Source organism: Chiloscyllium plagiosum, unplaced genomic scaffold, assembly GCF_037043375.1.
Source record: "Chiloscyllium plagiosum isolate Xiang-an unplaced genomic scaffold, Cpla_swu_hap1 HiC_scaffold_37, whole genome shotgun sequence".
NCBI lineage: Eukaryota > Metazoa > Chordata > Chondrichthyes > Orectolobiformes > Hemiscylliidae > Chiloscyllium > Chiloscyllium plagiosum.
In genome coordinates this window covers 62863518-62935606 of record NW_028270175.1, presented here as the reverse complement: position 1 = coordinate 62935606, position 72089 = coordinate 62863518, and positions in this window count along the sequence as shown.

Sequence of the window (72089 nt, the reverse complement as noted above, 5' to 3'; positions counted from 1 at the left end):
TGATTTACCGGGACGGTTCAAGGAATCACGTTTTTTGTTGCATAATTAGTTTTTTTTTTCACATTAGTCATTCCTGTGACCTCGTTGTAGCTAATTCACATCAAGAATACCCATCTAATATCAAACGGACAAATGGTGTAAAGGCTTTAGACCCTGCAAATATTCAATAAGTCGTGTGAAATTGCAGGCTATGTGATATCAAGACCTGGCGTGTTGGGTAAGGGGCTAGGAGAAAGTCCAAATATTATTCAACATGATATTGAATCTGTAAGGCTGCAGATTCCCCAAGCAGAATATTGGGTGCTGCGTTTCCAGCTTGTGCTGAGCTTCACTGGAATGCTGCAGCAAGCCTGAAACAGAGATGTTTGCTCGGGAACACAGTGGTGTGTTAAAAAGACAGACAACTGGAAGGTGTGTTGTGGCCCTTGAATACTGAGGAAGGAGAAAGTCAATAGACACATGTTATACCTTGGGCGGTTATAGGGGAAGATGCTGGGTTGGCGGTGGGTCCTGTTTGGAGTGAATGAGGAGTGGACCAGGTGTCTAAGAGTGCCCCTGCAGAAGGTGGACAAGGGATGGGAGGGGAATGTTTGATTCCGGCATCTGGGAGTTGTCAGAAATGACGACTGATGATTTGTACGCTGTCTGCAAGTAACCCCGAGCTTCTAGTTGCTGTCTCTTTAACACCCTACCCTGTTCTCTCGCTAACACCTGATTCAGACATACTGCAATGTTCCAGCGGAGATCAGCCTAAGCTGGAAGATCACTTCGTTTTGTGCTTGGGAACGCTGCAGCACTCCAGACTTAACACAGAGTTCAATAGTTATCTGGCCTGAACTCCCTCATGTCCTATCTCCCTAAATCACACACCAGGTCTTATTATTACACAACTCGCCATTACACACTACCTATGGTTAGCCACTAACAGTCTCCTTTGAGAGCAATTCACCTTCCCAGCCAGATCGTTATCTACTCCTTGATCCAACTGTTCTTCTCGCTCTGTATAATATACCCTCATGCATAGAAACCAACATTTTCATACCATCAGTTCTGAGGAAGTTTCACTGGATCTGAAACGGTAACTCTGATTTCTCTTCACAGATGCTGCCAGACCTGCTGACCTTTTCCAGTATCTTCTGATTGTTGTTTCTGATTTACAGCATCCACAGTTCATTTGGTTCTAATTTACCTGGAGTTTCTAATTCAGTTCCAGTGACCTGCACCATGTGTTTATAAACCCTCTCAGTTAACACTAACACCATTTCGACACAGTGTCTGCTGTCTCTCCAATTCCCTGCACACTCACTTAGTTCCCTTTCACAGTGACCCTGTGCCTGCACAGCTCATGATCACGTGTTATCCACAGCAATCATCTCCTATTGGTCTGGCGCTGCCGTCAATCAGCCGGGCCCCATTGTAAGGTGAGTGGTGGGATCCTCCCTCTCTCTGCTCTGGGATGAGCTTCAGTATTCACAGTGAATGGGGCAGTATCACAGATGAAAGGGCTGGCGGCTATTCAGCCCATTGGGGGTGTAATCTCTCCCTCTGGAAATGCTGCAAATCTGTCCCAACTCCCCTTCCATTTGTTCACAGCTGTCCAAATCTATCCTTCAAAAATTGCATTCCAAATCCGTTTGAGAATAACTGCTGAATCTGCATGCAGCTGCCATTCAAACCGTTCCCGATGCTCAGACGTTACTGAGTAAAATAATCTTCTCGTTTTCTCCTTGCATGATTTGCCTACTTTAATAGTTATTAAAAATTGTGACAATGTTATGATTTCTCTCTCTGACTTTGTAAATTAAATAGTCAGGAAACAAATCTGCCCCTGGTTGAAATCACTGCTTAACCGTTTCAGCTCTAAGGAAATTATCTCATCTTCTGCTACCTCTCAATAAAAGAACTACCTATTTTAATTTATTCGTATAATGGAGATGTATAGCACAGAAACAAACCCTTCGTATCCCTGCCAACTGGGGATACGAAATCGATGGAGCCCCATTTGCCAGCTGTTCGCCCATAACCCTCTAAACCTTTCCTATTCATATACCCAATCACAGTGAATGGGGCATCATCACAGAGCACAGGGGCTGGAGGCGATTGAACCACTTGCAGTTGTCCCTCTGGAGATGCTGCCATTCTATCCCAACTTACCTCCTATTTGTCCATAGCTCTCTAAATATTTCCTTTAAAAATAATATTCTATATCTGTTTGAAAATAACTGCTGAATCTGTGTCCAGCTGCCATTCAGACTGTTCCAGATGCTCAGAACTTACTGAGTAAAATAGTATTCATATTTTATTCCTGCATTATTTGCTAATTACCTGAAAGTAGTTACTGAAAATTGTGATAATGTTAATAATTTGTCTCTGCCTCTCTGTCAATTAAATCTCTTTGAAAAGAAAAACTGCTCCGAGTCAAAATCATTGCTTAATCCTCTCAGCTCCAAGGAGAATTATCTAAAGTTGTACTACTTGTACAAAAAAGAGAAACCTATCTTAATTATATTGTATTAATGTCATAGAGATGTACAACACTGAAACAGACCCTACAATCCAACTCGTACATGCCAACGACAAATCCTAAATTAATGGAGGCCCATTTACCAGGGGCTGGCACATGTCTCTCCAAATGTTCCTCTTCATGTACACATTCAGATGCTTTTAAATGTTGGAATTGCACTAGCCTCCAACCCTTCTTCAAGCAGTTCATTCCATGCATGCACGACACTCGACATGAAAAAGTTGCCCTTTGGATCCCTTTTCATCTTTTTCCTCTCAACTTAAGCATGTACCCTCCAGCTTGGACCACCTAAAATGGGAAAAAGACACAAACTGTTCACCTAATTCATGCCCTGCATGATTATAAACCTTTATAAGGTCACCTCTCAGGCTCTAAATCTCCAGGGAAAGTAGACCAAGACTATTCATTCTTTCGAAATAGTTCAAACCATCCAACCCAAGCAAAGTCCTTGAAAATATTTTCTGACCCCTTTCAAGTTTCACAACATCGTTGCGAGAACAGGGAGTTTGGAACTGAAAACAGAATTCGAGATGAGTCTTAATCAATATCCTATAGAGCCGTGATATGACGTCACAACCTCTGAATTCAATGCATTGGCCAATAACAGAAAGTGTACCAAATGCTGACTTCACTACTCTGCCTACCTGCAACTCCTCGAATTCCACTATACCTCCAATTTCGGTCTATTTTGTAAATCTACTGACCATACCTCATATATTCACATGCAAAACCCCTCTGCCTTTAGATGATTATCCTATGTCGATCCCTCTGTTTTCATTCTGCTCCATAATTTTATTTCATTTGTTTCATTTGCCTTTGAAATATTTTTTCACTGTTCTGTTCCTCTTATTTCTTGATTGTCTCTCTTTCTCTCGCTCCATACTCTCTCGGCACCTCTTTCGTCTCCTCTTATCCCTTTGCTACACTTCTCCCCGTTTACCATTTTGCCTCTGCTTCGCCCATTACCCCCATCCCCACATAGTTTTTCACATAACACTGGCTTCAGCCTTGGTCATTCACAGCTCCTAATCTCCCTATAATCTCTCTATGCACTGTCATTATCACCTCTTTATTGCTACCTTTGCCTCTGGAGCCATGACTCACTTTCTCTCAGCCTAGTATAAATACCTCCCTATTTCTTCCTTTTTATAGCTTTGAAAAAGGGGCAGTTAGACTCTAAACGTCAACTTTTTTTTCTCCTTCCAGATGCCTCCAGACCTGCTGAGATTTTCCTTCAATTTCTCTTTTCGTTTCAGCTTCCAGTATCTGCAGTAATTTGCTTTTCTTCATATTCAAGTCATTTACATAAGAAAGACCTAATATCGGTCCCTGCAGCACACTGCTGCTCACAGGTCTCCAGTCCATCAAGCAACCCTCCATCACCAATCTCAGTCGCCTACATTCAAGCCAATTTTCTTTCCGAATGGCCAGTTCTCAATGCATTACATGTTATCTAACTTTGCTAACCAGTCTACTTTGTGGACCTTCGTTGAATATCCTTCCGAAGTACATATTGACAATGTCCACATTCTGCCTTCAATCTTCTTGGTGATTTCTTAAAAAGACTCAACCAAGTTAGTGAGACAATCTCCCATGCACAAAGACATGTTGACTATCCCTAATCATTTCGTACCTTTGCAAACACATGTAAATCCTATTCCTCAGATTCCCTTCAAACAACTTGCCTGCCACTGGCTTCAGGCTCACATAACAAGTTCCCTTGTTCCGTGGCCTTTCCTAACCACCTTTTTTAAAATCATTGCACCCGTTTCCAGTACTTCACCTGTGATTATCGATGATACAAATATCTCATTGAGGGGCCCAACAATCACCTCACTAGCTTTCCACACAATTGTGAGATACACCTGATCAGGTCCCATTGATTTATCCACTTTGATGCGATTTAAGACAACCAGTACTAACTCCTCTGTAATATGAACATTTAACAAGTTATCGCTATTTGGTTTTCGAAACTCTTCAGCTTCCATGTCACTCTCCAGTAATAAAAAAGGATATGTGAAATACTCGCATAATATCTCTACCACCTTCTGTGGTTCCACAGATGGCCTTGTAAAACTTTAAGGGATTCAATTCTCTGCCTGGTTATTCTTTTATCTGCGATTCATTTGCAGCATCTCTTCGTATTCTGTTTAAACCATTTTCTCGAGGTATTTCATGTTCCATTTTTTGCTCTCCTGATTACACTCGGGAATACTCCCGTAAGAACGTGATCCTGTGCTCACAATCCCTCTGATTCTGCTATAATTGCACCCAGGAGGAGCAATTCTCCTTCAGAACATCTCAGAAAGTTTTCCGATTTCAAGGATCGCAATTTTCCTCTAACGTGATCAACAATGTCCTCCAACGCATATCCCTCAATTCTAACACGGCCAGCTTTACCCCACCACTTCAACCACAACAGGAATTTAACCCCAGGCATCATCTTCCGCCCCATTAATATCCAAATGCAGCGCATTAACCTCTGACAATTCTACTAACTGCTGTCAAACCCCACCACCAGGGATATATTTCCCTTCTCACTCGTATCTGCATTCTGCACAGACCATTCCCTCTGCATCTGCCTTGTAGTCAGGGAGGGAACGGTCTTTTAGGAAAGCGGAAATAGGTTGGGAGGGAAATATATTCCCTGGTGGTGGGGTCCGTTTGGATGTGGCGGAAATGTCGTCATATGATATGGTTTATGCGAAGGTTGGGAGGGTGGAAGGTGAGCACGGGGGGTGGGGGGTGGTTCTGTCCTTGTTCCAGTTGGAGGGGTGGGGTTTGAGGGCGGAGGGGCAGGATGTGCACGAGATGCGTTGGAGGGCATCTTTAACCAACTGAGAATGGAAATTGTGGTCTCTAAGGAATGAGGCCATCAGGTGTTCTGTGGTGGAACTGGTCTTCCTGGGAGCAGATACGATAAAGGCAGAGGAAATGGGAATGTGATGGGATTTTTGCAGGCGGTAGGGTGGCCAGAGTTGAAATCCAGGTAGCTGTGGGAGTCGGTGGGTTTGTAAAAAATGTCAGTGTCAAGTCGGTCGTTCTTTAATGAAGATGGAGAGGTCAAGGAAGTGGAGGGAGAGGGAGGTGTCATAGATGGTCCAGGTGAATCGGGAAGGGGAGGGAGTTGTCAAAGATGGTCCAAACGGACCCCACCACCAAAGACTATCATCTCAATTTAAAAATGTAGCCCCGAGTCTTGAAATTGCCATGTGCACAGGAAAGGAAAACGACTGCTAACTCTATCTACACGCTCATTTTTTGTTAACTTCTACCAAGTCGCTTCTCAGAATTCAGCTTTCAATGAAAATTTACAACAAATCCCGTATTTCTTCATAACGGACACATTCCGTACCTAGCAACATCCTGGTAAATCTCATCTGAAACCTATCCAGCTTAATAATATTCTTCCCACAACTGGGCGACCAGAACTGGACGCAGTATTCCAGAAGAAGACTCACCAATGGCCTGCATTATCTCAACACGACTTCCAACTCGTATCTCCAAAGGACTGAGCAATGAAAGCAAGTGTGACACGCACATTTTTAAACCATTTTGTCTATTCAGGTTGCAAACTTCAAAGATTAATGCACCTGAACCCTGAGGTCACTCTGTTCTACAACACTGTCGAAGGTGCTACCATTTATTGTATAAGCCCTACCTTCTTTGTTGACCCAAATGCATTACGTCGCATTCATTCAGATTGAATTCTATCTCCGGTTTTTCAGCCATTCAGCCATATCATCGAGATCCCTTTTAATCTTAGAAAAACCTCCTTCACTGTCCACGATGCCATCATCCAGTATTCCATCCCATCACACATGGCTCCCTGTGGTAGAAATATATCTGATGGGATCCCCATATTTTCTTCCCTAGCTTTCCACTATGCCCTGAAATACATTTGATTAGGCACGAGGGATTTATCGAACTTTGTGGTTTAAGCCCTCCAGCACCTCCTCTTCTAAAGCGGGGTCCTTTTAAGATATAGAATCATAGATATGCACAGCATGGAAATAGATCCTTCGTTGCAACTCTTGCATGATGATTCTTGTCCCATTTGCTAGAACTTTGTCAATATTCTTCTCAACCCTTCCTGTTTATATACCCATTCAGATGCCTGCTAAATGTATTTCTATAAGCCTCTGCCATTTCCTCTGCTCAGATCCCTTCTGTACACCCAACGTTGGAAGGCTCACAATCACAAAAACAACCCTTCAACTATTGTGGATCCAACGTGTCAACTTGGAATGAATCCCATTGGCTCTTCCCTTTTGGAACAGCCTTCCATATGGGATCTTATCAAAGGCGTAATTAAACTCCATGTAACCCATATCATCTGCACTGCCCTCATCAGTATTTTAAGACACATTTCAAAACTCTCAGTAGGATTCATCAGACAGGATCTTCCTGTACCAAATCTGTGCTGACTATACTTAATCGATTTCTGCCTTTCCAAAATATTGATTCATCCTGTTTTATTTTTCAGAATTATTTAAAACAATTTCCCTCCCGCTAATGTCAGACTATCTGCTCTGTAATTACTTGGCTTTTCCCTGCTGCCATTCTTGAAGGAATGAACCACATTTGCATCCTCAAGTAATGTGACACTTCACCTGTGTCCAGAAAAGCATTACGTATATCCCCAGCAATCTCCTGCCTTACCTCTCATAGCAGCATGGGATGCATTTCATTGGGCGCTATGGAATTATCCACCTTTATGCCTATGAAAGCATTTAATACCTCATCCTTATTGATTTCAGCATGATTTCGAACCTCACAATCCCAACTGAAGTCCCCGGCGACCATGTCTTTCTCGTGTGTGAATATAGATGCTAAGTATTCATTCAAGACCTCGTCTATTTCTCCTGGCTCAATGTACAGATTGTCCATTTGGTTTCTAACAAGCCCCACTGTTTTGTTGGGATTCCTATTACTCTAACTGTAGTGATAAAATGCCGCATGGCATTCATTGAATATTATTTTCCAAATATATATCTTGACCATTGTTTTCCCCTCATGTTTTCACAATTCCATTGCCCTCTCTGTGTTTCGCCTGTTTTATTGCGCTGCATTTGTTTTGTCAAACTCATGGTATTGCTTGCTCAATATTCGCTGCAAGTGTTGCATTTGCCGTTCTCTCCTATGGGAGAACGCTGGCCCTGAATTCTCAATGCAGCACTTTAAAATACTCCTACTTTCTGAATATTGACTCAGGTGCAAGCAGTGTCTCCCTGTTTGTGCTTGTCAGATCCTACTTAATAATAGTGATAATGTCCAGTGATAATGATAATCTAATGGTACGTGTATTTCTTCAAATTTGGACACTTCAGTTTTGCACTATTCGTATCTCTTGGAGGTGGCACGTGGCTCAGTAGCTAACACTGCTCCTTCACAGCACAGGGACCCATTTCGATTCCAGTCTCAGGCAGCTGTCAGTGTGGAGTTTTCACGTTCTCCCCGGATCTGCGTGGGTTTCCTCTGGGTGTCTCTGTTTTCAGCCAGAATGCAAAGATGTGCTGATTAGGTAGTGTTGTGAAGTTACTTGATACTTGCCTATGTCTGTAACCTACCCCGACCCTATCTCCGTGTCTTCCTCCCGTCACTAAAACGTCTTAACTCCTCTATCTTCCATTGAACTCTCTAGAAACACTATCTGCATCAGTGTAACCTTCTCCATGAAATGCAACTTTCCCTTTCTCATTATACCCTATTGCAATCCCTATCCCTGAAGTTCAATTTACCAATACCGCTCTCTATGTCTGTGTATTCACTCTCAATGCCCACATCCCTCACTATGTGTGTTATCCTTTCCATGAAAAAAATCTTCATGTCTTCAATCGGCCGTATCAACGTAATCTCTTCCAGACGCGAAAACTCTCAATTATCTTTTATTTTCTCAAGCCAAACCATCATCACTATCTGTAACCTACTCCTGTCAAGAAACCTCCCGCTGACAGTAAACTACTGCATCCCCTCAACACTCTATTAGCTTCGGCAGCACTTACTGCCCTCCCTTCGGACATGACCTCTTCCAGTCTCTAAAGCACTATCAGTCTGTGAAGACCCTACAATTGTCCCTATCTGTGTAATCCTGTAAGGTCCCTGCAGCACTGCCGATCTGTCAAACCCAATCAAATGCCTGTAACTCTCTTGATCCAGTTCTTACAAGGCTCACTATCGATTTAACATCCGCCTATTGCTATCACTAACCCAGTCAACGTAGGATTCTCCAGTCTCTCCATCCATCTCCTCATCTCAATAATTTTCTCCAGCTCTTATACCGCTATCTGTGTAAACATCACCCCTCCTCCCACAATCGTCCCTTCCGCACGAACATCCTCCATTTTGTTAAATGTTTCCTTATCTGTAAAACAGTCTCAACCAAATCTGCTGTTCCTATCTCTGGTAAGATGTTCCATTCCACACCCTCCATATCTAAATAACCTGCAGAACATAAATACCTTGCAAGAACTGTTAAAAAAACACTACATTTGACAAACGTCAACTCGCCACAGAAATGCATGAACCAATCTCAGGAGTATCCTCACGTAGGGATAAAAAAGTACACCACTTTAACCGGGAGAATACATACATCCAAGGACAAGCCAAACAGAGATACGCACGATAATTCCTGGAAGCATGGTATTCCAACCGAAACTCTATCAACACATTCATTGACTTCGACCTCAATTACTACCCTCAGACAAAAATAAAAGGAAATGGCTCTCCATGAGGAATAACGTCATCAACCCACGGAAAGCTAAACACAGAAAAGGAAAGCAGATCACTAAAACCAGTGCTCCACTGGAGTCTCATTGATGTTGCCTAGTATGACGACGAAACGTCTGAATAAGAACCTTCCAGCTCATCGAGCATACCTACATCTTTTGAGTATATGAGTTGGGAGGTCATGTTTCAGCTGTACAGGACATTGGTTAGGCCACTTTGGAATATGAAATTCTGATCTCCTTCATTTCGGAAGGATTTTGTGAAACTTGACAAGGTTCAGAAAAGATGTATAAAGATGTTGCCAGGGTTGGAGGATTTGAGGTTTAGAGAGAGGTTGAATAGACTGGAAGTGTGTTCCCTGGAGCTCTGGAGGCTGAGGGTGACCTAATAGAGGTTTATAAACTCATGATAGTCATGGATAGGATGAACAGACAACGTCTTTTCTTTGGGTTTCGGTGAGTCCGAAACTAGAGGGCATAGGTTCAGGGTGAGAAGGCAAAGGCATAAAATGGACATGAGGCAGAATCATTTCATGAAGAGGCTGGTGAGGACAAAAAACAAAGAATATTCCAGCAGAGGAACAGGACCTTTCGTCCTCCAAGCCTGCACTGATCAAGATCCTCTGTCGAAACCTGACGCCTATATTCTAAGGATATGTATCCCTGTGCTCCCTAACCATTCACGAATCTGTCTGTATACATTTTAAAAAACGCTATCGTTCCCATTACACCCCCCCCCCCCCCCCCCAGGCTCCGCTGGCAATGCGGGACAGGCAACCACCACCCTCTGTGTGATGAACTTCTGAAGTATAACTCCATGAAACATTTCTTCTCTCACTTTGAAATCATGACCACGAGTAATTGAGTGTTCCCCCTGTCTAGAGCTCTCATGATTTTGTGGGCCTCAATCAGGTCCCCACCAATTGCTTTCTTTCCAATGACAATAATCCTAATTTACCCAACTTGTCCTTGTAGCCAGCACCCAGTCCATACCAGACAATATCCTAGTGAACCTGCTCTGGACCCTCTCCAAAGCATCCATATTGTCACAAAGCATCCATATTGTCCTTTTTACCTAATAGCTGTTCCTTTTCTCAAGAAAACCGTGCCCTTGTTTCATTTTTCAGAGGCGTCATGAACAGGCTGGGCTCCAAGACGGCTGAGTATGGGACAGAGATGAAAGGCCTTTTTGTTTTTACATGAACAGATGAGACTTTAGGCCAAAGTGTTTATGTTTTTCGAAGTTACCTGTATAAGTCAAGGGGATCTGGCCAGCTCTCGAGCGGAACAGAGTGAACAGAATAGAGCGCATTTAAAGGGCTTGAAATTTCGGCCCACAACACATGACACAGAAACAGTGCTGAAGAGGAAACATAGAGCATGAAATTCACGGGCTCAATCCCCACCCTCTTGTGGGAGGATTATTTTCAACTCTGCTGTACTGAGCCTGCATGAGATATCAAAGGGAGTGTCACAGTTATCAGTCCAGGCCTGTGCTCATCTGTGTCAGTGCCTTGAACTCTTCAAACTCTGAGAACAGTCTCTATCTCTGTAAACTCCTCCAATGCCTACAAACACCCTATATATTTGAAACCTCGTCCAATTCTGACTACCATCCCAAACTCTGTATATTGCTCCAGTGTGGATGACATGGCCATTCTCAGCCATATCCATGTCCGGTCAATGTCATGATGCTCATTTCTGCCAAAATGCACAATACTGAGTGTCCACCCTGTTTATGTCACATCTTCCAGCCCTTACCAAACTCCCTATCGCACATGATATCACTGTAACGTTCTCCTGACCCAAAACTCTCCTGCCTTACGTTCAATAGCGCCAGACCACCTTTGTAACCATCTAATATCCCGAAAGACGTCCCTATCTGAATGAACTCCTGCAGTCACTATAGCCAATCCTGCCTTTGTAACCTGCTCCAATCCTTAAAGGCCTTCCTGTGTAGAGCGCGCAGAAGCCACTTTAACCCTCTCCATGTCTGCAACTGCTTCCAGTCTCTGCAATCTCGTCTATCGCTGTGATCTTCTCCAATCACCACAATGATCCTTAACTCTACCTACTCACATCACTACTAGCCTATCTAAGTTTGTAACCTTCTGAAGCCACGAAAACCATCCAAGTATCTCAAACATCCTCTTTATTGCTGTATCCAACTCCACTCACTACAGCTGTCACTTTCTGAAACATCCTTCAGTCCGAAGAACAATCCAGAGTCTACATCCCTTTGTATTACAACCTTCATCTAATCACGACAATCATCACAACAAACCTCACTATTGCAGTAACCTCTTCTAGCTCCTCCCTATCCCGGTATACCATTCTGTCCCTACTACACTCACATTGCATAATTGTCTCTCGACAACCCACACGGTTACAATGAACTTTTTACTATCTCTACATCCCAGTCCATCCCTCAGTAAACTCTTCCCCTTTCTACTCCCCTCCCTGTGCATGCAAACCTAAAGAGTCATTAGAAACATTTGTGTATTATATCCTCCAGAAACAAAGACGATTTATTTCGATAACCAACAGCACCTCCTATAATTTTCCCTCTCACAGTAACCTTCTCCAACCCATGTATATCTGTACCACCCTTTTAAGTCATTTATTTCAACGTCTAAATCTCTGTCTAATTGCACCATCTTCTCCAGACTGAATGATCTTCCCCAGGTCAATAATCTCGATCAGAATCCACGGGACTCGCCCAAACAATCCCACCCTCCCTAACAATGTCATCACCTCTACATAATCCAGCCCTCCCATCTAGGTTATCTTCCCCAGTTCTGAAAGTCTTTGTATGGGGGTGAAACCAGGAACAGGGCCCGAGTTAGATAGTCAGCCGTGATCATATTGAATCGTGGGGCAAGCTGGTAGGACTGAATGGCTGACATCTGCCCTTGTTTCTTTGTTACGATGTAACATTTCCTGTCTCAGTACCTTCTTCAGTCACTACTACTCTCAATAGCTGTGTAACACTCCCTGTCTCTCTCTACCTCCTTCAGGCCCTACTAGCCTCCCCATCTATGTAAGACTGCCTGTCTCCGTATTTCCTTCATTCTCTACTACCCTCACTACCTGTGTAGCACTCCCTGTCTCTCTACCTCCTTCAAGCCGTACTACGCTCCTTATCTGTGCAAAACTCCCTGTCTCGGTATCTCCTTCAGTCCCTACTAACCTCCCTATCTGTGTAAAACTTCCTGTCTCCGTATTTCCTTCAGTCCAGACCTTCTCAATCTATGTTATCCTGCTTGTCTCCGTATCTCTTTCAGTCCCAAATAGCCTCCCTGTCTGGGTAACACTCCCTGTCTCGGTATCTCCTTCAGTCCCCTACTACCCTCCCTATCTGTGTAGAACTTTCTGACTGAACATCTCCTTCATTCACCAACACCCTCACTATCTGTGCAATACTCACTGTCTCAGAATATTCATCAGTCTCTCCTAGCCTCCCTATCTGTGTAACACTCCTGTACCCGTATCTCCTTCAATCCATGCTACCCCCATCTGTGTAAAACTTCCTGTCTCCCTATCTTCCTCTGTCCCTACTACCCTCACTTTCCGTGTAACACTCCCTGTCTCTGTATCTCTTTCGTTCCTTGCTGCCCCCTTATCTATATAATACTCCCTGTCTCGAAATCTTCTTCAATCTCGACCTTCCCAATCTGTGTAACACTCCCTGTCTCTATATCTCCTTCAGTGCTTACTACGCTCACTATCTGAGTAACTCTTCCTGTCTCTATATCTTCTTCATTCCATGCTACCCTTCCTATGTGTGTAACATTCCCTATCTCCCTAATTCCCTGCTACCTTCCGTATGTGTGTAACACTCCCTAACACTCCCTAACACACCATTAGCCCAGATGGGGTACTGGGCTAATGGTCGGATACTTGGTAGTGTGGATGAGCAGAGGGATCTTGGTGTCGATGTACACAGATCTTTGAAAGTTGCCACCCAGGTAAATAGTGCGGTGAAGAAGGCATATGACGTACTGGCTTTTATTGGTAGAGGAATTGAGTTTCGGAGTGTTGAGATCATGTTGCAGTTGTATAAGACACTGGTGCGGCCGCACCTGGAGTATTGTGTGCAGTTTTGGTCGCCATACTATAGGAAGGATGTGGAGGCACTGGAACGGGTGCAGAGGAGGTTTACCAGGATGTTGCCTGGTATGGTAGGAAGATCGTATGAGGAAAGGCTGAGGCACTTGGGGCTGTTTTCATTGGAGAAAAGAAGTTTTAGGGGTGACTTGATAGAGGTCTACAAGATGATAAGGGGTTTAGATAGGATTCGCCGTGAGAACCTTTTTCCATGTATGCAGTCAGCTAGTACGAGGGGGCATAGCTTTAAATTAAGGGGTGGTAGGTATAGTAAGGGGTAGGTTCTTTACTCAGCGAGTCGTGAGTTCATGGAATGCACTGCCAGTAGCAGTGGTGGACTCTCCCTCTTTATGGGAATTTAAGCAGGCATTGGATAGGCATATGGAAGATAGTGGGCTAGTGTAGGTTAGGTGGGCTGGGATCGGCGCAACATCGAGGGCCAAAGGGCCTGTACTGCGCTGTATTCTTCTATGTTATATGTTCTACGTTCAATATCGACCTTCCTTATCTGTGTAACTCTCGCTGAGTCCGTATCTCCTTCAGTCTCTTCGAGCTTCCCTAACCGTCAGGGTGACGGTGATGGAGTGAGTTAGAGCTCGTCAGGGAGACGGTGATGGAGGGAGGGTGAGAAAGTCAGGGTAACGTTGTTAGAGTGAGGGTGAGGAGGTCAGTGTGACGGTGATTGAGTGTGAGGTTTTTAGGGAGCTGGTGATGGAAGGAGTGCGAGGAGATCAGGGTATGGGTGTAGGAGTGAGTGTGAGGGGGCCATGATGATAGTGATTGACTGAGTGTGAGGGGATCTGTATGATGGACACGGATTGAGTGTGAGTGGATCAGTGTGACCGTGATGGAGTTAGTTTGAGGGGGTCAGGGTGAAGGTGATGGAGTTAGTGTTATGTGGTCAGTGAGACAGTGATGGAGTGAGAATGAGGGGGTCAGGGTGGAGGTGATGGAGTGAGAGTGAAGGTGTCAGGGTGACGGTGATGGAGTTACTTTGAGCTTGTCAGGGAGACGGAGATGGATGGAGTGCGAGGAGGTCAGGGTGACGTTGTTGGAGTGAGTGTGAGGAGGTTAGTGTGACTGTGATAGAGTGAGTGTGAGGTTGTTAGGGAGACGGTGATGGAGGGAGTGCAAGGAGGTCAGGGTGAAGGTGTCGGAGTGAGTGTGAGGAGATCAGTGAGACGGCGATGGAGTGAGTGTGAGTGCGTCATGGTGACTGTGATTGAGTGAGTGTGAGTGTGTCTGGGTGATGGTGATGGAGTGTGTGAGGGAGTCAGGGTGACAGTGATTGAGTAAGTGTTAGGGAGTCAGGACGACGGTGCTGGAGTGAGTGTGAGGTGATGGAGACAGTGCGAGGGTGTCAGGGTGAATGTGATGGAGTGAATGTGAGGGGGCAGGTTGACGGTGATGGAGTGAGTGGGAGGGCGCCAGGGAGACAATGATGGAGTGATATTGAGGGGGTTAGGGTGACAGTGATGAAGTGAGAGTGAGGGGGTCAGGGTGACGTTGATGGAGTGAGAATGAGGGGGTCAAGGTGAAGGTGGTGGAGTGAGAGTGAGGGGGTCAGGGTGACGGTGATGGAGTTAGTGTGAGAGGGTCAGAGTGACGGCTACGGAAAGAGTGTGAGGGGGTCAGGGTGGACAGTGACGGAATGAATGTGAGAGGGTCAGGGTGACGGTGATGGAGTGTGTGAGGAGGTCGGAGAGACGGTGATGGAGTGAGACTGAGGGGATCAGGGTGAAGATGATGGAGTGAGAGTGAGGTGGTCATGGTGACTGTGATGGAGCTAGTGTGAGGGATCAGGGTGTATGTGATGGAGACAGTGTGAGTAGGTCAGGGTGACGGTAAAGGAGTGAGTTTGAGAGGGTCAGAATGACAGTGACGGAGTGAGTGTGAGACAGTCAGGGTGACGATGATGGAGTGACTGTGAGGGGTTCAGGGTGAGGTTATGGAGTGAGTGTGAGGTGGTCAGGTTAACAATGATAGAGAGAGTGTGAGGATGACGGTGATGGAGTGAGTATGAGGGGGCCAGGGTGTCTGTGATGTAGTGAGTGTGAGGGATCGGGGTGACTGTGATGGAGAAAGTGTGAGGGGGTCAGAGTGCAGTGCTGGAGTGAGAGTAAGTGGGTCAGGGTGACGGTGATGGAGTGAATGTGAGGGATCAGTGTGACTGTAATGGAGAAAGTGTGAGGGGGTCAGGGTGACGGTGATGGAGTGAACGTGAGTTGGTCGGGGTGAGAGTGATAGAGTTAGTGTGAGTGGATCAGGGTGACTGTGATGGAGTGAGAATGAGGAGGTCAGGATGACGGTGATGGAGTGAGTGTTAGTGTGTGAGTGTGATGGTAATTGAGTGAGTGTGAGGGGGTCAGGGTGACCATGATGGAGTGAGTGTGAGTGTGTCAGGGTGACGGTGATTGAGTGAGTGTGAGGGATTCAGGGTGACGGTGACGGAGTGAATGTGAGGGGTTCAGTGAGATGGCGATGGAGTGAGTGTGAAGGGGTCAGGGAGACAGTGATGGAGTGAGTGTGAGGGGGTCAGGGTGACGGTGATGGAGTGAGTGTGAGGTGGTCAGGTTAACAATGATAGAGAGAGTGTGAGGATGACGGTGATGGAGTGAGTATGAGGGGGCCAGGGTGTCTGTGATGTAGTGAGTGTGAGGGATCAGGGTGACTGTGATGGAGAAAGTGTGAGGGGGTCAGAGTGCAGTGCTGGAGTGAGAGTAAGTGGGTCAGGGTGACGGTGATGGAGTGAATGTGAGGGATCAGTGTGACTGTAATGGAGAAAGTGTGAGGGGGTCAGGGTGACGGTGATGGAGTGAACGTGAGTTGGTCAGGGTGAGAGTGATCGAGTTAGTGTGAGTGGATCAGGGTGACTGTGATGGAGTGAGAATGAGGAGGTCAGGATGACGGTGATGGAGTGAGTGTTAGTGTGTGAGTGTGATGGTAATTGAGTGAGTGTGAGGGGGTCAGGGTGACCATGATGGAGTGAGTGTGAGTGTGTCAGGGTGACGGTGATTGAGTGAGTGTGAGGGATTCAGGGTGACGGTGACGGAGTGAATGTGAGGGGTTCAGTGAGATGGCGATGGAGTGAGTGTGAAGGGGTCAGGGAGACAGTGATGGAGTGAGTGTGAGGGGGTCAGGGTGACGGTGATGGAGTTACTTTGAGCTTGTCTGGGAGACGGAGATGGATGGAGTGCGAGGAGTTCAGGGTAACGTTGTTGGAGTGAATGTGAGGAGGTTAGTGTGACTGTGATAGAGTGAGTGTGAGGTTGTTAGGGAGACGGTGATGGAGGGAGTGCAAGGAGATCAGTGTGAAGGTGTCGGAGTGAGTGTGAGGAGATCAGTGAGACGGCGATGGAGTGAGTGTGAGTGCGTCATGGTGACTGTGATTGAGTGAGTGTGAGTGGGTCTGGGTGATGATGATGGAGTGTGTGAGGGAGTCAGGGTGACAGTGATTGAGTAAGTGTTAGGGAGTCAGGACGACGGTGCTGGAGTGAGTGTGAGGTGATGGAGAGAGTGCGAGGGTGTCAGGGTGAATGTGATGGAGTGAATGTGAGGGGGCAGGTTGACGGTGATGGAGTGATTGGAAGGGCGCCAGGGAGACAATGATGGAGTGATATTGAAGGGGTTAGTGTGAGAGGGTCAGAGCGATGGCTATGGAGAGAGTGTGAGAGGGTCAGGGTGACGGTGATGGAGTGTGTGTGAGGAGGTCGGGGTGACGGTGATGGAGTGAGAGTGACTGTGCAGTTTTCAGGCTGACGGTGATGGAGTGGGTGTGAAATGCGCAGGGTGACGGTGATGGAGTGAGTGTGAGGTGGTCAGTTTGACAGTGATAGAGAGAGTGTGAGAGGTTGAGGATGACGGTGATGGAGTGAGTATGAGTGGTTCAGGGTGACGGGGTGATGGTGTGAGTGTGAGATGGTCAGCGTGACGGTGATGGAGTGAGTGTGAGTTGGTCAGGGTGGGAGTGATAGAGTTAGTGTGAGTGGATTAGTGTGACGGTGATGGAGTGAGTGTGAGGGGATAAATGTGATTGAGATGGCGTGAGTGTGAGGGGTCAGGGTGACAGTGATGGAGTGAGTGTGAGGGGATCAGTATGACAGAGATGGAGTGAGTGTGAGCGGATCAGTGTGAACGTGATGGAGTGAGTGCGAGGGTTCAGGGTGACAGAAATGGAGTGAGTGTGAGGGGATCAGTGTGACGGAGATGCAGGGAGTGTGAGGGGGTCCGGGTGAGGATGATGGAGTGAGTGCGAGTTGGTCAGGTTGACGGTGATGGAGTGAGTGTTAGGAGGTCAGGGTGACGGTGATGGAATCAACGTGAGGGGGTAAGGGCGACAGTGATGATGTGAGTGTGAGGCAGTCAGGGTGACTTTGATGGAGTGAGTGTGAGTGGTTCAGGGAGATGGTGATGGACTAAGTGCGAGTGGGTCAGGGTGACCATGATGGAGTGAGTGCGAGAGGCTCAGTGTGACCATGATGGAGTGAGTGTGAGTGGGTCAGCGTGACAGTGATGAAGGATGTGTGCGAGGGTCAGGGTGACAGTGATGGAGTGAGTGTGTGCGGTTCAGCGTGACGGTGTTGGAGTGAGTGTGAGATGGTCAGGGTGATGGTGACGTTGTGAGTGTGAGGAGATCAGGTGATGGAGTGAATGTGAGGTGGTTAGGGTGACTGCGATCGAATGAGTGTGAGGGGTTGAGGGTAACGGTGATGGAGTGAATTTGAGCTTGTCAGGAAGACGGTGATGGAGTGAGTGTGAGGGGGCAGTATGACAGTGATGGAGTGAATTAGATGTGTTAAGGGGAAGGAGATGGAGTGGGTGTGAGGGGGCCAGGGTGACAGTGATGGATTGAGAGTGAGGGGTTCAGGGTGACGGTGATGGAGTGAGTGTGAGCGGGTCAGGGTGACGGTGATGGAGTGAGTGTGAGGGGGTCAGGGTGACGGTGATGGAGTGAGTTTGAGCTTGTCAGGGAGATGGTGATGGAGGGAGTGCGAGGAGGTCAGGGTAATGGTGTAGGAGTGAGTGGAAGGGGGGCAGGGTGACAGTGATTGAGTGAGTGTGAGGGGATCAGTGTGATGGACACGGATTGAGTGTGAGGGGATCAGTGTTACGGTGATGGAATGAGATTGAGGGGGTCAGGGTGAAGGTGATGGAGTGAGAGTGAGGGGGTCAAGGTGACGGTGATGGAGTGAGTGTGGGAGGGTCAGGGAGGCGGTGATGGAGTGAGAGTGAGGGGCTCAGGGTGAAGATCATGGAGTGAGAGTGAGGTGGACAAGGTGACGGTGATGGAGTGACTGTGAGGGATCAGGGTGTATGTGATGGAGGCAGTGTGAGTGAGTCAGGGTGAGGTAATGGAGTGAGTGTGAAATGGTCAGGTTGATGTTGATGGAGTGAGTGAGAGGTGGTCAGGTTAACAGTGATAGAGAGAGTGTAAGGATGACGGTGATGGAGTGAGTATGAGGGGATCAGTGTGTCTGTGATGGAGAGAGTGTGAGGGATCAGGGTGACTGTGATGGAGAGAGTGTGAGGGGGTCAGGTTGCAGTGTTGGAGTGAGAGTGAGTGGGTCAGGGTGACCGCGATGGAGTGAATGTGAGGGATCAGTGTGACTGTGATGGAGAATGTGTGAGAGGGTCAGGGTGACGGTGATGGAGTGAGTGTGAGTTGGTCAGGGTGAGAGTGATAGAGTTAGTGTGAGTGGATCATGGTGACGGTGATGCAGTGAGAATGAGGAGGTCAGGATGACGGTGATGGAGTGAGTGTTAGTGTGTCAATGTGACGGTGATGGAGTGAGTGGGTGGGGGTCAGGGTGACCATGATGTTAGTGGGTCAGGTTGATGGTGATAGAGAGAGTGTGAGGGGTTCAGGGTGACGGTGACGGATTGAATGTGAGGGGATCGGTGAGATGGCGATGGAGTGAGTGTGAGGCAGTCAGGGTGACAGTGATGGAGTGAGTGTGAGGGGGTCAGGGTGAACGGTGATGGAGTTCGTTTGAGCTTGTCAGGGAGACGGAGATGGATGGAGTGCGAGGAGGTCAGGGTAACATTGTTGGAGTGACTGTGAGGAGGTTATTGTGACTGTGATAGAGTGAGTGTGAGGTTGTTAGGGAGACGGTGATGGAGGGAGTGCAAGGACGTCAGGGTAATGGTGTCGGAGTGAGTGTGAGGGGATCAGTGAGACAGCGATGGAGTGAGTGTGAGGGCGTCATGGTGACAGTGATTGAGTGAGTGTAAGTGTGTCTGGGTGACGGTGATGGATTGTGTGAGGGTGTCAGGGTGACAGTGATTGAGTGAGTGTTAGGGAGTCAGGACGACGGTGTTGGCGTGAGTGTGAGGGGGTCAGTGTGACTGTGATGGAGAGAGTGTGAGGGGCTCAGTGTGACTGAGATTGAGTGAGAGTGACGGGGTAAGGTTGACAGTGGTGGAGTGAGAGTAAGGGGTTCAGTGCAATGGTGATGGAGTGAGTGCGAGGGTGTCAGGGTGACAGTGATGGACTGAGTGTGAGGGTGTCACGTTGACGGTGATGGAGCAAGTGTGAGGGGGGTTCATGGAGTCCGTGATGTAGTGAGTGTGAGTGGATCAGTGTGACGGTGATAGAGTGGGTGTGAGGGAGTCAGGGAGACTGTGATAGAGTGAGGGTGAGAGGTTCAGGGTGACAGTGATGGAGAGAGTGTGAGGGGGTCAGGGTGACCGTGATGGAGTGAGTGTGAGGGGGACAGGGTGACTGTGGTAGAGTGAGTGGGAGGGCGCCAGGGAGACAATGATGGAGTGATATTGAGGGGGTCAGGGTGACAGTGATGGAGTGAGAGTGAGAGGGTCAAGGTGTCGTTGATGGAGTGAGAGTGAGGGGGTCAAGGTGAAGATGATGGAGTGAGAGTGAGGGGGTCACGGTAATGGTGATGGCGTGAGTGTGAGGGGGTCAGGGTGACGGTGATGGAGTGAGAGTGACTGGGCGGGTTTCAGGCTGACGGTGATGGAGTGGGTGTGAAATGGTCAGGGTGATGGTGATGGAGTGAGTGTGAGGTGGTCAGTTTGAGAGTGATAGAGAGAGTGTGAGAGGTTGAGGATGACGGTGATGGAGTGATTATGAGTGGTTCAGGATGACGGTGATGGAGTGAGTGTAAGGGGGTCAGGGTGACGGTGATTGAGTGAGTGTGAGGGGATCAGGGTGACTGTGATGGAGAGAGTATGAGGGGGTCACGGTGCAGTGTTGGAGTGAGTGTGAGTGGGTCAGGGTGACAGTGATGGAGTGAGTGTGAGATGGTCAGGGTGGGAGTGATAGAGTTAGTGTGACTGTGATGGAGTGAGTGTGAGGGGATAAGTGTGATCGAGATGGCGTGAGTGTGAGGGGTCAGGGTGACAGTGATGGAGTGAGTGAGAGCGGATCAGTGTGACGGAGATGCAGGGAGTGTGAGGGGGTCAGGCTGACGGTGATGGAATGAGTGTGTGATGTCAGGGTGATGCTGATGCAGTGAGTGTCAGGGGCTCAGGAAGACGATGATGGAGTGAGAATGAGGGGGTCAGGGTGACGGTGATGGAGTGAGTGTGAGGGGTCAGTGAGACGGTGATGGTGTCAGAGCGAAGTGGTTCGGGTGACGGTGATGGAGTGAGTGTGAGGGGTTCAGGGCGACAGTGAAGGAGTGAGTGTGAGGGGATCAGTGTGACGGTGATGGAGTGAGAGTGCGGCAGTCAGGGTGACATTGATGGAGTGAGTGTGAGTGGTTCAGGGAGATGGTGATGGAGTGAGAGTGAGGTGGTCAGGGAGATGGTGATGGAGTGAGTGTGAGAGGGTCAGGATGACCGTGATGGAGTGAGTGTGTGGTGTTCAGCGGGAAAGTTTTTGAGTGAGTGAGAGATGGTCAAGGTGATGGTGATGGAGTGAGTGTGAGAGCGTCAGGGTGAGGGTGATGGAGTGAGTTTGAGGGGATCAGGTGATGGAGTGAATGTGAGGTGGTTAGGGTGACTACGATCAAATGAGTGTGAGGGGGTGAGAGTGACTGTGAAAAAGTGACTGTGAGGGGGTCAGGGTGACGAAGATGGCGTGGGTTTGAGGGGGTCAGGGTACTGTGATGTAGTGAGTGTGACTGTGATTGAGTGAGTGTGAGGGGGTGAGGTTGACCGTGATAGAGCGAGAGTGCAGGGATCAGGATGACGGTGATGGAGTGAGTGTGATGGGGTCACGGTGCAGTGTTGGAGTGAGTGTGAGTGGGTCAGCGTGACGGTGATGGAGTGAGTGTGAGATGGTCAGGGTGGGAGTGATAGAGTTAGTGTGACTGTGATGGAGTGAGTGTGAGGGGATAAGTGTGATCGAGATGGCGTGAGTGTGAGGGGTCAGGGTGACAGTGATGGAGTGAGTGAGAGCGGATCAGTGTGACGGAGATGCAGGGAGTGTGAGGGGGTCAGGCTGACGGTGATGGAATGAGTGTGTGATGTCAGGGTGACGCTGATGCAGTGAGTGTCAGGGGCTCAGGAAGACGATGATGGAGTGAGAATGAGGGGGTCAGGGTGACGGTGATGGAGTGAGTGTGAGGGGTCAGTGAGACGGTGATGGTGTCAGAGCGAAGTGGTTAGGGTGACGGTGATGGAGTGAGTGTGAGGGGTTCAGGGCGACAGTGATGGAGTGAGTGTGAGGGGATCAGTGTGACGGTGATGGAGTGAGAGTGCGGCAGTCAGGGTGACATTGATGGAGTGAGTGTGAGTGGTTCAGGGAGATGGTGATGGAGTGAGAGTGAGGTGGTCAGGGAGATGGTGATGGAGTGAGTGTGAGAGGGTCAGGATGACCGTGATGGAGTGAGTGTGTGGTGTTCAGCGGGAAAGTTTTTGAGTGAGTGAGAGATGGTCAAGGTGATGGTGATGGAGTGAGTGTGAGAGCGTCAGGGTGAGGGTGATGGAGTGAGTTTGAGGGGATCAGGTGATGGAGTGAATGTGAGGTGGTTAGGGTGACTACGATCAAATGAGTGTGAGGGGGTGAGAGTGACTGTGAAAAAGTGACTGTGAGGGGGTCAGGGTGACGAAGATGGCGTGGGTTTGAGGGGGTCAGGGTACTGTGATGTAGTGAGTGTGACTGTGATTGAGTGAGTGTGAGGGGGTGAGGTTGACCGTGATAGAGCGAGAGTGCAGGGATCAGGATGACGGTGATGGAGTGAGTGTGATGGGGTCAGTGTGACGGTGATGGATTGCAAGTGTGCGTGTCAGGGTGACTGTGTTGGAGAGAGTGTGACGGGGTAAGGGTGAAGATGATGCAGTGAGTGTGAGGGGCTCAGGTTGACGGTGATTGAGTGAGTGTTCGGGGGTCAGGGCGACGGTGATGAAGTGAGAGTGAGGGGGTCATGTTGACTGTCAATTGATCACTGCACCGGTCAAACTGGATCGCTTCCCTCGCTGGACATGATCCCAGAGATCATTGGACTAGATCCCTCCAGTCATCGTACTGGATCCCTGCACTAGATCCACTTGATCACTGAACCAATCAAACTGGGACCCTTCCTCGCTGGACATGATCCCAACGATCATTTAACGAGATGACCCAGTCATTGTATGGGATCCCTGCATGAGATCCACTTGATCACTGTACCAGTCCAACTGGATCCCTCCCTCACTGGACATGATCCGAGCTATCATTTAACTCAATGACCCAATCATTATACTGGATCCCTGCACTAGATTTACTTGATCACTGCACCGGTCCAACCGGATCCCTCCCTCACTGGGCATGATCCCAGCGATCATTGAACGAGATCCCCAGTCATTGTACTGGATATCTGCACTAGATCCACTTGATCACTGCACCAGTCAAACTGGATCCCTTCTCTCGCTGGACATGTTCCCAGTGATCATTGGACGAGATCCCTCCAGTCATCGTACTGGATCCCTGCTCAAGATGCACTTGATCACTGCTTCAATCAAACAGGATCTCTTCCCTCGCCAGACATGATTCCAGCTATCATTTAACTAGATTCCCCAGTCATTGTACTGGATCCCTGCGCTATATCCACTTGATCACTGCACCGGTCCAGCTGGATCCCTTCCCTCACTTGACTTGATCCCAGCAATCTTTGTACTATATCGCTCCAGTCATCATACTGTATCCCTGCTCAAGATCCACTTGATCATTGCACCGGTACAACTGGATCCCTCCCTCACTGGACATGATTCCAGCGATCAGTGAACTAGATCACCAGTCATTGTACTGGATCCCTGCACTGGATCCACTTGATCACTGCACCATTCAAACTGGATCCCTCCCTCACTGGATATGATCCCAGCGATCATGGAACTAGACCACCAGTCACTATACTGGATCCCGGCACTAAATCCACTTGATCACTGCAGCAGTCCAATTGGAACCCTTCCATCGCAGGACATGATCCCAGCGATCATTGGACTAGATCCCTCCAGTCATCATTCTGGATCCGTGTGCAATATCCACTTGATAACTGCACCAATCAAACTGTATCCCTTCACTCGCTGGACATGACCAAGCTATCATTTAACTGCATCTCCCAGTCATTGTACTGGATCCCTGCGCTATATCCACTTGATCACGGCACCAGTCCAACTGGATTCACTTCCTCACTGGACATGATTCCAGTAATCTTTGAACTAGATCACTCCAGTCATCATACTGGATCCCTGCACTAGATCCACTTGATCACTGCACTGGACCAACTGGATCCCTCACTCACTGGACATGATCCAAGCGATCATTTAACTAGATCCCCAGTCGTTGTACTGGATTCCTACACTAGATCCACTTGATCTCTGCACCAGTCCAACTGGATCTTTTCCCTCACCTGGACTTATTCCCAGCAATCTTTGAACTAGATCATTCCAGTCATTGTACTGGATCCCTGCGCAAGATCCACTTGATCACTACACCAATCAAAGTGGATCCCATCCCTCGCTGGACTTGATTAGAGCTATCATTGAACTAGATGCTCAGTCATTGTATTGGATCCCTGCGCTACATCCACACGATCACTGCACCATTCAAACTGGATCACTTCCCTCACTGGACATGATCCCAAAAATCATTTAACTAGATTCCCCAGTCATTGTACTGGATCCCTGTGCTAGATCCACTTGATCACTACACCAGACAAACTGAATCCGTTCCCTCACTTGACTTGATCCCAGCAGTCTTTGTACTAGATCACACCAGTCATCATACTGTATCCCTGCACGAGATCCACTTGATCACTGCACCAGTCCAACTGGATCGCTTTCCTCGCTGGACATGATCCCAACGATCATTGAACTAGATCACCAGTCATTGCACTGGATACCATCATAAGATCAACTTGATCTTGCACCAATCGAACTGGACCCCTTCCTTCACTGGGCATGATCCCGTCTAAAATTGTACTAGAACCCCCCGTCATTGTACTGGATGCCTGCACTAGATCTACGTGATCACTGCACCATTCAAACTGTACCCCTTCACTCGCTGGACATGATACCAGTGATCATTGGACTAGATCCCTCCAGTCATTGTACTGGATCCCTGCGCAAGATCCACTTGATCACTTCAGCGGTCCAACTGGATCACTCCCTCACTGGATATGATCCCAGCGATCATTTACCTAGATCCCCGGTCATTGTACTGGTTCCCTGCACTGGATCCACTTGATCACTGCACCAATCCAACTGGATCCATTCCCTCGCTGGACATGATCCCAGTGATCATTGGACTAGATCCCTCCAGTCATCATACTAGATCCCTTTGCAAGATCCACTTGATCACTGCACTCATCAAACTGGATCCCTTCACTCGCTGGACATGATCCCAGCTATCATTTAACTAGATCACCAGTCATTGTACTGGATCCCTGCAATAGATCCACTTGATTACTTCACCAGTCAAACTGGACCCCTACCCTCGCAGGTCTTGATCCCAGTGATCATTGAACTAGATCCCCCAGTCATCATACTGGATCCCTGCACTAGATCCACTTAAATGGTGCTGGGATCACCGTCCAAGCAATCATTGAACTATGTCCATTCTGGGGAATCTCCCGTCCACAGTCGCCAACCTCATTGTCCATGAACCGTGCACTACCTGATTCTACCTCCTTCATAAGACCTGTTGTCTCATCCTGCGCCTGTCCGATCCAACTCATCTCTTCCTACCTCAACACCTTCCTGTCTCCCCAGCCCAGGAAATCCCCACCTACATTTGTTACACCGCCTATGCACATCACCTCCTCGAAGACATTTATTTTCCTGGCCCACAACGCGTCATTTTCACGTTGGACATCCAGTCCCTGTACACATCCATCTACCATGATGAAAATCTCCAAGCCTTCTCTTTCTTTATCTCACCCCATCCCAACTAGTATCCTTCCACCGACACCCTCATCCACCTGGTTGAACTGGTCCTCACCCTCAACAACGTTTCTGTCCAATAATCCCACTTCCTCCAAACCATGGGCACCCGCATGTGAACTAGCTGTGCCTGCCTGTTTGTCAGATGTCTGTAATTATCTGTCTTTTGCAGTTACTCTGGCACCTCACTCCACTTGTTCCTCCGCTACATTGATGAATGCATTGGTGCCACTTTGTGCTTCCACGAGGAGGTTGAACAGTTCACCAACGTTACCAGCACCTTTCATGCTGACCTCAAATTCACCTGGATCGTCTTGGCAAATTCCCTCCCGTTCTCGGACCTGTCCATCACCGTCTCCAGCAAATGACTCATGACAGGCATATACTACAAGCCCACCGACTCCCACAGCTACCAATACTACACCTCCTCCCACCCCACCTCGTGTAAAAACACCATACCTTTTTCCTAATTCCTCCGTCTCGACCACATCTTTTCGCAGGATGACCAATTCCACATCAGAAAGTCCCAGTTGGTCTCCTTCTTCCATAATCGCAAATTCCCTCCCCCTTCCAGTGCATCTCCTCCATTTCACTCACTACAACTCACAAACCCCACCCCCGCCGCATAAAACACATTATACTCCACCACTTCTGCCATCTCCAAACAGATCCCAGTCAGATATATATTTCCCTCCACACCCCTATCAGCATTCTGAAAAAAAAACATTCCCTCTACGAACACCTTTTCAGGTTTACAACCCCTAATAAGCCCAAACCCCACTACTGGCATCTTTCCCTGCCACCGCAGGAAGGGTCAAACCAGCGACCATACCACTTCACTCATCTCCGTCCTAGGTCCCAAGGGATCCTTCCACATCCGTAAGAAATTCACCTGTACAACTTCCAATTTCATCTACTGCATCCATTGCACACAGTGTAATCTTCTCTCCAACAGGGAGACAGGACGCCTTCTTGCAGATCATTTCAGAGAACATCTCTGGGACATCCGCACCCACCAACTTCACAATCCCATGACTGAACACTTCAACTCCCTCTCCCACTCCGTAAAAGACGTACAGGTCCTGAGCCTCCATCACCGCCAAACCATAACTACCCAATACCTGGAGGAGGAACACAGTATATTCCGCCTTGGGACTCTGTCACCTCAAGCGATAAGTGTGGATTTGAACAGTTTCCTCATTTCCCTTCCCCCATGTCTCAAGCCTCAAACTTGGCACCGCCCTATGGACCCATTCCATCACTGCTTCTTCTGAACTATCATCTTCTCCCTCACCTTCATCCAACTATCGCTTTCCCAGCTTCATCCCCCAAACCCCACACCCCAAACATTTATCTCTCAGTCCCGACTCACAAGCCTTATTCCTGGTGAAGGGCTTATGCCTGAAACGTGGACTCTCCTGCTCCTCGGATGCTGACTGACCTGCTGTGCTTTTCCAGCACCACACTCCCGACTCTGATCTCCAGCATCCGCAGTCCTAACTTTCTCCTAGGAATAATCAATGACCTCGAGTGAAGATGCCCCTGGATTGCAGTGATCACAGTGTGACTGAGTTTTGCGTTTCTTTTGGGTGAGGGCAGGCTGGATCTCAGACGAGCGCTTAACACCCAGACAACGGGAATGGTATCAGATAGCGAGGTTAGGGCGGCTGAAGTGAAGTGGAAAATTCTGCCAGAAGGTGGGTCAGTACAACTGCATAACATCACCCAACCTGTAAAAGACACGCAGAAGGAGCAAATCAATTTCAGTGCAGGCACAATGACAGGTAAAGTGGAAAGGAAACAATACAATACACTGAGATGGAGTGGAATTATTTATGAGAAAGGGTTCAATATTGAAGCTATTTTGCATACAGCCTGCCCTCACATTGGAAAAAAAAGAATTTCCTGCAGTATAACGGCGATATTTGCTTGCGACATCACAATGTTGAGAGACACTGACATAGTTTCTTGTGTAGCAGCGTGGCCAAGTGAAAGCATGATCGGCCCATCAACCAGAATTCAATACTTCAAAGCTCTCCTCTGTGCTGGACAACCTATTTGCTGCTCCTGTAATCAGATCCCAATCTCTTCACAGTGTATCTTTTTCTGCTTCCTGCCTCACGTAAACACTGGAAACCTGATCCAAAATCCAGTGTTTCCGCTTTAACCAATATTTTGTAACTCCCGAGCTGACACAGGTACCAGTGACCAATTAGACTTTTCGAGCGCTCTCACTCTGGTATGATAAAGTTCACTGTATCTGATCCACAGGACACACTGCAGAATTTCCCCATGCAGGATGGTGCTGTTTGTCCCATCCCTGCGGACTGAGCTGCCTCCATTGGTACAGCTGTCTCCATTCGTAGAGTATCACACAGTAACAGTGAATATCTTTTGATGTCATCCTCGAAGCTGCATGCTACAAAAAGCTGAAGACTGCGCTAACACAGAGGCCCAGCAGGAGTCTGCTGGGCCCATACACCAGAAATCAATGGATAGAAAGATTCTCTTTTTAGAAGAATCCGATTTAGACCATCGTCTTAACAATTCTTTGGGAGGAAATGGATGTGGGAGAGCGGACAGTCTCATCTGGTTCCAGCATTTACAACCTTGGTCCGTGTGACAACAAAAGCAGAAACCTGGAATTGTTTATCTTGTTTCTGAAAAACAGGTGAGTAAATTTTGAAGATATTTCTTCCTGGTGTTCATGAAATGATCAAGAGCAGAGTACGGTTCGCTGAGTATGGTCTGACTTCTGGGTTATGGACTGTGACATTCTGATCACATGATCTGAACACATACAAAGAAATGACTCAGTGACAAGATCTGCTGAATCGGATTTCGTGAAGAACAGAAGCCGATGTAATGAAAAGAGCCATAAGAGCGGGAATGTAGCAAATTGTTTCTAGGGGTCAATATCTATGCAAGTGGACTGAAAAAGCATTGGGTGTTATTGTACTGCATCTTTTGTATAATGGTGCAAAAGCACGGAACTTTTGTATTGAGGGGACAACTTCAAAATCCTCAATGAGGCAAAACACACAAATGAGGTATACAACAATGTAACCACACAAATTGGTGTAACGTCATGGGGTAAACCTCCCTGCTCAAATTTCGCTCAAAATCGGACTCTGTCTAATTCCTAAGTCTGATATTCGAACAATGAATGGTCTATGGTCTCAAAACTTCAGCATTTCATACACCCCTTTATGTATGACTGGCAATAGTAATTGATCCCTCACTGTGTTACTTCAGCACACGCAGAGAAGAAATAACTATAAGAACAACGGCAATTTTTGTGAATGGGATTTGACCTGATTCTGTTGCAACCAATCCACTCAGCTGTAATTGAAATTGCTTCCACATTTCCTGTGTCGGTCATAAGATTGCATAGCTTAGTGGTGAGTTTTCATTCATTGAATTAGACCAGCATCCTTTCTCAGGTTGAAATTTACAGGGATATAAAGACATGATGGAAGACACGGGCAGTGTTTACTGGACTATAAAGGCATTAGGAATGACACGCCCATGATACCATGAAACGAAGGAAATGAGGTTTCCTTGGAGATAAAGCCACGAGAAACGAAAAGAAGCGGTTAATGGGATGACGGCAGAGATAAATAATAATGCAGGAGAAATCAGGAAAGCTTAGTTGTGTCCGAATAGAGGTTATCCAGCTGATGTGAAGATCTTAAGAGTAAATATGAGGGAAATTTCCTCGTTTAGGTGAGTCGAAACTAGACGTTAGAACTTCAAACCCAGCGGGGCACGATAAATAAGTTTGGATTAGGCATTTTATATTCTGAGAGTTATTGAATTCGGAGGTGAATTTTCAGAAGTAAAAACATTTTAGGAGCTGATTCCAGAATATTCGAAAAGCGCGTGCAGGCACACAAGGAGTGAATTCAACAGCGACAGTGATTCTGGGCTGCCTGGATGGGGGTGCAAAAGGGAAACACTCGAAGTGGTAAACATTCATAGGAAAGAAATTGCATAACACCTGCAATTGAAAATGTTAAGTGTAAGAAGAGCTGGTGGAGTTGAAAGATGCAGCAGCTCATTCTACATGAAATATTATATAATGCAAATGCACTGATGTGTTTGGTTTAGCTCTGCTTTGAATGGAAGTCGGTTAGCTCAGTTCGCTGACTAACTGGTTTGTGAGAAAAATGAAACTAACAGCGTGGGATTAATTCTCTCACTGTCTACCCGCCGTTTGAAATGATCATGGCCCACCAACCACGTCAATGTCTTTGCCCAGCTCATCCACAACAACCTGTCGTACAACGGGATAAAGACATTTAAGCAATCGAAAATTTCAGTTCAAACAGGTAACATGAAACATATTGCATTCATCAATAATCTTTACCATTCCGACATCCAAGAACACGTTGCACAGTGGGTTTCTGCATGAAATTTTCAGGTTTTGCGGATGAGCATCTGATTCTGGTCTGATCATGTTTCAAACGATATGATTCCGTAAAAACTCACAACCAAGAAGGTAAGGAATTTCCTCTGGTCAGTAGCAGGGACGAGAACTCCAGACGACAGGAATTGGCGATGAATCAGCAGAACACTCAATGATTCAGCTGAAAACTGAACTAAACTCCAATTTTTTTGCGGTTCAAACCCACAAACATCGAATACCAAACTTACCAAATTTGTAGAAATCTAACACGCTTTTCATTGCGCACAGAGCTGCACTCGCCACAATTTTACTGCACCCAAAGTTGCGGTTGTCGTAGAGAAAATATCGACTATCACCAAGAGATACGGAGAGTTTTTCAAGGAGTAGATCTTTTATTTGCAAACAAAAACAGTGACATTCAGAAAACAATTTTTTGACTCGCCCGAACCTCAGGGTCCTTGGCATAGAGTCATAGAGATGTGCAGCATCGAAACAGACACTGCTTTCCAACTTGTCCATGCCGACCAGATATCCCAACCCAATCTAGTCCCACCTGCAATCACTCGGTCCTCCAAACTCTTCCTATACACATGCCTCTCAAATGTTGCAATTGTACCAGCCTCCATCACATCCTCTGGCAGCTCATTCCATTCACGTACCACCCTCTGTGTGAAAATGTTGCCCCTTAGGTCTCTTTCATATCTTACCCCTCTCACACTAAACCTATGTCCTCTAGTTCTGGACTCCCCGACCCCAGGGAAAATATTTTGTCTGTCTATCCTTTCCATGCCCCTCATAATTTTGTAAAGCTCTATAAGGTCACCCCACAACTTCCTAAGCTCCAGGGAAAGCAGCCCCAGCCTGTTCAGTTTCTCCTTATGGCTCAAATCCTCCAACCCTGACAACATCCTTGTAAATCTTTCTGAACCCTTACAAGTTTCACAACATCTTTCCGATCGGAAGGACACCGGAATTGCACGCAATATTGCAACAGTGGCCTAACCAATGTCCTCTACAGCCGCAACATGACCTCCCAACTCCTGTACTCAACACTCTGACCAAAAAAGGAAAGCATACCAGATGCTTTCTTCACTATTCTATCTACCCGCGACTCCACTTTCAAGGAGCTATGAACCTCCACTCCAAGGTCTCTTTTTTCAGCAACACTTCCCAGCGTCTTACCATTAAGTATATAAGTCCTGCTAAGATTTGCTTTCCCAAAATTCAGCACCTCACATGTATCTGAATTAAACTCCATCACTTTATACCTTTTCTTTAATCATGTCTTGTTAGCTTATCAGAATGCCAACCGTGTTAGTCAGAATTACCTCACTCCAGCTATACAATAAACCAATGGTGCGAATTCCCATTATCGTTCTATTTCTGCCACTATGGATTTTCCTAATTTATTCTACTGGAACTATTAAGTATTCTACTGCTACCTGCGCTCAATGAACCTCCATCCCAGACTAACCTGTCATGATTAGATATTTAGCTACCCCATATATCACAATGTTTTCCTGCCCCAAGCTGACTCTACTAACTACTAATTAGATATTTAATGTCATATCCTCCTACAAGTATCTCAAGCAGGCTGACTCTACTATCAATTAATTATTTAAAGTCATGTCCTAAGTATGTACTGTAACGACGTTTCCCAAACTGCCATGATGACATTTAGTAGGCGAGGTTGACTTTACTAATTGTTATTATCTCAGCCTGCCATAGTAACCTTTCAGCCTCAGTCTGACTCTGCTAACTGGTGTAGGAGCATTCCACTATTCTTATCCCATCCTGCCACAGCAGCCCCATCCTGCCCCAGTGACCTTTTGACGAATGTAGCATTCCGCAGACCCCTTGTAACAGATTGCCAGTAGTTTCCATGCCATTAACTTTTCCATGCTTTCATGCTCTGTATTTTCTGTGCAGTGTTGGGATCTTTCATCAGACATCTGTTTATCTTCACACCATTTTACAGTACCTGGTCCTTATGCATGTGTGGTCTCGTTTCTCAAGTATTAGGAGGGAAGGTGCTGGGGTGCTCTCGCTTCCCCCCCTCACAGTGACACTGCTGCACAGCTCATGGTCTCGTGTCACCTTGCTGTCAACACCCCTCATTCACTCCCATTCGCTGCAGACCAACACCAAGTCAGCTCCTATTGGTGCGAACCGAGGGCCAACAGCTCATGGTCATGTGTCTTCCTGCTGGCTCCACCCCCATTCTCTTCCATTGGCTGCAGCACCACACTCCTATTGGTTTGCAGCTACCATTAATCAGCCAGGCCCAATTGAGGTGAGTGGTGGGATCCTCCCTCTCTCTGCCCTGGGATGAGCTTAATCTGTAAGAAACAAACTTAATAAAATTTAGACGAGACCAACAAATCTGGAAACAAGACAATTTATTACGAAATTGCAAGTAAGGGCTTCAATTGCATAAGCAAATGAGCAAAGAGAATTCGAAGTACTACACAGTTATACCTTTGAGTTGCGTGAGGTCATCTCTCCTGATTCCTACATTACTCAATCTTTCTTAGTATTCTGCCACTGCCCAGCTATGCTCCACCCTTATTGCCCCCTTTTCTCTAAGTTGGCAACCTTCCCCTCTGTAAGCGCTGACACAAGGCTAAACTTGTATCTTGCTGTTCCTTCTTCACTTTACTTGTAACATCTTCCATTGTCCATAGGTACATTCCATTCCTGAACATACGTTTTAACAAAGCATGTATCTTTTAGTGCTTAGTCTATTCGTTTCAGCTATCTCAACTATTTTGCTGAGACTATTATTTTAAACGTTATGAAGAAATTACTTACTTTAATAATTCTGCAGTAAAATTAGTATTCAATTCTCCACAATTATACATTAAGGATTAAGAAACATTTCCCTAATGCTTGCTTACCTCTTTTCTGCGCATAAACACTCTTGTTTTTCTATATCTGCAAAAACAACATACTTCCTGATTTCTTACAATCATTCACAGTGAATGGGGCAGTTTCACAGAGCACAGGGACTGGGGGCTATTCAGCCCATTATGGGCTGTATTCGCTCCCTCTGGAGATGCTGCAAATCTGTCCCAAACCCCCTCTCATTTGTCCACAGCTCTCCAAATCTTCCTTCAAAACGTTGTTTCAAATCTGTTTGAGAATACCTGCTGAATCAGCATCCAGCTGCCGTTCAGACTGTTCCAGATGCTCAGAACTTACTGAGTAAAACAATCTTCACATTTTAACCCTGCAGTATTTGCCAATGAAAGTAGTTACTATACGTTGTGACAAAGTATATAATTTCTCTCTGCCTCTCTGTAAATTAAGTATCTCTGAAAACTATCTGCTCCTGGTCGAAATCATTGTTTAACCGTCTCATCTCCAAGGAGAATTATATGAAATAGTGTTACATCTCCATAAAAGAGAAATCTATCTTAGTTTTAATTTATTAGTGTCAACTCATGCATGCCAACCAGGAATTCTGGATTCCCATTTGCCAGGAGCTGGTCCATATCCCTCGGAGTCCTTCCTCTTCATGGGCCTAATCAGATGTCTTTTAAAAATTGTTATTGTACTAGCCTCCACCTCTTCCTCAGGCTGCTCATTCCATACACGCACCACCCTCGACGTGAAGCAGTTGCTTCTAAGATCCCTTTTAATATTTTCCCGCTCAGCTTAACCTGTACCCTCTAGTTTTGGACCCACGGAACATGGGAAAATAACCCTGACTGTTCACCTTATTCATGCCCATCATGAATTTATAAATATTGATAAGACCACCTCTCAGTCTCTAACTCTCCAGGGAAAATACTCCCAGCCTACTTAGACTTACCCAATAGCTCAAACCGTCCAACCCTGGCAAAGTCCTTGCAAAACTTTTCTGAACGTTTCAAGTTTCACAATATCACTCCTAAAAGAGGGAGACTGGAACGGTAAACAGAATTCCAGAAGAGCCTTAATCAATGTCCTATACAGCCACAATAGGACATCACAACTTCTGTATTCATGCATTGTCCAATAGTGGAAAGCATACCAAACGTTGCCTTCACTACTCTGCCTCCCTGTGACTCTACTTCCTGGGAAATATGAACCTGCACTCCAAGGTTTCTTTGTTCAGCAAAGCTCTCCATGACCTTCCCATTCAGTGTATAAGTCCTGCCCTGATTTGCCATTCCAAAATGCAGCACCTCATAGTTATCTAAATTATACTGTCTGACATTCCGCTGCCCATCGGCCCATCTGATCAAGATTCCATTCTACACTGAAGCAAACTTCTTCACTGTCCACTACACCTCCAATTTTGGTGTCTTCTGTAAAACTGCTGACCATACCTCATATTCACATCCAAATCATTTATATAAAAAGACCAGCATCGATCCTTGCAGCACACTGCTGTTCACAGGCTTCCAGTCCACAAAGCAACCCTCCATCACCACCCTCTGTCTCCTGCCTTCAAACCAATTTTGTATCCAAATAGCTAGTTCTGCCTGCATTCCATGTTACCTCATCTTTCTAACCAGTGTGCTTTGTGGAACCTTGTTGAATGTCTTTTTGAAGTCCATATTGACAACGTCCACAGTCTCCCTTCAATCTTCTTTGTCACTTCTTCAAAAGATTCAGTCAACTTTGTGAGACATTATTTCCCACGCACAAAGCCATGTTGACTATCCCTAATCATGCCTTACCTTTTCAAACACATGTAAATCCTATTCCTCAGAGTCCAATCCAACAAATTGCCTGCAACCGGGATGTTCTGGAGTGGGATTGCTCCTCTTGTGTGCAGATATGGAAGAAGTGGAAGAATTGAGTACAGGACTATACTCGAGGGAAATCAGGAGAGCAAAAAGGGTACATGAAATAACGATAGGAAACGGTTCTCTAGGAAACTCTATGAAAAGGCTCACTGATCTCTTGTTCCCCGGCCTATCCTTACCACCTTTTTAAAATCATTGCAGCAGTCTTCCAGTACTTCACCTGTGACTATTGATGATACAAATATCTCAGTGAGGGGTCCAGCAATCATATCACTAGCTTTCCACAAAGTTCTGAGATACATCTAATCAGGTACCAACGTCTCTGTAATATGGACATTTATCAAGTTATCATTTTATTTCTCCAAACTCTCTAGCTTCCATTTCATTCTCCAGTAAAACAAAATGACGTGAAATACTCACATAATATCTCTCCCAGCTTCTGTGGTTCCATAGACTGCCTTGATGACCTTTAAGGGGTCCTATTCTCTGCCGGTTATTCTTTTATCAGGGATGTATTTACATAATCTTTGGATTGTCCTTAAACCATTTTCTGGACTTATTTCATGTCCCCGTTTTGCTCTCCTGATGACTCTCGAGTATAGTCCTGTGCCCAGTTCCATGTCTGCACTCAGGAGGAGCAATTCTACTCCAGAACATCCCAGAAAGTCTTCCGATTTCTAGGATCGCAATTTCCCTCCCACGTGATCAACAATGCCCTCCAACGCATATACTTCACATCCTGCACATCCGCCCTTGAACCCCACTCCTTCAACCACAATAAGAATATAAACCCCCAGTACTGACCTTCCACCCGACTATTCAGCAGATACAGTGCATTAAACTCTGCCATTTCCGCTACCTAGAGTCAGACCCCAGCACCAGTGATATATTTCCCTCCCCACCCGTCTCTGCATTCTGCATAGACCATTTGCTCTTCGACTCCCTTGTTAGGTCCACACCATCCCTAAAACCCATCCTCCACACCCAGCGCACTCCTTTGCTACCACAGGAGATGCACAACCTGTGCCCACCCCTTACCCATCACCTCTGTCCAAGGCCCCAAAGGATCTCTCCAAACCAGGCAGAGATTTTCCTGCACATTTAAAAACCTCATCTACTGCGTCTGGACACTATGGATAATTTACTATGGCTAAAGCCCCAAACCTTCACATCTTTGGATTGTGGAAAGAAACCGGACATCTGGAGGAAACCCACTCAGACATGGGGAGAATATGCAAACTCCACACAGACAGTCACTTGAGGGTGGAATCAAACTCAGGTCCCTGGTGCTGAGGCAGCAGTGCTAACCACTGAGCCACAATACTGTGGGATCTTTGGTGCTGATTTGCTGCCCCACTGAATCTCACTCACCATGCCTCATTTCCTAAGAGAAGAGGCGGTGATGGCATAGTAATATTATCACTAGGCAGTTAATCCAGAGACCCAGAAAACGATCTGGGGACCTGGGTTTGAATCCCATCAGGGCAGATGGTGAAATCTGAATTTAACAAAAATCTAAAATTAAGAATGTAATGATTACAATGAATCCATTGTCAATTATTGGTTAAAAAGCACCAACTGGTTCACTAATGACTTTTAGATAAGGAATCTGCCATCCTTACCTGGTCTGGCCTACATGTGACCCTAGACACACAGCAATGTGGTTGACTGTCAACTGCCTTCTAGGCCCAGCCAGTGACACCCTCATCCTGTCAATGAGTAAAGAAAAAAAAGGTCAAGTCTTGTTCCTACTCAAGTAGGTACATCCTAGAAACTGAATCGGAAATATTCTCGTACACACTGAACAAATACCTTTCCATCCACGTCCTTAACACTACAGCACTTAGAGGCTATGTTGGTAAAGTTAAAACCCCTTATCGTTGCAACTATTTTATTCTTACAGATAACAGATCTCCTGGTAAAGTTACTTCTCAATTCCCCACTGACTATTGGGCGGGGGTCTACAATACAGTTCCAATGAGGGGATCATCCCTTTCTTCTTTCTCAGTATCACCCAAATAATTTGCCTGGATGTAGGACCAGGAACGTCTTCATGAAGTCCATTCGCAATGTTATGCCTCATCAAGAATGCCACACCCCCTGTTGTTGCCCTTTCTATCCTTGCTATAGCATCTATAACAAGGAACATTAAGGTGTTGTTCCTATCCATCCCTGATTCATGCCTCTGTAATTGCTGTAATATCCCAGTCCCATGTTCAAAATCATATCGTGAGCTCATCTGCCTTCCCTGTCAGGACTCTTGCACTGAAATAAATGCAGTGTAACTGCTCAGTCTGACCTGATTCTGTGACGTGCCCTTGCCTGCCTTGACAGTCTGACCTCTGAACATTATCAGTCTCAGATTACCCCTTTCCTCACTATCTTTTTGGGTTTACTCCCACTCCCTCACTGGTTCAATTTCTCCTAAGTAGCACTAGCACATATTCCCTTCCAATGCAGGTACAATCCATCCTTCTTATGCAGGTCGATTCTACCCAAAAGTGATTCCAATGATTCAAAAACATGAAACCTTCTGCCCTCCACCAGGTCCATAGCCACTCATTGATCTGCTCCATCCTGCTATTCCTACTGGCATTAGCATTTGGCATCAGGACTAATGCAGATATTACTATCCTTGAGGACCTACTTTTTAAACCTCCAGGCTAATTTGCCGTATTCTCATCAGGACCTCATCCTTTCTCTTCCTATGTCATTGGTACCAAAGTACAACGACATCCCACTGGTTATTCCCTCCTTCGAAAAGATTCTGCTCCCACTCGGAGACATTGTTGACACTGGCATCAGGTAGGCACCACCCCATACTGATGTCTCACTCTCAGCTGTAGAAACGGCAGTCTGCGCCATATACCAGAGAATCGCCTATCATAATCGATTATCTGGAACCTGATATACCTCTCATTACTTTGGAGAGAGTCTCAGTACCAGGAACTTGGTTGTCAGTGCGAGAGTCACTTGAGAGTCTATTACCCCCTAACTTTTCCAAACCAGTATACTTATTAGAGATGGAGACAGCCACGGGAGACTGCTGCATTCCCTGCCTACCCCTCCTGCATTTCGTGGAGATAACCCATCCACCTGACTGCATCTATAGTATTCTACCAACCGGAGACTGCTAACTATAATGTTAACTGACCCCCTGTCAATTCCTAACTGCATTTAACTGCCCCGCTCCAACTGATCCATGCAATCCATTGGGATTTGCAACCCCACTTCCTGCAGACATCATCATCAGGATCATTGAAACTCTCCCTGACGCCCACATCTGACAGGAAGCGCACATCACTGTATGAATGGCCATCTCTGCACTTTAACATTTTACAGACCCAGGAAAAGACGTAGTCTTACTGCTACACAAAACACTACTCTAGAATAACTTAACATCTACGTTTTTTATTTTAAATTTAATTAAGCGACTGTAAGACATACTAAAAAGAAAAACTCACCTTATTCACTGTCGTAGATTTACTGAAATAAAACAGACTATGATTCATGTGTTAAGAGCTGATCTCCAGCTGTAGTGTTTCTGAGAGTGAGGTTTCTCCGAGGGCAGCTGTGAAATGTCACTGTTTCTTTCACTTTTCTCCCAGCTCAGTTTCCAGAGCGGTTTAAACCTTCACAGCCAGTCAGCTGGGAGAGGTCACTGGGTGTTGCCTTTGCTGCCCAGACCAGTATTTATTGGACATTTTTATTTGACTTGGAGAAAAGTGGTGGTGAACTGCCTTCCTGAAATGCTGCAGTCCATGTGTTGGCAGTACAACACAGTGCTGTTTGTACAATATTCCCTTTCAGCCTTCTCTATACTCCCTCGTCCAATCTCTGAACCCTCTCTATCTCTATAATCCTCTTCCAGCCTCAGATTCCTCACTATCTCTGTAAGCGCCTTCCAGCTTCACAAAACTCCCTCCCTTTATCTCTAATTCCCCCTGCAGCTTCACAACCATCCTTATCTCTTTAAACCCCTACATCTTCAGAAATTACATGTCTGTGGAGTAAGATTGTTATTTTGATTCATTTTTAGTTCTTTTATCACAAAAATGGAAACTACATACCAAAAAATGTGTGAAATTATTCGTTTGAAACAGATTTCTGTTAACTGACTACTTGGAGACGCTGACACATGGACGGCTCAGTAATTTATCTCAAATTGTACACATAGAAGGACGGACATTTTTTTAAAAATCGTCGACAAATAGTTAGGCAATGTTCTAATGGTATTCTTGCTAGGCGGGTAATATGGAGACCTGTGTAATGCTGTGAGAATTAGGGTACAAATCCTACCATGGCTGATGGTGGCATTGGTATTCAATAAAATCTGAAATTAAGAATCTACTTATGATAATGGATCTATTGCTGAATGTGAGGGAAAAAAAAACATCTAGTTTACTAATGTTAATTGGGGAAGAACATCTGGCATTCTCACCTGGTCTGGCCTACATGTGACCACAGCAACGTGGTTGACTCTCAACTGCCCTCTGGGTAAGGCATGTTGGCCGAGCCAGTGATACCTATATTCTCTAAATGAATAAACAAAACGCTTCATGTTAAATCATGGAGGAGAGTTTGTTTTTAAATGCAATTGTGTTTGAAATTTAAAAAAAAGGATCACCTTGGTCGGATGGCACGATCGACGCTGCAATAATCAGAGGGAACTTGAGGGACAAATGTCCAGAGAGACCTCAAATATATGTCAGAATAATAAGAGTGTAATAGTAAGCAATTTAACTTTCAAAACATTGATTCGGATTACCATAGTTTGTGGGTGGAGAATTGTTAAATTAATTCAAGAACAGTTTCTTCATCAGTGTGTAAATATTCCTATCAGAAAAGGAGCAAAAGCTGACCTTTTCTCGGGTAACAAAACAGGACAAGTGGTTGAAGTGAAAGTAGGGGAACACTTTGTATGGGAGGAAATTGCAGGCATTTGTAGAAACATTTGTATAATTGATAATCACAAGTGAGGTGCCTGATGACTGGAGAGTGGCTATTGTTGTATCTTTATTACGGAGAAGCCTGTGAACTGTAGACCTGAGAGCCTGACTTCAGTGGTGGGTAAGTTGTTGGAGGTGATCCTGAAGGATACGATTTATAGGCGTCTTAAAAGTTAAAGAATGATTAAGGAAAATCAACTGGGAGAAGGTGAGGACTACAGATTCTGGAGGTCAGAATCGAAGAGTGATGTGTGGGAAAAGCACAGCTGGACAGGCAGCACCCGAGGAGCAGGAGAATCGATGTTTCCGGTACAAGCCCTTCATCAGGAAGGGGATGAGACCTTTTATCTTAGCCTGCTGGACAAACTTTCCCCATTCCTGAAGAAGGGCTTATGCCCGAAACGTCGATTCTCCTGTTCCCTGGATGCTGCCTGACCTGCTGCGCTTTCTTCCAGCAACACATTTCCAGCGATGATTAAGGATAGTCAGCATAACTTTATGAGAGGGCAGAGCGTTAGACTTTGCTTATTTGGACTTTAGTAACGCCTTTGACAAGGTTCTGCATGGGAGACTAGTTTGTAAAGTTCGATCAAATGGGATTCAGGGCGAACTTGCCAACTGGATACAAAATTAGCTTAACAGTAGGAGACAGAGTAATAGTGGAGAGTTGTTTTTCAGACTGATGACCTGTGACCAGCGGTGTTCCACAGGGATAGGTGCTGGGCCCACATGCGTTTGCCAATCATCTAAATTATTTTGATGATAGTATGCTAAGTCTGGTTCGTTATTTTGTGGGTGACACTGAAATTGGTGTTCATGTGTACAGTAACAAAGGCAATCTATGATTACAAAGAGATCTTGATCAATTGGGTGAATGGGCTGAAGAGTGGCAGGTGAAGTTTAATTTGAATGAATGCAAAGATATTAAATTTCGATAAAACAAACAAAGGCTGGACATGCACCAATTAAAAGCGGGCCTTGAGTCGTGATATAGAACAAAGAAACCTGGGGATTCAGGTCTTTGAAGTTTGCATCACATGTAGACAGGGTGGATGAGAAGGTGAGAAAGTCTCTCTCCTTAAAACTTGTCTTTAAACATTTAGACTAAAATGTATTGCTGAATGAAAGAACACATTTACTACATAATAGAAAATACACTGGACAGGCTAGGAGGCTCAGAAAAACCGGGGGAACCCAAGGTATACAGAAGTTAAAAACATCTGTCCTCTCCCGATGATAACAGAATGCTCCAAGGCCATTAAGAACTTTGCTTTAACATAAGTGAATCTGTGTAAACAGGACACCAAGCGATGACATTCGCGGCTGTTCTTTCATGAAATTAATGAAAGTGTTTGATTTAAAAGCCTTGGAATTGATGTTCAGGTCCTGTCAATTATAATGGATCCTTATTACCCCTTGCAAGCTGGGCAAACACAGAGAGAAAAACATATTTGCCGTTGCAAGACCCTGACTTGAGAGTTCAAAAGGACAATAGAGAGGGACATCATTTTAGTGCTGAGGCTGCTGAAACCAGTAGAAAATTAACTCTTAGTGTTATGGATCGAATTTACTTGCAATTTTGAGACTTTTTTGATGTTGTGTAGCTATTACTGGTTATTAAATACAAATTCTGTAAAAGGTAATATTGATGAAGCTTTAATATAGTTGCTGTTCTTGCAGACCGCTCTACAGATTGCCCCACTGTCAATTCTAACTAATCAGACGTTATGCTGTATTTGAATTTGTATCACAACCTTGAAATGAAAGCATGTTTAATTCAAAGACTAATGGATCAGTTTAAATGCAACCTTACGGTAACATCTCAGCCTCAGATACAGAATGATTCAATGCTTTAAAAGCAGGAGTCTGCTCCTAGCTTAGAAATTATTCTAGGCTAAACATTGAAGAGATTCTGGAACAATGTGTCAGGAAGCCAGTTTATAGTCAAACGTTTGCCCTCCTTGCAAATAAGCCATTTTTAAAAATAATCGTATCTGACATGTGAGATCTGCAAGGTTACATCATGAGCTCTCTAATTAGCTCAGACTGGTATATCTTTATGATCGTAGTTTATCTTGCTAGCAGGCGCCAAACTCGGCTGGGTTTGTTTTTATCACCTAATGAGTGTCTTGGGGCCTGTAGGATTGATTAGTTGAGCGTAGAAATACCTGTCAATTAACTTCTCTTCCTTACAAATTATTGCCTTCCACAGTTATCAGTCTAATTAAGAACATGCAATATTTTTGTAAACTTTTTGTATGAAGGAAGCCACTTTGTATAGTACAGCAGAGTAGCCTGCTGGGGCACCTGAAGAGCTGGTACCTTACTCTCGTAGGTTATTAGAAGCTAGTTAGTTTAGATTATACGTATCAGTGTTATGTTGTAATAGTAATGCTGTTGGTAAATAAAAGAGATGACTAAAATTAAACTAATCTGTCTGTAAGAGGTTTCTATTCCAGACTTCCAAAGAGTATGATCTCCGGGACGAAATAAGTGAGAGAGGCTTACAGGTCTGAGTCCACACGGGATCCTCTGAGCAGTCTCAAATCTGTACTTTAACAACGGTGTTTAGCATGCATGCGTTCATTGCTCAGACCTTTGAGTATGGGAGCTGGGACATTATGTTGATGCTGTACAGAACGTTGGTGTGGCCTCTTCTGGAATACTGTGTCCAGTTCTGGTTGCCCAGTTATCGGAAGGATATTATTAAATTGGAGCGGGTTCAGACGAGATTTATCACAATGTTGTCATGAATGGATGGATTGTGTTATAAGAGAGGCCGGATAGGCTGGGATTTCTTTGACTGGAGCGTACGAGGTTGAGGGGTGACCTTATTAGAGATTTATAAAACCATGAAGAGAGTAGATAAGATGAATGGCTATGGGGCAGGGGGATTCAAGACTCGGGTGCAGACATTTTGAGAAGAGATGAGAAAAGTTTTAAAAAGACATGAGGTGTTTTCTCAATGTTTACACTTGTGGATTGGACGTATATAGGAAGTGGTAGCTGTGAATACTATTACAATACTTAAAAGATATTTGGATAAGCACATAAATAGGAAATATTTGGAGGGATATGCGCCAAGCAGAGGCAGGTGCAATTAGTTTTGTTTGGAATTATGGTTGCCATGGACTGGTTGAATCACAAGGACTGTTTCTGTGCTGTATAATTTTGTGACTCTCACTGTCGCTACCTCTTCAAATTCCTCCATCGTCACATCTCTCCCTATCCCTGTCACCTCATCCAGCCTCACAACTCTTCCTTATCTCTACAACTCCTCTCCATTCTCAGAACCCTCAATATCTCTGCTATCACAAATATCTCTATCTCTATCTCTAATCTCATCCAGCCTCACAAATCGCTTTGGTATGCACCTTTCTCTCATTCCAGCCTTGAGGATAGGCCATTTTTATTTCAGGTTCCTGCACCCTGAGTTGCAAAGTTTCCTGCAAAATCTCTCTGGCTCATTTTCCTCCCATAAACATTAACCAATCATGTATCATCTAATCTAATATCACCCTTTCTGACCTTGTATCAAATATGGCTTGTCATATTCCGATATTAGGTGTCTCAGATGCCTCGAGGTCACAAAAAGGCTCTGTGGTCCTTCAGGTCTGTGCTGTAAAGAAATCTACCAGCTAACTATTCTAATCCCATTTTCCAGCACTTAGCTCATAGCGTTGTCAGCCTTGGCATTGCAATTGTATCCCTAAATACATCTTAATATTATCGGAATTTCTGTGTCTCCCACCCTCACAGACAGTGAGGTTTAGTGCAACTGTTGTTCTACGATGACAACACCCACAGGAACACAGAGCAGCTGAGTCTCTGCAAAGCAGTGATTCCCCACACATTGGGAAGGATGGCAGTGTCCCTGAGAGGAGGTACAGGGGATTTACCAGGATGGCTCAAGGAATAGAGGATCTTAGTTGCATGATTAGGGCTTTAGCACATTAGTTTTTCAAGTGTAATGTGTGTTGCTAATACACATCAAAAATAGCCATCTACAATAGATGGACACTCCTTCTCAACTTCTCCCCTTGCTTGGGATGGGGAAACCACCACCAGTCATCTCTCCCTAATGAGAGAGCAGCCCTATGGTCTGTTAGGACAATGCTGACTTTACCTTTTCCACAGTGATGCCACTGTGCCTCGGGGGTGGAGAGAGGGAATGCTGAAAGTGGTGGATGGGACACCACTCAGGCACAGTGCTTTGTCCTGGAGAATGTTCACTTTCTTTAATATTGTTGAGGTTGCACTGATGTGGGCAAGTGGAGAATGTTCTCACACAATCCTGATGTGTGCCTTATGGAGACAAACAGACATTGGGGAATCAGGGCTTTGGGGAATCTGAGATTGCTCTCCTTGTAGCAAAGGAAATTGAGTGGAGCTGTGATAGAGGGGTTTACAAAACATATACATTAGGATGATAAACCTTACACTCAACAGCTCATTATAAAAGGAATACAGGACTCATACTGACGATTTGGGGGAGATATATTGAGAGAATGGGGTGATGCAAAGGTGAACTTTTATGCAGCAAATGGGAATGAGCTGGAGGTTTATACTCACACACAATGCGATAATCCAAGTCCAGATGAATTCAGTAATACTGTCAGAGTTTGGCATTACAATTACTGAGATTACCATCTAAATACCCACCTGTAGTATCCTGTAATACAAGTTTATAAAATTCGTCACTGTCAGTTCAGATTAGAAATTCACACCATCCCCTCCTCCTGGCCCAGGATGACTGTACAAATTTCCCATTGTGGAGGTCAGCAGCCAATTCAGGGGAAACTCTATGTGGGTTTCTCTGAGTTTCCACCTTGGAACTTCATGTGACTGAACAGGGCAGATCTTTGACACATGGGACAGCATATTTCCAAGAGTTAGTGAGATGTGGAGAGCAGGATCTGCTTCCTTTTCTTTCCTTCCATGCTGCCGCTGTGCCTCATCAATAAGACATGGGGGGGTGAAAGGTTCATGCAGCTTAATGGGCAGGTTGTCTCCATTCTGACCAATGGGCAGCAAGCTTCTCCCAGCCATCGCATAGAGTTTTGCTCCGAACATCGCAACTTTGCAGGCTTCCCACTGCCCAGTGCTCTCAATAAACGTTTAAAAGAATGGGGGTGGGGGTGGGGGGAACCTCCTCGAAAATGTATAACTGTAAAGTTCTAAGAGGATTGTGGTGAGAGAGAGAGATGCACAGGAGAATTGGACAACAAGTTTCCAGATGGGGTTTAATTTGGGAAAATGGGAAGTTGGTCATTTTGGAGGAGATAATATTATTTAAATGGTGGAAACTATAGAAAGCTGCAGGAAACATTGAAAGCTAGCACACAATTACAACAGGGAATCAGGAAGGGGAATCGAATGTTTTGTTTCAAGCGTTTTCAGTATAAGAGTTTTTAGTATACACCTGAGTGCAACTTTCTGAACTGCTGGTGAGACCACCATATCTGGAGTAATGGGAGCAGTTTTGTTCCTTCCTGATAGGGAAATGTGTCACTTTATCAGAGGCATTTCAGGGAAAATTCACTATGATGATCCCTGGTTTGAAGCAATGATCTTTTAATCAAAGGCTGAACAAGTTGGGAATCTACAATCTGGATTCTGGAGAATGAGAGGTGATCTTATTGATACATATGGGATTCCTAAGGGGTTTGACAGGATAAATACTGCGAGAATTAATACTGGGAGGGGAGATTCTGTGTCAGTCGCGGAATCAAAGGTTCTGTTTCAGATTTGTCAAGTTAAAGGCAACATCGACACAAAGGGTTTCAGTAGCAATGGAGCTGGGGAGCGGCAACAAGCAACATTTTAGAGACTGGAATTCCTGGTGTTTGTGATTGTGTAGATGTCTGATCAGAAGGTCACTTTGGGGTCAGATATAACAGCAGTATTGTGAAGAGTTGTTCTGGCTCAGATAGTTCCCAGTGGGAGAAAGGGGCTCAGCAGTAAGTGAAACTAATTTGTAATAGCAACTGAAGGCAATGGGCTTAACCATTGCAAAGTTTCATTGGAGGAAATTGCAGCGAATCAAGTCGTGGAAGCGTGATAAGCAGTTTGGTAAATGAGAATAGGGGAGCAATGGAGAGGGTTGATGGCGAGGTAGAGCTGGGCACTGTCAGTGTACATGTGAAACCTAACACGGTGTTTTTGGACGATGTCACCTCTTGACAGTGTGTAAATGAAAACAGGAGGGGCCAAGGGTAGAGGCACACAAAATACAAAGAATTCATAAAGGGAAGGGAGAGTGGAGATGGAGCAGGATTTTCCAACGATGGTGGGGTCAATTATTAGTATTTATCAGAATGGATGAGAAGGACATAACCAGAAAAGACAGACAGAACAAGGAACAATATCTATGAATTGACGAGGGGGAGTGATGATGATGATGAGGAAACTGAGCTGTAACATCTGTAATTTAAATAGACTGGGGTAAAGGATCAAGTTAAGATCTGATAAGGCTAGACAAGAGATGGGAGAAAGATGTAACTTTGGGACAAAAACCAGGAACACCACGTGAGACAGTTTCGCTCCATGGGCTAGTGGGAGGGAGGGAAGCAGCAGAGGCAGCTGATCGGATTATCTCAATCTCAGTGACGGAGAATCTCCATGTGCTCCTCACTCTTGTTGTTGGAGGGGAGGATGGAGGAGACAGGATGATGGAGTATTTTACATAGAAACAAAACCACAGTTAGTGATAATTAAAGTGAGTGAACACACTGATGTATTTAACTGTTATCCAGAATATTAAAACGTGCAACTGAAGTCCTGGTTCGAATCCCAGATCGGCAGATTTGGAATCTGAATTCAAGAAAAAATACCTGGAATTAGGAATCTCCTGATCTCCATTAAACCATTGACAATGACGGAAATAAATCCTGCCAACCTGACAGTGGTCAAGCAAGCTACTCATGGTATTAGTCACTGCAACGTCACAACAAACTAATGAAACTGGATGGACCACTTGGAATCTAACAAGGCATTAGGAAATACAACCACAGAATCGGCGCTCTCGATGTTGCAAAACCCTCCAGACTAGCATCTGGTTTGTGGAGAGCTGGCTCATAGACTAGTTAAGGAACAGCCTGACATAGTCATACTCACGGAATCATCCCTTACAGACCATGACCATACACTACCATCACCATCCCTAGATATCGAGTGTGTGGTGACGGAAAAGCACAACAGGTCAGGCAGCATCCGAGAAGCAGGAGAATCGACGTTTCGAGCCTAAGGCCTTCATCAGCCTGACCTGCTGTGCTATTCCAGCTCCACACTCTCGACTCTGACTTCCAGCATCTGGAGTCTTCACTTTCTCCTGAAATCTCTGGATATGTCCTGTCCCACCATCAGGATAAACCAGGCAGGGGTGGTAGCATAGTGGTGCACACACAGGAACCATTTGCCCTGGGAGTACTCAGCATTGACTTTGGTCACCAGGAAGTCTCATGGCTCCTGCTGATTACCACGTACCGGGCTCCCTCGGCTGATTAATCAGTGCTCCTCCATGTTGAACAATACTTGGAGGAAGCACTGAAGCAATAAAATGGTGTCAAGTTTACTCTGGGTACAGGATTTCAATGTCCTCCACCAAGAGGAGCTTAGCAGCAGGATTACTGACTGAGCTGGTTGGGTCCTCAAGGACATAGCTGTTCAACTGGGTTTGCAGCAGGCAGTAAGAGAACCAGCAAGAGGGAAAAACATACTAGATCTCATCATTACGAATCTACCAGCTGCAAATGCATCTGTCCATGACAGTATCGGTAAGAGCAAACATCATACAGTCCTTTTGGAGACAAAGCCTCGCCTTAAAGTTGAGAAAAACCTCCATTGTGTTGAGTGGTACTATCATGGTGCTAATTGGGACAGACATCGTACAGATGTAGGAACTCAAACTGGATATCTCTGATGCACTGTCGGCCACCAACAGCAGCAGAACTATACTCAAGCACAATCTCTAATCTCATGGGTTCGTAAATCCCACACTCACGCATCACAATGGACAGGAAAGGAGAACATGTCATAAGCAGCATGAGGCATACCTAAAAATGAAGCGACAACTCCCAACAATTTGTTAATTCACTACTTCACCTGTGTGGCCGATTCAACAGTTGCTAAAGCAACATGGTCTGAAACTTTCAACAAAAACTTAACAGATCTGCTTTCCATTTTTAAGGCATCCCTCAAAACCTGCTTTTTGGCAATGCTTTTTGTCACCTGACCTAACATCTCCACCTCTGGCCTTATGTTTAAAGTTCTCAATAATACTTTTGTGAAATTATACGCATGATAATAAAACTACAAACTGTTCTTGATTTAGACATTATCTTCAAATCATCACTGCAATCTGTAATGTCACTTGCCCAACCACATTATGGGAGCGTCTTCACCACACAAACTGCAGCTGTACAAGAAAGACAAACATCACCCTCTCCACAGTCAACAGGGCTTTGGCATTAATCACTGGTATCTGTGAAAGGAGAGACACAGTTGATGTTTCAGGGAATGCAAAATGGATTACAGGGAATAAAAATGGTGCATAATTTGATAGTCAGAAATTAAAGGAAAATACACTCGCTTATTGGAAAAAAGAATTCTTGACTGTTAAAAATATTCTCGAAAAAATAATCTGATATTAGAGTAGATCATGGTCAGGGGCTGGGCGGCAGTGCAAAACTCATTTATAAAAGGTCTATAACTGTAATAGTACAGTAGCAAACAGGCCAAAAATACACCTATGTTTCGAGACTGAGGAAGCTAGTTATTGACAAAGTGGTCATGAGGGAGCCCAGAGGTGAATCAGAGCTGTATTGGCTGCTATTATCACAATGACTCTCTTCCAGAGAAAGGCTGCACATGCGCCTGGCTGCACCTTGCCCTCTACCAAGATGGCGGCTCCGCACGTGTCCAGTGAATCATTGCCCCGAATAAAGATGGCAGTGCTCACTCGAGCATACAGTCGTGCTGAGGCAATTCCCCAATTACTGCAAACATGGGACCGGGACGTTCAAATTTGTGTTTTCCGACGTTAACAATATGTTTGTAAACCCTCTCCCTTCATAGCAACACAGTTTTTTTCCAGTTTCTCTCCGTTTATTTCTTTTCTTACAGTATCCTTTCGCTCCTTAACTTCCTGAGCTTTCATTACAGCGACTCTGCGCCGTGCGCGACGGTGATCACGTGGTTTAGTTTAGTTTAGTTCCGCTTGGAGCACCAATCAGATATTCCTGATGGAGGGCTTTTGCCCGAAGCGTCGATTTTACTGCTCCTCGGATGCTGCCTGAACTGCTGTGCTCTTCCAGCATCACGAATCCAGAATCTGGTTTCCAGCATCTTCAATCATTGTTTTTACCTGGTGGACCAACTGCCCAGCCAGGTCCTCCAGCTCCGCCCATCGTCCGTTCATTGGTCCGGTGCTGATATCAAACACCCGGGGTTGTTTGTTGACTCGAGCATGCGCAGTACGTCCTGCTTTAGCTGGCGTGTTGGGTAATGTGATGGGAGAGTTTACTGAGGGTAAGAATTCCCTTTGTGTGAGCTCTGCAGTAGATTTCCTTTATTCATGGAGGAACATGACTGTAAAGCTGTGATTGATGAATCAATGCCATCTGAATCAGTACATAAAAACCCATTTCCACAACATCTGAGATCTTCAGCACACTGTATCACGCTCTTCTTTGGAGACAAAAAAGCATGAAATGGAGCCTCAAAAAATCGGAGCAGGAAAAGGGCATTTATTCCCTTCAGCATGTTCCCCCATTTTATCAGATCATGGCTGGGCCAACCCAGGCTTCAACACCTCTTTTTTGCTTAATCCGCATAGCGCTCAACTGCTCAATATTTCAAAAATCTATCTGCCCACTTTTAAAATAATTTGAGATTGAATCATAGATTCCCTACTGTGTGAAACAGGCCCTTCGGCCCAACAAGCCACACTGATCCTCCGAAGATTAACCAACCAGACCCATTCCCATACCACATTTAGCTTTAACAATTCTTTGGGCTAGAAAATTCTAGCAATTTACTGAGAGGAATAAACGGTTACTTTTTGTTTAAAATGAATGTTCTCTTCTGTAATGTCCCCTGGTTTGAGACTTCACTTGTTGCTAGAAGATCTAGTCAACATCGCCCCTGTCCAGCTCCTCAGAATCTGCATGTCTCCTTGTGCAAAACCTTTTGCAATCCGTCAAAGAACAAGATTGAAAACTCAGATTAGCTGATAGCTTGTTCAAGGCCATAAACGAGTGGCCTTTTGGTCCCATTTGCCATTAAACTGAGAGAAGAGGTGGTGAGCTTGCTGAAATGCCTTTCACTGAAACATTTTCGAATTAAAATAAATCACTACGGCTGCAGTGCAATTGAACTTAGAGACTTAGTGGGGAGTATCGACTGTCTTTTCTTTATTTGTTTCATTGCAGAAGGAATGAGAGCAGCCCAACGCCAGCCGGACCTGTAGAGAGACTGCCAGATATTAAAATGCACACCTCCGCTTCATTAGCCAGTCTGTCTGAGTCATCCAGACTCAAACATCATAAGTGGTGATGGACTTTATGTGTTCACTATGGATGCTATTACAGAGTACAAAATTAATACATAACATATTTCCTGAGTACTGAAAACAAAAAGTACTGAAGATCACAGCAGGGAACCGATGGCCGAGTGGTATTATTTCTGGACTGTTTATACAACGATCCAGATAGCATTCGAGAGAACCAGGGTCGAATTATGCCAAAGGAAATATTGGAATTTGAATTCAATGAATATCTGGAATTAAGAATCTCATGACCATGAATCCTTTGTCGAGTTTCGGAAAACCCTTCTGGATTACAAACATGCTTGAGGTAAGAAGTTACCATCTTTACCTAGTTTGTCCTACATGTGACTCCAAACACACAGTAATTCACTCGACTCTTAGCTGCCCATTGGGCAATTAGAGATGGGCAATGAATGCCGCTGAGCCAATGACACCCTCATCCCATGAACATCTTTTAAAAAACGATGCAGAGAGCAAGCTCACATTTTGAGTCCAGATGACTCTTCATCAGAGTTCTGACCAAGTCATCAAGACTCACCGTTAGCTAGCTTGGTCTCCATGGATGCTGTCTGACCTGCTGTCAGCTCCAGCATTTGTTGTTTTCAGTGCAGATTCCTCCATCTGAAGTAACTTCCTTGTATATTTCTTCATTATATTGTTTATTAAACACCCATTAAATTGCAGCTACTACACAAAACCTTACCTACAGAGTACTGTGGCCCTGGTGTCAAAGGCCTCCATTGACTTGTTCAGTTACACCATAATTTAGGACAATTGCAAAATGCCAGTGTGGCTGAAAAGAATAGAATCATCGTCATATATCATGGAAACGAACCCTTCGGTCCAACCCGTCCAGGCCAACCAAATTTCCCAAATTTTGCGAATTCAGTTTGCCTGCATTTGGCCCACATTCCTCAATCTTTCCTATTCAAGAACCTCTCCAAATGTCTTTTAAATGTTGTAAGTTTTGCACCTATCACTTCCTCTGGCCATTTATCCCGTGTCCCAACCAATCTCTTTATGAAGCAGTTGGCAACTGGTCGTTTCATTGTTGACCACGGTGTGCAAATCACTGGAGATTATTGTTCATTAAGGACTATCCCTTTCTGAGCATGGTTCAGGGCCTTAAAAGATTCCTGAATGTAGCTTGGGCCTCCTTGCAGGTTACCACATGCTGCTCAAGGCCTTGTGGGTTACCATATGCTGCTCAAGGCCTTGTGTTTGCGCAACGCAGCTGTCTATGTGAGTGGGTGTTGTGGAAGGAAGAAGCAGGCGTTAAGGAATTAATTCATTTATGGAATGTGGTTGTCACCGGCTGTGTGAACATTTATTGCCTCATTCTAATGCCCTTGTGAAGGTGGTTGCAAACTCCCTTTCTGCTTCACTGCAGTCCGTGTGGGTTGTAGGCCTATTGGTAGTGCTATTCGAATGTAATTCCAGAGTTTTGGCTCAATGAGACTTGGGCTGCTGAAAGATATTCAACTCCAGGTGGTAGTGGCTTGGAAGGGAATCTGCAGGAGGTGGTGTTCCCAGGAATCTGCTTTCGTTTTCCTTTTAGTTGGTATTGTCATAGGTTTGGAAGATGCTATTTAAGTGTTATGAATTGATGTAATGTATCTTGTAGATAGTACATAGTGCTGCTCTGGGCATCAGTGGAGGACGGAGTGAATGTGAGAGCCAATCAAGCAGTCTGCTTTTTCTTGATGCTTGTACCTGCTCTGCCATTTGATACAGTCATGGTTAATGTCATCTTGGCCAGGACACCGCTTTGCTGCCAGCTCTCCTTAACTCTTCAACCCATTACTAATTAAAATCCTGTGTGTCTCCTATTTAAATTTACTTAATATCCCAGAATCCGCCTTGTTCTGAGGTAGTGAATTCCCCTGATTCACCATCCTCTGAGAGAATTAATTCCTCCAACTCCCCCTTTATTGTAAACTTATGACTCCTCATTTCAGATTGAATCATCTTCTCTGCATCCACTTGGTCAATCCCTTGACCATTTTAAAGACCTCAATGATACCACCTCTCATTTTTGGGTGCCAATGAATATGAATACAAATAGTTGTAGTTCAGCTTGTGACATTTTAATAATTGTGGCAGAGGATGTGTGTTCAAAACTGAGCTGGACAGTTAGTGCTTTTCAAATAAGAAATAGTTTACGAGATTAAGTACATTAATATATTGAAGTTTTGTTTTTAGGAAGACTTACTGTTGGGAAGATTTGGTTCTGGGAATATTGCAGTCAAATCTATGGAAGATTAACCTCAACCCATGTGTGAGGTAGTACACTGTGGTCAAAAGATTAGAGAGACCACTTCCCCTTTGGAAATATGTCCCTAAATAGGGCAGAGGGATCTGGAGATAGGAATGAGTCACAGACAGTAAATGGCACCGGTTTGTGAGGTTAGATAGAAAAGTAGATCATGGGTTTAATTCTGGGGCGACAGAATGGAAATGTGTGAGATATGTGTAGAACCATGGACTGATCACCCTTGGAGCACTGCAAACAGTTCTGATCTTCATATTCTAATATGGATGTAGAGGCAGTAGGGAAGATAAAGAATAGTTACTGGAATTATGTCAAAACTCAATTTCAATTCATCAAGTAAGACTGGGCAGTCTTGTCTCGTTGAAAAAGAATGACATTGTTCAGTTACATAGGGGTTTGATAGGGTAGATATAGAAAAGATGTTTCTACTTGTGAATGACACTATCCACTGGATCTGGGGGTATAATTGTAGTCACTATTAAATCCAGCCGGGAATTTGCAGAGGGCGACAAAGTCTTTACCCAGAAAGGGGTTCAAATGTAGAACTTACCTCATCTGGAATAATTGAAGCAGATATCAGATGAATTCAAGGAGGAGCTTGGAATACAAGAAATCAAAGAAAACTATGTTGATGGGTTTAGGTTGAGAAGGAGGCCTGTGTAAATCACAAATACTGAGAACCTGATTTTCTGTCCTGAAACTATAAATCTGTGTTGATATGTGACATTTCTATATTGGGAGCAGCGGTAGCAGTAAACAAGGCAGCTCACCCTGACCATTCTTGGAGAAAAGCAAAACCTCTGGTCACACAAAAGGGAAATAGCTCTATTGAGGAGGTGGTTCAAACAATGGCCAACGACTCGCTCCGCAAGACAGTGTGCCTTCATTACCTGGTGAGAAAGGTGAAGTCTTTAACCAGAAATGATATTTTGTCCTTCCACTGATCTCATGACTGAAATGGGGAAATGTGTCTCTTCAGTTAGCTGATTCGAATCAATGAAATCTTTTGCTACATTAGCACTCCTTCCCTACCTAAAGGATATATGGGTCAAATAGGCACATCTCTTGCACTTATTTAGTTCAAGATTCCTTTATTCAGATATGTGCTTAAGCTATTCAATCCAAGCTCCTTGTGTTTCCCTTGGATCTGTGGTTGTGCATAAGGCAACTTAAACAATGTGTGATTCAATATCAAAGTTGTGTTGAATCAATAATTGTAACCCAACTCTGCTCCTTGAGCAGATAATTAATCCAAGGATTCTAGCTCAGCCCTTAACTTCAAGTTCAAATTCTAAACCTTTCAGTGAGCATTGGAAAATGACAATGAGCAAAGTCAATCATTTATTGTCTCTCCAGCCTCTGCTTCTGATGCCACTGAGTACTCCCATGAGTTTGAAGAGTCAATGACGAAAGAGGAGATTGAAGAGAAATCAGTACATTCCCTTCTGCCATCAGAGAGCCATCACCGCTTTAATATGGGGAAGAAACGCAGCCAGCAGGGTGATTCAGATGACATAGTGCGGGACCAATCGGCTTCTCCTATGGATTAGGGTGAGTTGTGGTGCCAATTAGTGGGATCTCAGTGCATGGAATAGTTGGTCCTCTCCATGTTCGAGGTATCTTGCCATGAGATTCAGATGGAGAGGACGAGAACCATATGGTGTAACGAGTGTGAGCCAACAGTTGGGCTGGGCCTGTGTTTTTGAAAGAAAAGCGAGTACCACTCGGTAACACTGTGCCCAGAGTTTATAAATCATGAAGGAGAATAAATATTTCACATTGTTAATCCTTGTGATCGAGTTCACATGTAGTGAAGACAAAGATTAATATTTACTGGGATTCCTTGCTCACCCAGTCAGGTAACCCCAAGCTAAATTTGACTGCTAAGAATGTCCCTGAATTTACACCTTTCTACTGTCCATTAAAGGTGGTAATAAGATGCAAAAGACAGGGGGCGTTTTCAGAGGAATTTGTTTTGAACAACAGACATTTGTGCAAATAATAAGATATATTCTAATTGGAAGGATATGGTGAGTGATATCCTGCAAGGATCGAGATTGGACCCCTAATTATTCACTATTCATCATGAAAGGAAAGCCACATTCACAATTTGGGGCCACTCTACAGATTACTGCGATTCCAAGTGTAGATAGCATGAGAAAGCAATCTTGATAGATTCAATAAATGAAGAAACAATGACAGATGAGTTTTTGTAAGCAAGTGAGAGCTTGGATCAAAATAGGATATTTCTTGATTGTGAAAATTGAGAGAGAGTAGACTTCAAAGAAATTGGTGGGATTGATCCAGCTGTATAGTTCATGAAAATGTCACAGACAGGTTCAGAAAAATGATCAGCAGGCTAGTGGAATGTTGATATTGATCTCTTCAGAAGACTAGAAACCAAAGCATTAGAAGTCATGCTTCAGCAAATCAGAACCGAGTTAGACCAAGCTGTCAGGGTTGGGCACCATGGCTTAAGAAGATTATCACTCTGAGTGGAAATGCAGTGTAGATTTACTAAAGTGATACTTGGATTCCAAGGCTTAACTTAAGAAGAAAGATTAAACAGATAAAATGTTAGAGTCAGAACATTGAGGTGTGATATCGGGAAACACTTTTATACACAGAAATGGATAAAGTATGATAAAGTTCCACAAACAGCGGTTGATTGGAAATCATTTGCAAATTTTAAATCTGGGGTTGGTAGATTTGGAATGAAAATGCTGAAGGAGTATGGAACAAAGACAGGAATTTGTCATGATGATGAAAATTACTATGATTTGGGTGAATAGTGGAATAGGCTCAAGAAGCTAAATAGCGTCCTCGTGTTCTGATGTTGATGTAACCGTGGCACCCTTATTCTCTGCAAGGGCAACTCCTGTTGTGTTTTTTGGTTATTTATCAGAACCTGGCAACAAATTAGTGACTGGAGTCCTGGCCAGAAAATTATCAGTAGTAGGGACTTCGCTGGTCTTAATTTGTTTCACAGATGATGAATTGACACAGCCAGCATTTACTAATCCTGATAAATATTGGGATAGTTTGATGGGATCACTTGTGATGCAGCATGATTAACATGTCTGATGATACTCCTAATTACTTTTAAGTGTTGTTGTTGTCTGCACTCAGTCCGCTGTTTTCGTATATCACAGAGCAATTTTTCCTTGAGTCAGGGAAGCAGCTCACTTCACTCTGTACAGCTTGTCTTCCTGTCTTTCACTGTCCAGTATTATTTGAGCATGCCCTTCTCGGGGGAGACAAGACAGTTCCTCTATATTCACCCTGCAGATGGTGCAACAGTACATGGAGGAGGAGGAGCTGCGTGCACAGCACCAGGTGTCGCGAGGACAAGCCTTGAAGGGAAAAGCCCAAAAACAGAGCGGCCAGGTTGTCGCCCCAGAAAAAAGGAGGACCTGACCTATGCAGTGATGGTAAGCTGAATAGCCTTTCAAAAATGCAATGTTAGAATGTGCAGATCCTTCCAGTAATCCTTCCCAGAGAAGGGAGGAAAACAGTTAACTTTTCTCATTGCAGTCGGCCTGTTGTCCAGAATCTAGGTATTCACATCATCTTTCCCCTTATCACTGTTGTGGATTGAGTAGAATGAAGTCAATTTTGATTTTTTTTGTTTCAGATTTTTAAGTTCGTTCTTTGAATTTGCATGTTTGCGGTAATGCTGGGATGTGTTACCTTTCCCTCGTTCTCGAAATGGTCACGGTGGTGAGCAGCCTTGAGCCACTGCATTCTGCTGGGGAAACATAAGCATATTAACCCACACGTGTTGTGAGATTTGGAGCTCAGGTTTCTGCAGCAGATTGCTGCACCCACGGGCTAGGCTTTTAATCTTTTTTTTTCAATGGATTTCATCATTGCTGGCAAGGCCAGTGTTATTGTCCCTTCTTCATTGCACTTGGGAAGTTGATAGTGAGCCATTTCCTCAAACATCTGCAGTTCACCTGTTACAATCACAATGCTGATCGGAAAGAAGTACCTGGGATTGTGATCTGAGAGCAGTGAAGGAACGATACATTCCTAAGTCAGGACTGTGTGTGGTTTGGAGAGGAAGTTACAGGTAATGGAGTTACCATGTTATCCACTTGGCTGTGTCATTTTAGGTGGCAGAGATCGCAGGCTTTGAAGATGATGTTGAAGGAGTTTAGTGAGTTTCTGCAGTGCATCATATAGTACACTTAGCTCTCTCTGTTTATTGGTAAAGGGAGTGAATGTATAGGTTGGTGAATGGGGTGCTGATCAAGCAGGTTGCTACATGTTTCTTGGGCGTGTACTGGGGAGACAGGAAGTGAGTTACTTAGAGAAAATTTTTCATTCTGACCTGTTTTTGTTGACATAATGTTGCATAGCTGATACAGTTGTTTCAGGTCGAGGTTAACTCCATTGCGTTAATTGTGAGGGAATCAGTAATGATATTACCACTTAGTATCAAAAAGATTGCAAGAGATGGCCATTGCTTGGTATGTGTGTGTACATGCCAACCATGCTGCCATGATACTGTCGTAACATGTGCCAGACTAGTGGGTAGAAGATTTCCTTTTTCAAAGACCATCATGAATTAGTTGAGTTTTAATGGCTGCTTAACCTCTTTGTGGACACTGTTACTGACACCAACTCTTTATTTCCAGATTTTCTTTTAAAGTACATTTTTTTATTTTTTTGAACATAAACGATATATAGTTGAAATAAGTTTTCCCCAAATTGAGTATGACAAGCATGTAGGGGCATTAAAGATATAAAATATCAAGCAGAATTTGCTGTTTAACAAAATGATAAACCCTGATCATTCTCTTTTTAGTTTAATTGCAAATTCATCAGTGGTGAAAATGTGTGATCTGCTTGGGTAGATTTACCCAAGTTTGATGGGAAATTAGATCATCGTTATACCATGTTTAAGGAACCACGGTTTAATAAAGAATTTGAATCTCTTCTCAAGAGGAAGAAAAGGCTTATGTTAGAAGCTCAGTTAGGATTCTTGAAAGTTACAAGTTAACCAGGAAAGACCTTAAGAGAGAGCTGAGAAGAGCCAGGAGACGATTCGAGAAGACTTTGGCAGATAGGATCAAGGAACACCATAAATATTTCTATATATAAATCAGGAATAAAAGAATGACTAGATAACGATTAGGGCCAATCAAGGATTGTTTTGGTAAGTTGAGCGTGGAGTCCGAGGAGATGGGGAAGCACTAAATTAATATGTTTTTTGTCAGCATTCAGACTTGAAAAAGGCAGTGTTGTCGAGGAGAATACTGTGATGCAGGCTACCAGACAAGACGGGATTGAGGTTCATGAGGATGTGTTAGCAATTCTGTAAAGTGTGAAAAGATACAAGTCGTCTGAGCCGGATGGGATTAATCCTAGGATTCTCTGGGAAGCCAAGAGGAGATTGCCGAGCCTTTGGCTTTGATCTTTATGTCGCCATTGTCTACAGGTAGAGTACCAGAAAAATTGAGGATATTGAATGTTGAGTCCTTGTTCAAGAAGGGGAGTAGAGACAACCCTGCAAATTATAGACCAGTGAGTCTTACTTCACTTGTGGGAAAAGTGTTTGAAAAGGTTATAAGAGATAGGATTTGTAATCATCCAGAAAGGAAGAAGTTGATTAGTAATAGTCAACACTGTTTTGTGAAGGCTACGTCATGCCTCACAAACCTGATTGAGTTATTTTGAGAAAGTGACCAAACTGATGAATGAGGTTAAAGTAGTTTATGTGGTGTCTGTGGATTTCAGTCAGACATTTGACAAGCATACCCACGGGAGGCTATTCCATAAAATACGGAGGTATGAGATTGTGGCTGATTTAGTGGTTTGGATCGGAAATTGGCTCGTTGAAAGAAGACAGAGGCTGGTGACTGATGGGAAATGTTCATGCTGGAGTCCAGTAGCGAGTGATGGACCGCAAGGATCTGGTTTGGGTCCACTGCTGTTTGTCATTTTTATAAATGACCTAGATGAGGGCATTGAAGAGTGAGTAAATTTTCAGATGACATTAAGGTTGATGGAGTCGTGGAGAGTGGTGATTTGTAGAGCGGGGCTGAGAGGTGGCAAACAGAGTTTAATGCAGAAAAGTGTGAGGTAAGTCACTTAGGAAGGAGAAACTGGAATAAAGTGTACTGAGTCTAATGGTAAGATCCTTGGCAATGTAGATGAGCAGAGAGATCTCGGTGTCGATGTACGTGGATCTTTTAAATTGCCAACTAGGTTGCTAGAGTTGTTCAGAAGGCATACGGTGTGCTATCTTTTATTGGTCGAGACATTGAGTTTTGGAGCCATGGGGTCATGTTGCAGCTGTAGAAAATCTTAATGCGGCCGCACTTGGAGTATTGGTTACAGTTCTGGTCACTGCATTATAGAAAGGACGAGGAAGTTTTAGCAATGGTACAGAGGAGATTTATTCGGATGTAAACTGGTATGGAGGGAAGGTCTTATGAGGAAAGGCTGAGGGATTTGAGGTTGAGAGGTGACTTAATTGAGACATATAAGACAGTGGGAGGGTTAGATTGGGTGGACAGAGAGAAACTTTTTCCTCAAATGGAGATGGCTGGCACAAGGAGACAAAGCTTTAAATTGAGGGGTGAGAGATATAGGACAATGTCAGAGGTAGTTTCTTTACTCGGACTTGAAGGTGCATGGAATGCACCTTCTGTAACAGTAATGGGCTCACCAAATTTAAGGGCATTGAAATGGACATTGCATAAACATATGGTTGATAATGGAATAATGTTGTTTCGGTGGGCTTTAGACTGTTTTCACAGGTCAGCGCAACATCGAGGGCCAAAGAGCCTGTACTGTGCTGTAATGTTCTATGTAAGTAGGGTTAATGTTCAAAGAAGATTGAGCTTTCATTGTATATATTAATTTTATTTTGATATACTGCATAAGTATTCTGTTAAAGTTCTGTTAATCTATGCTTGTTATCAGCAAAGCTTCTCGTCTACATTGTAATTACAATTTTTAAAATATTTTGCAGAAAAGATATAACGAATGGTTTATTTGCTAGTGAGAAACATCAACTTGAGACTCATTACTGTTATTACGTTGATAATATGTACACATGTTTATTTATGTCGAGGTCAAATCTCAGCAACCTAAAACTGTATATGCAGAAATACCTGCTGCTGCTGAGAATACCATCCTTTGTATTCATGGATATCGCATTTTATTCTGCATTCTGTAGAAATGGCAGCACAAGACATTAAGCTTTCCACCGAATGAATCTGTGCTTCTGTTCTTTTACTCTCTAGAATCTGGCTCCTACCTGTTATCAGCATATCCTACAAAGAGGTCAAAACATCTTTGCGCTTTATCATATGCATAGGAATTGGACTAGCTTGTTGAGCAAATCATCTGTTTACATTTAACAATAAAGCTTTCTTTCATCATAATAATGATTATTTTATAAGTGATCTACATCTCCCTACCTTAGTTTATTTCCCTGCACAATCATTCCCAAAATACAAAAAAAAAATCAGTCTCACTTTTTAACTTTTCAATTTACTCAAGGCCTAGCATATTATTTTTTGAATGGGCCAAAGTAGGGAGGGGTAGAAAGGGTAAGTATTGGGATTTGGACAACTCTGTGTGAAAGACCTTTCCTGAATGGTTTCGCATTGGTTTGAAAATGATGACCCCTTCTTCTGGTCTCCCACACCAGAAAAACCTCACTGCGACTGCACTCCAAGTAGTGCAGTGTTTTTCTTACCCTTTTTTTTTATTTACCCACATTGTCCTGGTGTAACAGTCTCAGAATTGAATTACAAAGTGAAAATGTTCACTAGTGACAAGCTTGCTTTGCCTTGCAGTGGTTATGGTGGGAAACTGGAGGTCCATGCAAATGTTGCAGTAATTGCTCTTCCTGGTGGGATTACCAGCTTTACATCATTGTGTAAGATTGTTTTTAATCCTATGGAGAAGATCATATAAACGATAGAGGAAACAGACAGGCCTTATTGAGGCGGCACCATGCTCAATGGTCTCAAAGTGCAAAAAACACGGTACTACGCCAGGAACTCAGGTTCGATTCCATCTTCAGGCGCTTGTCTGTGTGGAGTTTGCAGATTCTCCTCGTGTCTGCGTGGGGTTCCTGCCGCAGTCCACAAATGTGCAGGTTAGGTGGATTGACCATGCTAAATTACCCATAGTGCCTAGAGATGTGCAGGCTTTGTGAATTAGCCATGGGAAATGGAGGGTTACAGGGAAAGCATAGGTGAGTCAGTCTGGGTGGGATGCTGTTCGAAGGGTCATTGTAGACTCAATGGGCTAAATGGCCTGTTCCAACACTGTAGAGATTCTATGATTTGTTCCAATTAGTTTGCATCAGTGTTACTGCTCCACTTGAGTCTCCTGTCACTTTTGCTCATCTATTACTCTAGCCCTATATTCATCTATCCCTCTTATCTTGTCTATCTTCCCCTTAAACACACGTATGAGAGTGGATTCAACCACTCCCTGTGCTTCATTTTTGTAATCCAGTTCTGCAGCACTTACATATCTCCCTGTTGGATTTCTTGGTGACGACTTTGTGACCTCAAGGTAAGCTCTTCCATTTGAAAAGAAACATTCTGTCTGTATCCAGTCTGTTAAATCCTCTCGTCGTTTTAAAGACCTCTATCACGTCCCCTTTGGCCTCCTTTCAGAGAAGAGAGACGTAGCCTGTCATCCCTTTGCTGACATGTAACCCACACATTTCTGTGATCCACCTTGTCAATCTTTTCTGTGTACACACTTCGGTTTCTCTTTTTCTATTTATTGTATGGTGATCAGCGTGTACACAGTATCCAAGTGTGATTTAAGCAAGTTTTGATTCAGGTTCAGCATATTTAATGCATAATTAGAATGGAGGTGATGTGCCAAACTACTTCGTTTTTTTTTCTGATCTAATTAATTTAGATAAATGTGACGTACTGCATTTTGGTAAGGCAGATCAGGCAGGACTCAATGGTAACATCCAGGTCAGTGTTGCCGAAGAAAGAGACCTTGGGGTTCAGGTTCTTAGTTTCTTGAAAGCGGAGTTTCAGTCTGACAGGGTGGTGAGGAAGCCGTTTGGTATGCTTGCCTTTATTAGTCAGTGCAGTGAGTGTAGGGATTAGGATGTCATGTAGTGGCTGTACAGGATATTGATGAGGCCATTTTTGGAAGAATGCATTCAGTGCTGGTGTGTTGTGAAACTAAAAAAGGGTTTGGAAAAGCTTTACAAGATTGTTGCTCTGTTGAATGTTTTGAGATATCGAGAGAGGCTGAAGGATAATCTTCAACGTTTATAAAATCATAAGGGGCAGGAATAGGGTGAATAGCCAAGTTCTTTTCCCCAGGATAGGGGAGTCAAAAACTCGGCAGCATAGGTGAGAAAGGAAAGATTTAAAACAGAGCTATGAGGCAACTTTTTCACCCATGTGTGGAATGAGCTGCCAGAGGTGGTGGTGGAGGCAGCTATAATTACAACATTAAACAAGCATCTTGATGGGTCTATCAATAGGAGGGGTTTAAAGGGATATGGGCCAAATGCTGGCAAATGAGACGAGATCAATTTAGAATATCTGGCCAGCATGGATACATTTGACCAAAGGGCCTGTGTCCAATTTGTGAATCTAAGTCTAACTGACCATTTGTGCTTTGAGAACCATCATTTTCTTTCAGCTTGTTGGTGGATGCTCCAAACCCTGGCATAGTGAAACCCTTTTCCTCTCCCATGTTGTTGCTCGTGCTGTAATAAAGGTTGTTTAGCTCGGTTGGTTGGATTGCTGGTTTGCAATGCTGTGATGCCAACAGTGCAGGCTCAATTTCTGCATCGGCTGAGGTGACCATGAAGGCTCCACCTTTTCAAACTTGTCCCTCACCTGAGGTCCGGTGACCCTCAGATTAAACCACGACACTTTCTGTCATGACAAAGCAGCTCTACTGCCTTGCAGGGCTATGGTAACTTTACTTTTACTCAGTGATAAGTGATTAGAAATGTTATATGCGTTATTGTTTGGTGTATTTCCTTTTGGTGACTTTTCTTATGAGACCTAGGGGCAGAGAAGGAAAATGTACGATCATTAAAAGTGGGGATAAATTAGGCTTGCAGGGAGGAGAAAGTAAGGACTGCACATGCTGGAGAGCAGAGTTAATTGTGTCGTGCTGGAAAATACAGCAGGTCAGGCAGCATCCGAGGAGCGGAGAACTGACGTTTCGGGCTTAACCCTTTCATCAGGAATGAGGCTTGTGGGTCCTGGCTGAGAGATATATGGGAGGGGGTGAGGTTTGGGGGAAGGTAACTGGGAAAGCAATCGGTCGATGAAATTAAGGGAGAAGGTGATCAGTCAGAGTGGGAAGTGACTGACTGGTTCGGAGGGCAGTTGCAAGTTGCTACGGCAGGAAGTGCAAAACCTGCATCCACACCTCTCCCCTCAACTCCGTCCAAGGCCCCAAGGGATCCTTCCACATCCATCCAAAATTTACCTGCACCTCTATCAATGTCATCTATTGCATCCGTTGCTCCCGGTGTGGTCTCCTCTACATCGGAGAGACGGGACGCCTTCTTGCAAATCGTTTCACAGAACGTCTCTGGGACACACGCACCCACCAAACCCACCGCCCCGTGGCTGAACACTTCAGCACCCCCATCTAATCCATCAAGGGCATGCAGGTCCTGCACCTTATCCACCTCCAAACCGTTGCCAACCGATGCTTGGAGGGAGGAAGCCTCATATTCTCCCTTGGGACCCTGCTACCACAGGGAATAAATGTGGATTTCAACAGCTTCCTCATTTCCCTTTATCCCGCATCATCCCAGTCCCAATCCTCCAACTCGGCACTGCCCTCCGGACCTGTCCATCACTCACCCTCTGACCTATCATCTTCTCCCCAATTTTCATCCACCTATCGCTTTCCCAGCTACCTTCTCCTACCCGCCCCCCCCCCCCCTCCAATTTATCTCTCAGCACCCGACCCAGAAGCCTCATTCCTGATGAAGGGCTTATGCCCAAAACATCGATTCCCCTGCTCCTCGGATGCTGCCTGACCTGCTGTGCTTTTCCAATATTACACTCTCAACACTTGCCTTCACAACAAAATGCTACGAGTTAACTCTCAGTTTCATAGATAATCGTGGAATTGAATATGTTAACTGAGAAATTTGGGCAACTCCACCATCAATGATAACAGCCCTTAAGGTGAACAGTTCTTGCAGGAAAAATAGCACTTAAGAGTCACGATGCTAAATGGGATAAATTTTTGAGCCAATTTAGGAACTTGAGACTGGGCATCCATGAGTCACTGTGGGCCATCAGCAGTAGCAGAATTGTACTCTTCAAACTGTAGTTTCATGGTTTGGCATATCACAGACTCAACCACTAGCATCAAACCAGATCAGCCCGGGTTCAATGGGGAGTGCAGGAGCGCATCCCTGAAGCAGCATCAGGTGTTTCTAAAAGTGAACTGCCAACCTGGTCAAGCTATCGAACGGGACTACCTGTGCACTAAACAACATAAACAGTAAGTGATAGGCAGAGCTAAGCGATCCCACAACCAGTGAATTAGATCTACATTCTGTAGTCCTGTCACATCCAGTCGTGAATGATGGTTCAAAATCCTTTTCTAAAAGAAAGCTTGCTGGAGAAGAAGGCTCTCAAGTATCCCTATCGTCAATAATGGAAGAGCCCAACACATTAGTGCAAAGGTTCAGGCTGAACCAATTGCAGAAATCTTCACTCAGGCGTTGATGATCTATCTTGGCATTCTCCAGCGGTCCCCAACATTGTAAATACCAGTCTTTAATGAATTTGATTCATTCCACACGAGACCAAGGAATGGTTAGAAGCACTGGTTACTGCAAAGACGATGGGCCTGACAACATTCTGGCATCAACCCGACAATTTAGAACATTGCCCAGATATGTCCTGTACACAAGCAGAACAAATCCTACCTGGCCATGTATCGCCCTATTACTGTCGCCCACCAGTAAAGTGATGGAAGGGGTCATCTACAATGCTAACAAGCAGCACCTGCTCAGCCATAACCTTCTCAGCGATGCCGAGTTTGCGCTCTGCCAGGGTCACTCAGCTCTTGACCTCATTGCAGCCTTGGTACAACCATGGACAAAAGAGCTGAATTCCAGGGGTGAGGTGAGGTGATAGGTCTTGACTTCAGAGCCGCATTCCTGGCATCCAAGAGGCTGAGGAAAATTAGAATCATTGAGTATTGGGGGTGAATTCTCCTCTGGTGTCATACCTGGGAAGTAGGAAGATGGATATGGTTGTCGGAGGGCAGTCATTTCAGCTCCAGAACATCTCTGCACGGGTTCCTCAGGGTACTGTCCTGGTTCCACTCAACTTCAACCATTTCATCCACGACCTTCCCTCCATTATAAGGTCAGAATGTGCACTCATTGCTGAACATCTCTAAAATTCAGCACTATTTGTAACTCTTGAGATACTGAAGCAAACTCTTTTTAAATGCAGCAAGGGCTGATCAATATACAAGCTTGTGACAAGACATATTTGGACAACCACTATTCAAGACCATCTGCAATAAGAGACAATCTAACAACCATCCCTTGACATAAATTTCCATCACTGAATTTCCCTCTGTTAAAACCCTGAGGGGTACCGTTGACCAGAAACTCAACAGGACATACCACACAAACAAAGTGTGTCGACAAGAGCAGGTCAGAGGCGAGGAATACTGTGGCGAGCAACTCACCTCCTGACTCCCTAAGGTCTGTTCCCCATCTCCAAGACACAACCCAAAATCGCGATGGTATGCTCCCCGCTTGGCTGGAATGGTGGGGTTTCAACAACACAAGAAGCTTCACCCCATCCAGGAATATGCTAGCAGTTTGATTGGCACCACATCCACATGCTTTCCCTCCCTCCACCGTCAATACTCAGTCACAGCAGTATGTACGATCTAAAGATGCATTGCAAAGATTTACCAAAGGTCCTCAGGCAGCAACTTATAAACCTACAACCACTTAGACCTTGAAGGACAAGGCCTGCAGATCCATAGTATTTATTTCTCATCTGGTAATCCCATAACAGGCATTAGTTGCATTTAAGACAGGTTATAATTAACTAATACTTTGGAAAATTCAGTGCTACTTATTCAAATAAAGTACCTTCTGGTAACGAGTGGACCACTGTGATATTTCTGCAGTGCTGTTCCCATGCTGAAATAACATGCATATAACTGAAACCTGCCTTATTTAACCCTAAATCATCTGTTTTCATCTTGTATCTTGCACATTAAATGATAACAGATGATTTATGTGCAATGGTACTATAACGTCTAGGCTAGAAATCCTAAATATAAATTTCCAAAATATTCAGTCATGGTTTCTCAATAGACTGCTTTACGCCCCACTGCGAAAGAGTGCCATGGACTGTTGAAACCAGACCTATAATTCCTCACCTAAAAACTAGTAATTTATGATAGTCAAGTGATATTTGAAGATCTGAACTTCACTTGGAAACATAAAGAACCAAAAGGCCTAAATCAGATTGGTTAACTTAAACTGAAAATATACTTGAGGCGAATTGCTGTAAAACTTGCCCGTAAATTTGAGATTAATTTATGACATGAAGTGGTGGGGAAATACATTGTGTCAAGTGGATCGGAAGGTTTCAGTTATGATTTTCTGTAGGTTTTTACAAAATGCGGGGTGAGTCGCTACTTGAGGTCACAACCTGAAATTTTGGTGTCATGAGCTCCAAAGTAGAAATGGTCAAACCCTTCCCTATCCAGCCATCTGAATTTTAGCAATTTACAAGCATTAAAATGGTGTCACGGTGGGAACATGTTTGAGAAACTCTGATCGACTGCATCTTTTAAATAATTGACATTGAATTATGTTGGGGTTATTTCAAATTCTTCATTGTTTTTAATCCTTTTAGACTTGGAAGTGTTGTGGTATCCTTAATTCCATGAACTCCCACTTCATTCAGACCCTGTTTTATTTTTGTAAAATGAGAGTCATGTTTATGCAACCCTTACTATGTGAGCTAAATGCCACAGTTCCAACTTGGAAAGTGTGAAAGATGGCAATCCTCTTGTTGCTCAGTGAACTGCAGTCTTACATCTGCCTTGTCAAGTCTCTGCAGGTAGATCAGCAAAGAGCATAATCTCTTGGGCATTTAAGGAAAGTTCAGTAATACAGATGAAAGACTAAACTTTTCCCTCTTTGCCAAACATGCTGGTTGGTTGGAGATGAAGTCCTCTGCCCTTACTCTCACGACAGATTCGTGTGTTTTTTAGGTTGGGTGTGAAGTGGGATAGTACATCACAGTGGTGTGAATTTGGAATATTGATTTAATTCACCCTCTTCTATTTCCTTTACCTCGTTCCAAGAAAAGATTTGTCAAAAGACAAACATAATTTTACTTTGCTTGTGAGTTTACCATCGAGGAACATTTCTTCATTCTGTATCCCGATGCTGCTGACATGCTCACTCCTTTTCAGAGTGATGTGTAAGCTGTGGTTGGACCATTAGGAAGGTAGTGCTTGAGATTCTCCTACTATCCAAGTCAGAAAGAGAAATGGAGCTGGTGTTCGCTTTACTGAGCTCTGTTGCGATTTGAAGTTAACGAACCATGACAAAAGGAGTAGTGTTGAGCCAGAAGGTGTAGGGAGGTTGGATATAAATTGTTGTATGGAATACTTGGAATTTTTGTTTAAAATATGAGGCTTTCTTGAGCCGCACATTTATCAAAAGATAAAGCAATTTTGGGGCAATACTCAGCTGCTTCTTTTTTACGTTTTCCTCTTTTTTTTTGTAGAGTCTGGTCTCCTGTCCATTGCTTCTTTTCTGTCTTTACGTCTCATCCCTGGGCTTCTCTAAGTGTCTATTTTTCCCAATCAGCATCCCGAATTCCAGCTTTACATCTACAACCAGCTGGGCAACCTCTGTTTCTCACTGATCAAGCATGGTCTGTTTCATCACATATATGTGGGTGATGTGGGGGTCGGTGGAGGGATCAAGGGAAAGGAATTGTTTTGAGAAATGTGCATTCCTTTGTCTTAGTTGAGGCTTCACGTAGGTGCAGCAAGCTGTTGGTAGGCACTTTATAATTAATCTGCAACGTACTTTAAAAGGGGCATTACTGTGAAAGCAAGAAGTTGAAGCTCCGCAAGCCATCGTGAGCTGCACGTGCTTACAGGATACTATTAAAGGTTGACTTGTTAAATGTTGAGTTGGATTTTTTAAAATAGTCTTTCAGAGTTAGCAAACCACTAATCTTGATAAATGTAGCATCAAGAAATCTAAAATTTGATTTACAAGCTTGAATTTTCCAAGAGCAATGCCCCTTTACGAGTGCAATGTGTGTTTGGTGAACATTTGAGGTATTCTGATCAATGTGAAATCTTAATTGGTATGTAACTGTCACAGCGGACATGAGAACCTCCAACTACATGCAGCTACATTTGTTAAAGCCCCTATCAGTTTAAGAGGGCTTTCAGATTTTAAGATCTTTGTTTAAAATTGAAAGTACGACAACAAATATAATTCAGGGCTCAGTGCTGCATTTAGTGGCATGCTGGACAAACTCACGAGCATTTTGGATAATTTTAGCAATGGCAGGAATTCTGTGTTGATTTCTCATTTGAATTTAATCTTGCTTCAAAGCTACTTCATTTCCCCTTTTTTATATTTTGTTTTAAACTGCATTCAAAATGAAGTTTTTTTTTTACTTTTATGCTTCTCTGCAGCTCCTTTGTAGATTCCCACAAAAAGGACAATTATATCTCCCCTTTTTGCTTTGGGATCAGTATTTTTGGAAGTTGACCTTTGGTATTTCTATCTGTAACTGGGTTGTTAATCTTCCATTTTCTTCCTGTTCGGAGAAAAGGACATGGCATTGATGGGAGGATAACTTATCTGAGATTGAAACTGGATGAGCCACATAAACCCTCTGGCTGCATGTGCAGCTTAGCTGCTGGCTATTCTGCAATGAATAGCTGTCTAAAGCCTGAGAGGCAATTTTTGGGAGTGATATGGAACAGTCTCTATGTGCTTGGTTGAGTACTGCTCCAACAGCAAGGAAAAAGCTTGACATTGTCCTGAGCAAAAAAACCCACTTTGTTGGCACCCCACCCATTGAGTTCTTCCTCAATGGTCAACAATTGCAGCAGAGTGTACAATACATAAGATGCACTATAGCAACTTACCAAGACTGTTTCGACAGCCCCTTCCAAACCCATGACATGTGCCATATTAAGACAATGGCAGCTACTGCTCCCTTACTAATTACCACCACCCAGTTCCACTCCAAGCTGCATAATGTTTTGAATTTGAATCATATCACTAAACCTGCAACACATCCTGACTGCACAGTGGGTGTACCTTCAAGAAGGCAGCATACTACCACTTAAGAGCAATTGGGAATGAGCAACAAATGCTGGTTTCATTGGCAACCGTCCTATTCCATCTTCAGTTAAACCAAGTAACACCAATATAACCTGTGGTTACAGTGCACCTGTTTACTCAATCTGCAGACATTGTACTATGAACTTTACCTGTTTTAAATAGTATTTTTGTTAGAATGCTACATTTAACTGAACATTTATTCATTAATTTATCATGAGGGGGAACAGCTTTGTGATTTTGCAGCAATTTCATGGTATTTCATGATCATCCAGTTTAATTGAACATCTCTTTGTCAATGTGATGTGAAATTTTAGATATAATGGCATTGACTATATGGCAGGCTGTACTACATTTCCGAATAAAATTCACCCAGAATTACTGGAATTACTTTAAATTCTGCATGATTTTTCAATATGAATTATGTTTGTTGTGGGAATGTTGCAATATTGGAAAACTAATAGAAACTAGTACCCTCCCTCATGGTGAATTAAATACCACTGGAACTTTGTAATAAGTGTGCTAATGTAAATCTTTAAAGAGGCTGTTAATAAAATTAAGATTTTCTTTTGTGATCCATAGAGTCATAGAGATTTTCAGCATGGAATAAGACCCTTCAGTCCAATCCGTCCATGCTGACCAGATATCCCAACGCAATCTAGTCCCACCTGCCAGGACCTGGCCCATATCCCTCTAAACCCTTCCTATTCATATACACAGCCAAATGCCTCTTAAATGATGCAATTGTACCAGCCTCCACAACATCCTCTGGCAATTCATTTCATACACGTACCATCCTCTGCGTGAAAAAGTTGCCCCTTAGATCTCTTTCATATCTTTCCCCTCTCACCCTAAACCTCTGCCCTCTAGTTCTGGACTCCCTGACACCAGGGAAAAGACTTTGTCTATTTATCATATCCATGCCCCTAATAATTTTGTAAACCTCTATAAAGTCACACCTCAGCCTCCAACGCTTCAGGGAAAACAGCCGCAGCATGTTCAGCCTCTCCCTGTTGCTCAGAACCTCCAACCCCGGCAACATCCTTGTAATCTTTCCTGAACCCTTTCAAGTTTCACAACATCTTTCTGATAGGAAGGCGACCAGAATTGCACGCAATATTCCAACAGCAGCCTAACCAATGTCCTGTACAGCTGCAACATGACGTCCCGACTCCTGTACTCAATACTCTGACCAATAAAGGAAAACATACCAAATGCCTTCTTCAGTATCCTATATACCTGCGACTCCACTTTCAAGGAGTTATGAACCTGCACTCCAATGTCTCTTTGTTCAGCAACACTTCCTAGGACCTTACCATTAAGTATATAAGTCCTGCTAAGAATTGTTTTCCCAAAATGCAACACCTCGCATTTATCTGAACTAAACGCCATCTGCCACTTCTCTGCTCACTGGCCCATCTGGTCCAGATCATGTTGTAATCTGAGGTAACCGTCTTTGCTCCCAACTACACCTCCAATTTTGGTGTCATCTGCTAACTTACTAACTGTACCTCTTATGCTCGCAACCAAATCACTTATGTAAATGACAAAAACTAGATGAGCCAGCACCGATCCTTGTGGCACACCACTTGTCACAGGCCTCAGTCTGAAAAACAACCCTCCACCATCACCCTCTGTCTTCTACATTTGAGCCAGTTCTGTATCCAAATGGCTAGTTCTCCCTGTATTCCATGAGATCTAACCTTGCTAATCAGTCTCCCATGGGGAACCTGGTCGAACGTCTTACTGAGGTCCATATAGATCACATCTACTGCTCTGCCCTCATCAATTTTCTTTTTTACTTCTTTAAAAAAATCAATCAAGTTTGTGAGACATGATTTCCCACGCACAAAGCCATGATAACTGTCCCGAATCAGTCCTTGCCTTTCCAAATACATGTACATCCTTTCCCTCAGGATTCCCTCCAACAACTTGCCCACCACCGAGGTCAGGCTCACTAGTCTCTAGTTGCCTTGCTTGTCTTTACCGCGCTTCTTACACAGTGCCAACCTCCACTCTTCCGGCACCTCACATGTGACTATCGATTATACAAATATCTCCGCAACAGGCGCAGCAATCACTTCCCTAACTTCCCACAGGGTTCTCAGGTACACCTGATCAGGTCCTGAGGATTTATCCGCCTTTTACCATTTCAAGACATCCAGCATTTCCTCCTATGTAATCTGGACATTTTGCAAGATGTCACCATCTATTTCCCTACAGTCTATGTCTTCCATATCCTTTTCCACAGTAAATACTCACGAAATATATTCATTTAGTATCTCCTCCATTTTCTGTGGCTGCACACAAAGTCCGCCTTGCTGATCTTTGAGGGGCCGTATTCTCTCCCTGGTTACCCTTTTGTCCTTAATATATTTGTAAAAACCCTTTGGATTATCCTTAATTCTATTTGCCAAAGCTATCTCATGTCCGCGTTTTGCCCTCCTGATTTCCCTCTTAAGTATACTCCTACTTTCTTTGTACTCTTCTAAGGATTCACTCGATCTATCCTGTCTATACATGACATATGCTTCCTTCTTTGTCTGAACCAAACCCTCAATTTCTTTAGTCATCCAGCATTCCCTATACCTCCCAGCCTTCCTTTTCACCCTGACAGGAATATACTTTCTCTGGATTCTTATTATCTCATTTCTGAAGGCTCCCCATTTTCCAGCCATCCCTTTACCTGCGAGCATCGGCCCCCAATCAGCTTTCGAAAGTTCTTGCCTGACACCATCAAAATTAGTCTTTCTCGAATTTAGAACTTCAACTTTTAGACCTGGTCTATCGTTTCCCATCACATTTTAAAACAATAGAATTATGGTCGCTGGCCCCAAAGTGCTTCTCCACTGACACCTTAGTTACCTGCCCTACCTTATTTCCCAAGAGTAGGTCAAGTGTTGCACCTTCTCCAGAAGGTACATCCACATACTGAATCAGAACATTGTCTTGTACCCACTTAAGGAATCCCTCTCCACCTAAATCTTTAACACAATGGCAGTCCCAGTTGATGTTTGGAAAGTTAAAATCCCCAACAATAACTACCCTATTATTCTTAGACATAGATGAGATCTTCTTACAAGTTTGCTTCTCAATTTCCCTCTGACTATTGGGAGGGGCCTATAATACAATCCCAATAAGGTGACC